The sequence below is a fragment of the Trachemys scripta genome, chromosome 7 (assembly GCF_013100865.1).
Source record: "Trachemys scripta elegans isolate TJP31775 chromosome 7, CAS_Tse_1.0, whole genome shotgun sequence".
Taxonomy (NCBI): Eukaryota; Metazoa; Chordata; order Testudines; family Emydidae; genus Trachemys; species Trachemys scripta.
The window spans coordinates 27,597,240-27,669,328 of NC_048304.1; the positions used below are offsets into that span (position 1 = coordinate 27,597,240).

At 40.9% G+C, this 72,089-nt stretch overlaps 2 protein-coding genes across 3 annotated transcripts in view; one reads left to right on the forward strand and one right to left on the reverse strand.

The window, feature by feature from the left end:
* Positions 1-588: 588 nt before the first annotated feature.
* CHDH (choline dehydrogenase) lies at positions 589-29,404 on the forward strand. Of its 2 annotated transcripts, XM_034776629.1 has the most exons (9): positions 589-703; positions 6,498-7,325; positions 7,663-7,814; positions 15,991-16,120; positions 22,039-22,173; positions 23,563-23,705; positions 24,413-24,515; positions 25,229-25,673; positions 27,455-29,404. In XM_034776629.1, exons 2-8 carry the CDS (start codon positions 6,566-6,568, stop codon positions 25,645-25,647), a joined length of 1,842 nt encoding a protein of 613 aa, XP_034632520.1. In that variant the 5' UTR covers positions 589-703; positions 6,498-6,565; the 3' UTR covers positions 25,648-25,673; positions 27,455-29,404. The 2 variants fall into 2 exon arrangements, with proteins under 2 accessions (XP_034632520.1, XP_034632519.1); XM_034776628.1 differs by lacking the exon at positions 27,455-29,404 and having other exon boundaries at positions 25,229-26,789.
* Positions 29,405-38,110: 8,706 nt separating this feature from the next.
* CACNA1D (calcium voltage-gated channel subunit alpha1 D) overlaps positions 38,111-72,089 on the reverse strand; it is a gene marked incomplete in the record, with an annotated part of 323,715 nt that continues 289,736 nt past the window's right edge. Inside the window, 8 exon segments of the mRNA XM_034775831.1 lie at positions 38,111-40,342; positions 41,824-42,144; positions 44,967-45,088; positions 52,113-52,276; positions 54,623-54,772; positions 55,749-55,775; positions 56,215-56,582; positions 57,717-57,833. Coding sequence (XP_034631722.1) covers positions 40,049-40,342; positions 41,824-42,144; positions 44,967-45,088; positions 52,113-52,276; positions 54,623-54,772; positions 55,749-55,775; positions 56,215-56,582; positions 57,717-57,833 — 1,563 coding nt within the window.

Sequence of the window (72,089 nt, forward strand, 5' to 3'; positions counted from 1 at the left end):
TTCAAGATTTGAGGAATTTAGACACTACAATGATCCTTGTGAGTACCATAGACGCGTGTATATAAAGTTTTGCCCACCTTAAACTTTATGATTCAGCATTTCTATGCCATTTTGCAGACAGAAAAGTGAAACAGCAGCAGGCTGGCAAGGGCAAAAGACAAATCTGGGGTTAAACTGCGGGACACACTTCAGTGTGTAAACAGGGAGATGTGAGGGGCAGTAATCAGAAAAGCTGTGGCTTTTACCTGCTGTAAATTTACAAAGAAGCAAAGCTGGGCACTGACAAGATTGTTTGGTTTCCCAGGAAAGTCAATAGCCCTGTTCCAGTGAAATGTTTGAACAGTTCCCCACGCCGCGTGCAGGTGCAGCCCGGCCCCGGCCTAGCAGACAGCCACAGGTCAGCATGTCACTGCTCAGGCTAGACAGGCACCGGGCTCAGCTGTAACTGGAAAGTTACAGCTGCTCTGCAGCTCGTGTAAGCACCTCCAGCCCCAGCACAGGCCCCCGGGAGCTGGGCCAGCCCGGCCCAAGCCTATAACTGGGACAGGGGGGAGGGAAAGAGGAGGGGGCAGGAGCCCGCCCCCCTTGTCTCTGGCTGCCCTTTGGATGGTCCAAGGGCCAGTCAGCAGAGTCCCGCTGTCCAAACCTCCGGAGTCGAGTGGGGCCGTGGCCGGTGGCGCTGAGGAGCCGGGCTCGCTGCCCCGTGAGTGCGGCTGGGGTCTGAGGAGGGAGAGTCATGTGCCGCGGGGGTGGAGATTGGGGCTGGGGAGGGGGAGCCCCGGAATGCGCTCGCCTCGCCCCCCATCTGTGCCGAGCCTCAGCCGGGAGCTAGGCTCGCGCAAGGTGCTGGAAAGGCTCCGGGGGGGGGGGAGGAAACTTCCCTTAACTTCGTTCCCTCCCCGCCCTGGTTGCAGAGAGCACGGAGCCCGCGGGCGGCCCCAGCAGCGGCGCTGCATTGGGTTCAACCTGCCTCGTGGCAGCGGCGTGGCCATGCTCTGCTTGTTCCTTCACTGGCCTACGTGAGGGGTTTCCCCTTCCCCGCTGCCTTAGGCCCCTCCTGCTGCAAAGGGGCAGCAATGTCTCTGCTGCAGCTTCATGAAACTTACATGCGTCTACGTGATAGCTACACGTTTTACCGGACCGTCCTGTCGTTGTGCTGACGGTAAAGGCTCCCCAGAAGCAAATGGAACTAGGCCGATTTTCACCAGCTTGTTGGGAGTCTAGCCCCCAGGTTTACTTTATATTAAAAGTATCCGGGGGGTAGCTGTGTTAGTCTGTATCTACAAAAACAACAAGGAGTCTGGTGGCACCTTAAAGACTGACAGATTTATTTGGGCATAAGCTTTCGTGGGTAAAAACCTCACTTCTTCAGATGCATAGAGTGAAAGTTACAGATGCAGGCATTATGTACTGACACATGGAGAGAAGGGAGTTACTTCGCAAGTGGAGAACCAGTGTTGATAGGACCAATTCAATCAGGGTGGATGTAGTCCACTCCCAATAATAGATGAGGAGGTATCAATTCCAAGAGAGGAAAAGCTGCTTCTGTAATGAGCCAGCCACTCCCAGTCCCTATTCAAGCCCAGATTAATGGTGTTAAATTTGCAAATGAATGTTAGTTCTGCTGTTTCTCTTTGAAGTCTGTTTCTGAACTTTTTTTGTTCAATAATAGTGACTTTTAAATCTGTAATAGAATGACCAGGGAGATTGAAGTGTTCACTTACTGGCTTTTGTATGTTACCATTCCTGATGTCCTATTTGTGTCCATTTATTCTTTTGCGGAGGGACTGTCTGGTTTGGCCAATGTACATGGCAGAGGGGCATTGCTGGCACATGATGGCATATATAACATTAGTAGATGTGCAGGTGAATGAGCCCTTGATGGTGTGGCTGATGTGGTTGGGTCCTCTGATGGTGTTGCCAGAGTAGATATGGGGACAGAGTAGGCAACGAGGTTTGCTACAGGGATTGGTTCCTGGGCTGGTGAACATCCTGCACATCTACTAATGTTATATATGGCATCATGTGCCAGCAATGCCCCTCTGCCATGTAGATTGGCCAAACCGGACAGTCCCTCCGCAAAAGAATAAATGGACACAAATCGGACATAAGGAATGGTAACATACAAAAGCCAGTAAGTGAACACTGGTCATTCTATTACAGATTTAAAAGTCACTATTATTGAACAAAAAAAAGTTCAGAAACAGACTTCAAAGAGAAACAGCAGAACTAAAATTCATTTGCAAATTTAACACCATTAATCTGGGCTTGAATAGGGACGGGGAGTGGCTGGCTCATTGCAGAAGCAGCTTTTCCTCTCCTGGAATTGATACCTCCTCATCTGTTATTGGGAGTGGACTACATCCACCCTGATTTGAATTGGCCCTGTCAACACTGGTTCTCCACTTGCAAAGTAACTCCGTTCTCTCCAAGTGTCAGTATATAATGCCTGCATCTGTAACTTTCACTCTATGCATCTGAAGAAGTGAGGTTTTTACTCACAAAAGCTTATGCCCAAATAAATCGGTTAGTCTTTAAGGTGCTACCAGACTCCTTGTTGTTTTTATATTAAAAGGTTTCTCTATTGCATGTGTCACTTGCTTATGGGCCCTCATCTGGGTAGGTTTGAACACAGGCTTTTAAATACTGCAGAAACACTTTAAATAAAAGGATTCTGCCATATATGTCCTTAAACAAATTAACTTCCTTTACTAGCAAAGTTGCAGAGAAAATTATCTAAAATGTTTCCATAGACGTTCACTTAGCTGTGTTTAATGTCTCACCCTTAGGTTGGAATGGAAAAAGAAAGGCAAGTCATAACCACTAGATATTACTATTAATGAAAGCATTGCAAGAGTGAAGATAAATATCTAGGAAGACTAAACCATGATACCTTAGAGATGAATCACAGTAAAACAGTATCTGTGTTCTAACAAATCCTCAGTGAAAGTGCGTGAACTTTACATAATTACCACTGAGAACCTTCTTCTGACCCTAGCAAAATATTAAAGGAATTTATTTTCAACAATAATAAAGATCTCAGTATGCCTCTCCTATATAGTCCAATACAGGTAAATGGAGATTTGGGTCATCCCCTCCAAACATGCACAAACAGAACTAGGAATTTGTATAGGATTCTATTTGAGGGATTAACAGGATGAAAGCAATGAGAACTGTATACACTGGATTTAGATTAAGAATCATGGGACTTTCCCCATGTTCACACTGGCCCTCAGATTCATTTGAATGCCTTGGCCTCAGTCTGTAAGCTGCTATCTCACTTCTAACTTTGTGTCATAGTTCATTTTCTCTCCTCAGGGATTTCCAACAGTGATTATCCCTTGTTTAAGAAACTTGCAGTTGCAGTATCTAAAAGAAAACCGGTCTAGTTTCAATACAGCAAGCAAAACAAACAAACAAAAACATGAAATGTAAGGTCAACTTAAACTCTGTTAAACTAACAGTGAAACCTGTACTAGAGATCATTCTTTGTATTCAGCCAGTTTGCCTAAGGGTCTCTGCCCAAAAGCATCCTCTGAGAAAAGGAGTACAACTCTGCTCCACCTCTTAGGGTATGTCTACACTACGGGATTAATCCGAATTTATATAATTCGAATTTTGGAAACAGATTGTATAAAGTCGAATGTATGCGGCCATACTAAGCGCATTAATTCGGTGGTGTGCATCCATGTACCGGGGCTAGCGTCGATTTCTGGAGCACTGCACTGTGGGTAGCTATCCCATAGTTCCTGCAGTCTCCTCCACCCATTGGAATTCTGGGTTGAGATCCCAATGCCTGATGGGGCCAAAAACATTGTCGCGGGTGGTTCTGGGTATATCCTCCCCCCTCTCCAGGGAAGCAACGGCAGACAACCGTTTCGCGCCTTTTTCCTGGTTGAATAGTGCAGATGCCATACCACGGCAAGCATGGAGCCCACTCAGCTCAAGACAGCAGTCATGAACATTGTAAACACCTCGCGCGTAATCGTGCAGTTTATGCTGAACCAGAACATTCAAAACCAGGCTGTGAGGAGTAGGCTACGGCAGCGCGGCAGTGAGAGTGATGAGGATATGGACATGGAATTCTATCAAACCGTGGGACCCGGTGCTTTGGAGATCATGCTGTTAATGGGGCAGGTTATAGCCGTGGAACGCTGATTCTGGGCCCGGGAAACACGCACAGACTGGTGGGACTGCATATTGTTGCAGGTGTGGGACGATTCCCAGTGGCTGCGAAACTTTTGCATGCGTAAGGGCACTTTCATGGAACTTTGTGTCTTGCTTTCCCCTGCCCTGAAGAATACCAAGATGAGAGCAGCCCTCACAGTTGAGAAGCGAGTGGCGATAGCCCGGTGGAAGCTTGCAACGCCCGACAGCTACCGGTCAGTCGGGAATCAATTTGGAGTGGGCAAATCTACTGTGGGGGCTGCTGTGATGCAAGTAGCCAAAGCAATCACTGAGGTGCTGTTACGAAAGGTAGTGACTCTGGGAAACGTGCAGGTCATAGTGGATGGCTTTGCTGCAAAGGGATTCCCTAACTGTGGTGTGGCGATAGATGGAACCCATATCCCTATCTTGGCACCGGAGCACCAGGTACCCAGTACATAAACCGCAAGGGGTACTTTTCAATGGTGCTGCAAGCACTTGTGGATCACAAGGGACGTTTCACCAACATCAACGTGGGCTGGCTGGGAAGGGTTCATGACGCTTGCGTCTTCAGGAACACTAATCTGTTTAAATGGCTGCAGCAAGGGACTTACTTCCCGGACCAGAAAATGACCGTTGGGGATGTTGAAATGCCAATAGTTATTCTTGGGGACCCAGCCTACCCCTTAATGCCATGGCTTATGAAGCTGTACCCAGGCAGCCTGGACAGGAGTCAGGAGCTGTTCAACTACAGGCTGAGCAAGTGCAGAATGGTGGTAGAATGTGCATTTGGCCGTTTAAAAGGTCGCTGGCGATCGTTATTGACTCGCTCAGACCTCAGCCAAACCAATATCCCCATTGTTATTTCTGCTTGCTGTGTGCTCCACAATCTCTGTGAAAGTAAGGGGGAGACCTTTATGGTGGGGTGGGAGGCTGAGGCAAATTGCCTGGCTGCTGATTACACGCAGCCAGACACCAGGGCGATTAGAAGAGCACACCAGGAAGCGCTGTGCATCAGAGAAGCTTTGAAAACCAGTTTCATGACTGGCCAGGTTACAGTGTGAAATTTCTGTTTGTTTCTCCTTCATGAAAACCCGCCCCCTTTATTGACTCATTCTCTGTAAGGAACCCACCCTCCCCCTTCCCCCAGCTTGCTTTCAAAGGAAATAAAGTCACTATCATTTAAAAATCATGTATTCTTTATTAATTGATTATAAACATAGGGAGAGAACCGACAAGGTAATCTGGGTGAGGTTTGGGAGGAGGATAGGAGGGAAGTAAAAGGCCAGTGAAAAAATTCAATATAATGACAGCCTTTTGGTTGGGCTGTCCACTGGGGTGGAGTGGGAGGGTGCACGGAGCCTCCCCCCCCACGTGTTCTTACACATCTGGGTGAGGAGGATATGGAACATGGTGAGGGGGGAGGGAGGTTATACAGCGGCTGCAGTGGCAGTCTGTTATCCTGCTGCCGTTCCTGAAGCTCCACCAGACGCCGGAACATGTCTGTTTGCTCACGCAGCAGCCCCAGCATTGCAGCCTGCCACCTCTCATCTCGAGCATCCCTCATGACCTCACTTTCACTGGCATCTTTCCTAAATTTAGATACCGTGTCCTTCCACTCATTCAAATGAGCTCTTTCATTGCGGGTGCATTCCATTATTTCCGTGAACATCTCGTCTTGCATCCTCTTCCTCCGCCGCCTTATCTGAGATAGCCTTCAGGACGGAGGAGGGAGGCCTGAAAAATTTGCAGCTGCTGGAGGGAGGGTTGAAAAAAAGGAGAGAAGTTTTTTAAATGATACATTTTACAGAACAATGCTTATACTCTTTCATAGTGAACAACACTATTCACATTACATAGCACATGTGATTTCAGTACAGGGTTGCATTTTCCATCTTAATATTGAGTGCCTGTGGCTTTGGTGTTAGAGATCACAGACGCAGGTCCGGGCAACAGAATTCAGCTTGCATGCGGCCATGGTAAGCCATTGTCTTTCGGCTGGGAGTAGTTATGCTTAGCTACCTCTTAAAAATGTTAATAAAAACAGATAAGTATTATGAATAAACTAACACATTTAGGTGGACTGCATATAATGCAAAAAACTATGCTAATAAACTGGCATTAAACTGCTTGCATATAAAGAATAACAAAGCAGCATGTTGCAATAAAATAAATGTTTATTGTCATGCTGGCACTGCAGCTGTCTTTTTGGATAGCCATATAATTAATGTGAATTGCCAGCTTTGCTTTAAAATTATGCATCAAAAGTTTAGGCCACATGTTGCAGTCCTTTATGATTGAACTAGATGCATCTTAATACATTTTTAATTAAGATCTTTTTTGTGTTCTAGGACAAGATATTTGATACTGCATTGTATGGGACAAGAAGTTCTTAAAAGGAGAAGACATATAGAAAAGGATGTCTCATTTAATCAAAGGAGTTAAAAAATGTTATGGTCTTTCTGTCAGTCAAATGCACAAAGTAACAGGATTTCCATTTAAAACACCCACACTCAAAAGCTTACTAGCCTATAGTGGGCAACAATTAAAAACTTCACGTACATTCTCTAAACTTAGTTCTGAAAATGCAGACTCTTATAGATACATCATAGTTGGAGCTGGATCAGCAGGGTGTGTATTAGGCAGCCGATTGACTGAAGACTCCCTTAGTACTGTTTTACTTTTGGAAGCAGGCCCTAAAGACACCCTTCTAGATAGTAAAAGATTAATGTGGAAGATTCATATGCCTGCTGCATTAACCTATAATCTTTGTGATGAAAAATATAATTGGAATTACCACACAACACCACAAAAGCACCTGGATAATCGAATTATGTACTGGCCCAGAGGTAGAGTGTGGGGTGGCTCCTCATCTCTCAATGCTATGGTGTACATTCGGGGGCACGCAGAAGACTACAATCGATGGCATAGAGAAGGTGCTGTGGGATGGGACTATGAATTTTGCTTGCCTTATTTTAAGAAGGCACAGACTCATGAGCTGGGTCCTAACCTGTACAGAGGTGGGAATGGACCATTGCATGTGTCAAGAGGAAAGACGAACCATCCTCTTCATCATGCATTCCTGGACGCAGCCCAGCAGGCTGGCTATTCTTTCACAGAGGATATGAATGGTTACCAACAAGAAGGATTTGGCTGGATGGATATGACTATACACAGAGGTAAACTTTAAAGAGTTACTTTGGGAGTGTATGTATCTAACCTATACATGGTATTTAAGGGTCAATCTATTTTCCATTGAATTCAATGGGAGTATTTTCATTGACTTCAGAACAGAAGTCTTCCTTTAGAAAGGAGAGAGGATTTCATAATGCTGCTATCAACTGTTTGCATTCATTCCTTTAGTCCTTAAATTTAAAGCTGCTTCTTCTGAACTGTAAATGTGGCACCCCACTATAATTTCTATATAGGAAGAAAGACAAGAAAATGCCTTGAAAATGAAGGAGCAAGAACTATTTTGATGCTTGCAGATGTTAAATAAAAACCTATATTTTGTAGGTCAAAGATGGAGCACAGCTAGTGCTTACCTTCACCCTGCCATAACACGCCCAAACTTGTCCACAGAAGCTAGAACACTTGTAACGAAAATTTTGTTTCAAGGGACAAAAGCCATAGGGGTTGAGTATGTCAAGAATGGGCAAAAGAAAAAGGTAAGAATTTTTTTTCCCTTCCTGAAATAATGGGATCAAAGAAAACTTAGCCTTATTTAACAACAAATAGAAACTAAGACTGACACATCCTTTCTGTACAAAAATTCCACTTTTCAGATGTAATACTGTAGCTCAAAAACACTAATCTGTTTCAAGAATATGATTCTTTGTTAAATAGTTATGTTAGAAAATACCGGTATATTTCCTTTGTATCATTTCAGACATCAGTATATTCTCTATGCTGAAAGAGGGGATGGATGATGAGAGTGTAGAAAGGAAAAGGCTATGCTTGAAATTGGAACCTACGCAGTAGTCATGCACAGTTACAGTGTGTTGGCTATTGTACTGAATTACTAATGTGCTGGAAAAACAATTTAGGAAAATCTGTTAAAACTGAGTATCTTCTATAGAGTCTGAATAGCTCAGGGGATAGATAATGGAACACAGAGTCATTTTTTGTTGCCATTTTTAATCCAGTTAAGGCTAATAATGACTAACTACTATAAGGCACATTCCCAGCTGCGGAATAGACATACCCTAACTGTTTTATTGCTATTTGATGGCCTATATGAAATGGGTTTGTAATTTCACTCCAACTTCCACTGAACAGGCATCCACATCACAGAAACTGTCACAATCAGGGGGACATGCGCTGGCAGTCTCAGCACATAAGCCAAGAATGGAATGGGAGTCAGGACTAAAATGGCCTTTGACATTAGGTCAGGATCGAGGAATATTAGCAAAACAATGAGTAACTGCCATTATTTCTTAGCTTTTCCATGGATAAACAGAAGTCTTCAGTTTCTGGGGCTTTCAGTTCAGTACCTTTCATAAGAAAAGAAGTGCTCTCGGTGAGGGCTTATCTACATAATGAGGTAATGTGCTCTAGGAGGTATGATTTCTAAAGCGGACTAATGTACTGTGCATTATTTAGTCTGCATAGACCCTGCTGGTGCATACTAAAGGTTCCTTAGTGCGCTTTAATGTAGTGCTGTTTCAGATAGCACTATGTTAAAGCACACCAGCAAGGTCTACACAGACCAATGAATACACAACACATTAGTGCACTTTAGAAATCACTCCCCCATAGATTGCATTACCCCACAATGTAGACAAGCCCTTACTCTTCCCTTTTGAATATTACTCCTGATTATTACATATGTAAGTAGGTAATTGCCTGAGATGGATTCAGATATTATTTTAAAATTGTAATAACAAAGGTGAAATGTTGTAATAATAATACACCAAAGGAAAGGAGTGCATAAATCTTGACAATTTGAGTTCACTGAACACAAGAACGGCCATACTGGGTCAGACCAAAGGTCCATCTAGCCCAGTATTCTGTCTTCCAACAGTGGCCAATGGCAGGTTCCCCACAGGGAATGAACAGAACAGGTAATCATCAAGAGATCCATTCCCTGTCGCCCATTCCCAGCTTCTGGCAAACAGAGGCTAGGGACATCATCCCTGCCCATCCTGGCTAATACCCATTGATGGATCTATCCTCCATGAATTTATCTAATTATTTTTTGAACCCTGTTATAGCCTTGGCCTGAGGGATAGCTCAGTGGTTTGAGCATTGGCCTGCTAAACTCAGCGTTGTGAGCTCAGTCCTTGAGAGGGCCATTTAGGGATCTGGGGCAAAAATCTGTCTGGGGATTAGTCCCGCTTTGAGCAGGGAGTTGGACTAGATGACCTCCTGTGGTCCCTTCCAACTCTGATATTCTATGAACATCCTCTGGCAAGGAGTTCCACAGGTTGACTGTGCATTGTGTGAAAAAATACTTCCTTTTGTTTGTTTTAAATCTATTGCCTATTAATTTCATTTGGTGACCCCTAGTTCTCGTGTTATGAGAAGGACACTTCCTTATTTACTTTCTCCACACCAGTCATGATTTTATAGACCTCTATCATATCCCCCCTTAGTCATCTCTCTTCCAAGCTGAAAAGTCCCAGTTTTATTAATCTCTCCTCATATGGCAGCCTGTTGTGGTCAAAGACACCCACACAATGATTTTAGTTCAAAGACTCAAGCCTGAGGCCAGTTTATTGACATACATACCAGTGCACTGGGGTGCAGTCCGAAGACTGACACCCCGAGGACCGCTCGCAGGCGGGCTTTTATTTCGTCAAACCGCAAGCAAAGTACAAACAATACGTCATGAGTTAAGAAATTAGGGTTGGGGTTAGTCCCTCCCCTAAACCTCGAGTTAAGAAACTAGGGTCAGGGTCATTCCCCACCCCACCCAGGTACCTTCCTCATTTTTCTGAGAATTGGATGTTTATTTGGGTAGAGGGGCGCTTGGTGGTTTTCCCCAGAGGTGGTACTTGGCACCAGTTTGGGTACATTTCTCAAGACACATGTTATTTTCCGGGGTCTTTTGGTTAAAGATTGGGGGGGGGGTTCATGGGACGCCTAAAGAGGATCTATGATTGGCTATTTTTGCAGATAGCTGGAATCACGGAGTGGGTCACAGATCACCCAAAGGAGAAGCTGCATGAGTCAAGAAATTGCATTTAGCTAAAGTTACCTATTGCTTCACACAAGTGGTTATTATATTTCATTAGTCATGAACATATTTCATTAGTGCTGCTGCTGGGGCTTTTTTATTCTTTGCCTCCTTGCCCCCTCCCTCCTCTGGTCATGACCCTTGACCGAGTTTGGCAGGGAATTGTGCAGTCTAGTCTAGTTCAGGCCCTGGCCTGTACTGCTTTGTGTATGGGTAGTTAGCATAACAGATCTCTGTTGGAGGGTTTATTTTGAGGCCTTTAGATTCACAGCTCTGGCTATTAAAAAGAAGGCCCCCTGCTCTATTTCCCCACAAGCCGTTCCATACTGCTAATAATTTTTGTTGTCCTTTTCTGAACCTTTTCCAATTCCAATATATCTTTTTTGAGATGGAGCGACCACATCTGCATGCAGTATTCAAGATGTGGGCGTACCATGGATTTATATAGAGGCAATATGATATTTTCTGTCTTATTATCTATCCCTTTCTTAATGATTCCCAACATTCTGTTTGCTTTTTTGACTGCCGCTGCGCATTGAGTGGATGTTTTCAGAAAACTATCCACAATGACTCCAAGATCTCTTTCTTGAGTGGTAACAGCCATCCCAGACCCCATCATTCTATATGTACAGCTGGGACCATGTTCTGTAATGTGCATCACCCCGCACCTATCAACACCAAACTTCATCTGCCACTTTGTTGCCCAGTTACCCAGTTTTGAGAGATCCTTCCATAACTCTTCGGAGTCTGCCTGGAACTCAACTATCTTGAGTAGTTCTGCATCATCTGCAAACTCCGACACTCTACCTTCCACCCCTCCTTCCAGATCATTTATGAATATGTTAAACAGGCCTGGGCCCAGTACAGACCCCTGGGGGACACCACTATTTACCTCTCTCCATCCCGAAAACCGACCATCCATTCCTACCCCTCGCTTCCCATTCTCCAACCACTCACCAATGCAAGAGAGAATCCTCCCTCCCCTCCTTTGACTGCCCACTTTGCCCAACGCACCTTGTCAAAGGCTCTCTGAAAATCCAAATACACTATATCCACTGGATCCCCTTGTTCCCCTGCCCGTTGACCCCCCTCAAAGAATTCTAGTAGATTGGTGAGGCATGATTTCCCCCCACAAAAACCATGTTGACTATTCCCCCAAAAACCATGCTCATTCATGTGTCTGACAATCACGCTCACCACCATAGCTTCAACCAGTTTGCCCGGCACTGAAGTCAGGCCCACCGGCCTGCAACTGCCGGGGTCACCTCTTTCAAAAATCGGCATCACACTAACTATCCTTCAGCCACCTGGCACAGATGCTGATCCAAATGATAGGCTACAGACAACAGTGAGTAGTCCTGCAATATCACACCCGAGTTCCCCCAGAACTCCCAGGCGAATACCATCTGGCCCCGCTGACCCACTGTTCAGTCTATCAACCTATTCCAAAACCCCCTCCAACTTCACCCTAATCTGGGACAGCTCCCCAGACCAGCACCCAAAAAGAATGGGCCCGGGAATCTCCCCCACATCCTCAACCGTGAAGACCAATGCAAATAATTCATCCAGCTTCCCCACAACCATCTTATCATTCCTGAGTGCTCCCCCAGCATCCCGAACGTCTGAAGTTCATTATACCCACAGGAATCAATATGCAGAGAGTGTTGGGTGACTGAACATCTGCTAAATGTTAAAAGATAATATGAATAAACTATTCTTTGATCTGCTAAAGCACAGAACATGTCTATTCTTTTAAGCCAATTAGAATGATGCTTTCCATTAATAATGCAGGGCAAAAGTTGCAGAATTCTCATTGACTTTGATGGGAGCCCCATATGTGTCAGAGAGGAGAAGTTGGCTAGAAACAGCACCTGTCACTTTACTGAGCAATTTACTTACATGAACATGAATAATCTTTCATTATTATAGAGAAGGTGTTGTGATGAGAACGATAACACAGGACAAGTGTACTTTTATTAGTTTTGGCCCTGAAAATAAAGTACTAGATACAGGAACATCATGTGTACCATATATAAATATTGATATGATTTGGTGTGCTAGTTGAGCAAATGATGGGTATCAGGAGACCCAGAATCTATTCCAATCTCTGCCACTGATTTCCTGTCTGACCTTGGAAACATCACTTAATCTCTCTGCTCAGTTATTAGTTATTATTATAAGTGCAAGAAATTGTTTTCTCTCTCTCTGCTCAGTTATTATATATTTTTTAATGTATTAGGGCCAAATGTGCTTTTAAAAACTTCAGCTACACAAGTCTTATTCAATATCTTTTCTTACATGCTCCTGGAAAGAGAGCGCTCTGATTCCTCTGTCATTCTACCACAGTGACTGGTTTTTATTTTCTGCCATTTCTAATTCAAGTGCAAGGGCTCTAGAAAAATGCACGCTTTTGGGAAAACTAAATTGGGATCTGTATGACAGTTTCAAAATTTAACTTTCAGCTTGATTTCATTAAAAGTAAAAGCTTGCAAGAGTAAAGGTGACCTGCTAAAGGCAAAGAAATATGATACTATCCTTTCTTGCTTTATGATACATAAAAAAGACACCACAGTTTCTCCCTCCACACCACTGCTTTTTTAACATTAGAAATTCAAGTCATCTCCCCTGTTTTTTTCTGGGAGATTCTAAGGATGACAGGAGAACTAATAGTTTTCTGACATCAGAGAAATTATGCAAAGAAGCCTGATTGAGAAGAGAAATGATTTTTATAGACTATTTAAAATTCTGTGTTATATTTGTTTTTAGTTAACAACTATTGAAATCAAACAGTTAGGAAAAACTATTTGATTGTTGATGTTTCCTCGGTCTTCCCTTTTAAGTGAAGATTTAGGGCCTGATCCAAAGCACATTAAAGTCCATAATATCCCCATTGATTTTAATGGACATTGGATATGGCCTTAAGAAAGCTCCCAGTCATTTAAGAAGTCCTGCCGCAAAAACAAAGAAGATGGCCTTGATAGTCCTGGTATTTTTTAGGTAAAAAAAATCAAGCAAACAAAGAATATTTAAGGGGGTTGGGAATGCTTTCAGGCTTTTTTTATATATCAAACTGTATATGTGTGTGTACATATATAAGGGACCAACTTGATTGTTTTTCCTCTGAGGTCATCTTTAAATGCACTACATGACTATATACAACGTGAATTACGAGCTATGAATGTTTATGCAGCAGGGTTGCACTGGGTATATACTCAAGTCCTGAGATGATTTGAACCCATGACCTAGAGCAGAGATAAGAGTACTCATTTGGAAACAGTGTGATTTGAAACAAGCCCCATTTTCATTAGGAAACAATAATGTGAACACATCCTTCATTACACAGTGACTCACGGATGGTTCTCTGGAACTATTTTTGTGTACATTGTGCAATGCACCTTAGAGATTTTGCATAGCTGCTGTTTTACGAACCAGTTCAATAAATCTGAATGTTTTGTGTATTAGTTCTACCGTACTAGACATTTGTCCAGGGCAGAAAATACAAGGGGGGAGCAAAATGTCATCACTGGGTGTGCCAGCAGTAACATCAGATGAGTAGTGTGAAAACAATTAATAAAAATCAAACTTTTTGTAAGTTTTGTTTTGTTCTATCAGTCAGAAAGGAAATAGGAATAGTAAAAGTAAATGGTACTTAGCATACTGGTATTCCCTGTATATATGAAGGAAAAATCAAGTTGGTCATTTTTAGAGGACTACAGAACCATGCTTAAAATGCCACAGCTAAAATTAAAGTGGAGACGCACTGTAGAGTCTTAAATTCTACAAAAGTAAACACTGGGCTTAAATTCTAGTGTCTGCAGATGAGCAATACAAGAGCTACCTTCTTGAACTCTTTCATGGCATTTGCTTTGCAAGTTATGAAAGTGATGAAAGGATGTCAAAGTTGCATCACTTGCCAATTGCTCAATGTATGCTCAGTGATGCTAGATGAGATGTATTCCAGTATATTGAGCACCAGTGCAGTGTTAATTTTACAACATTCTGTAGCTCAAACAAGGAGTAGTAGTAGCTTTAGGATTTGTATCAGATTTAAATGGTCTTTGTTTCTTCTTCCCTATGTGAATACACTCCTGTTCGTCCCTTTACATGTATTTCATGTAATCTAGTCACTTTTAAGTTTCTTGAATATTTCTTTCCTAATCTCCCCACTATGCAAAAGTTTGAATTTATTTAAGATGTTAACCATCTTCCCCAATGTTTATAGCACTTTCTCTGGCCCTAAGATCTCAAATATCTAATGGCAAAATTCTGCTCTTGCTATTCTGAACCTTATAATGGAGAGTGCTGGACATGTGGAGAGTTCCTGAGCCATTTTGTTAATATAAGCAGGGCCGGTGCAACCCATTAGGTGACCTAGGCGGTTGCCTAGGACACTACAATTTGGGGGTGGCGACCGCCACGGTATTTCGGCGACGGGACCTTCCGCCGCCTCTGTGGGGTTGGCATTTCGGGGCGGGACCTTCCACCGCCTAGGGCGGCAGAAAAGCTGGCGGCGCTCCTGAGTATAAGGCAGGATGATTTCAGGGGTCTTGGGGAGAAATGTGCTCTGTAGCAAACCTTAATGGTCTTCTAAACAGACTGAGCTCCCCCTAAGCACCTGCTGCCAAAGGCAGAATTTCCAACCTTGCCTGGAGAGCAGTCCCCTTGGAGACATGGTTTCCTGTTGGACACATTCACGGCTCCCCTGTCTAACAATGAAGAGAGTGATAAACCGGACTTGGAGTTCTGTCTAGCTGCTGACTGGATGTGATGGAGATGAGGAAAGGAAGAGCAACCTGCACCCTTTTCTCCAACTCTTCATAAGACAGGGCAGGATTTTGCCCTAAATCTGCAGTGCTAATTTGACAACTGAGAGCAAGAGAAAACAAATGAATATCATCCATGAAGTTTATGGGTGGAAAGAGTCACAGAGCAGATGCTGAAGATGTTAGATAATGAATGTCCACCCACTAGGTACTGATGAGATAAATAGGTTAACCTCTGAGGACCTCAGCTAATGGTTAGCAGCTTAAGAGGTAACCAGCTGAGAGATGCACATTCTTTAGGTTGTTTAATGAAAAAACAGAATGTACAAATACCTATAGGAGCTCCTTGCTATAGCACATAGCTATGTGGGGCAGGGGGAGTGGGGAATCCATAAGACCACAAGGGCTGTGAAACCAGCTGGACTGAGGATGTGACAATGCTTGAAGAGAGACTTTGTTGAGCTAACATATTACAGAATGCCTCAGAGTGTAAAGTCTTTTTCAGGATTTTAAATTTATTAATTTAATTAGTGAAAATGGAACAGGCTCTGGCTGTTTCCTTGCTTGAAGTTACTGTAGATCTCTGTTCTGGAAAGAACAGCGCAAGTGTACTGCCAATCATGTTATTTGATAAATTGAATGCTTGTGTACCCTACAGTCTTAATAGATTACAAAACTTTGTTCAGTTCACACTGTGTTCCAATGTGACAGCTTAGTTATTTCTGTCCAGAGAAACTTATATCAAGCAAGGTGAGCAAAACATCTGGAATAATAAAGATGGATGCTGGTATGATTCCAAAGAAACAGAGTATCTTTAAAAAAAAAAAAGCTCTTGGAAATATTGGTTGTGGTCTAAAATCAAACCTGTAATAATCTTCTTTAAAATTTATTTTTAATTTTCAGGCGCTTGCCAGTGAGGAAGTGATTTTAAGTGGAGGTGCCATAAATTCCCCACAGCTACTTATGTTGTCTGGGGTTGGAAATGCAGATGACCTCAAAAAATTAGGGATCCCTGTTGTTTGTCACCTTCCTGGTAATCTTTTTATTGGTTTTATCTTTCAACTCCCTCAGGGTCTGATCCAGAGCCCATTGAAGTCATTGGAATGACTCCCATTAACTTCAGTGGCCTTTAGATCAGGCTCTATGGACCCAAACCAACTAACATTATAGTCAATGGAAAGACTCCCATTGACTTTAATGGAAGTTAGAAAAACCTCTTTTATACATTGCACCTCTCCATGTAATGGTGTCCAATATCCATTCCTTTCTGAACCTATGCCCGTAGATAACTTATTTTAAAGCAAAGAAGCGGTGTGTATCACTGATAATTTTTAAATTAGAGCTATACATTCTCTTTGATCCACAGCAGATTGCCTACTGATAATAATGAGAGTTTTATATAAAGATGTAGGGTAGAACATGGACCTTATGTAGTAATTAAACTTTTCTAGCTAAAAGTTATCATTGCATTCAGAAATTATGCCTACCGCTTTTAGGACCAGAACTATTTCTGCCATTTGTTTATATGGCTACTTGCATGCTCCATTTTCCTGTGTGTGCTCAAGCAAATTAAACACTCAATTGCATACCTAAATTATTTGAAAATCATATTCAAATTATTATTGTTAAGTCTAAGAGTCAACACACCATGAGGAATAATGTAGGGAGTTTTTCCTTGCATTCTGCACAATCTGGCATATGGCCTGAATAAATACCTTAAATTAAGCATGTGGCAATTCTCAAAAAAGGGGCATATTTTTGGAATTTAATGTGCCCACCCTATACATACCCACATTGTATGTACTTTGAAAGCTTATTTTATGTACATTTAGATGAAGTGTGATGTAGAACTGCCAACTGGTGCCGTAAGCCTGTAGATGAGGTGAAACAATGATACCCACAATGAGAAAATATCATTTTTACACAGTTCCAAAAACACTGTAACATGCCTGACAACATTTTGTACAGTGTAAGTTAACTTCAATACCTTAATTGTGTTTATTGATCAAAGCTACCAAATAACAACCCCTGAATAGGGGCCTCCTAGTAGGGGGTCTAAACCACTGCCCTGGGCTACTTCCTACCACTATCCCTTCAGTTTGGAGCATGGGCCCCGTAGTCCAATTCACTGGGGTGGCTTGCCTCCAGTAGCACCCCTTTGTGGACCTCGCATGGTGCCCTGCCATAGTCCCAGGCTCTTTTGGGGAGGACAATCCCCACAGTGTCTCTGTACTTCAGTCAGCTCAGTTGCCAGAGGCTCCTAGGTCTCCTCCACAGTCTCCTTCATCCAGGGAGACAGTGTTTACTCCCTGGTGACTGCCTTGGCTGGCAGGCTAGTAACCTTTCCTCTCAGGTAGGGTGGCAGTTAACTCCTACCTCTTTGCAAGTCAGCACTGAACTGAGCCAGGCTCTCATCTTTTCTCCTTCCTCCAGGCCTGCATTGGCTGCAGGTATAATGGGGCAGGGCTAGCTGAGCCCAACAGCTCTCTAACTCCTGCCATGCTGGCGGGTAGTTTCTCCGCTTCATCACAGTCCCGAATTGATTTACCATGAAAAAGTACTTGAGAAAATAAACGCCTGTCACCTACAGTGAACGCTGTCTGAATTCTCTCCTGGTGTCTTTTAAAACTTTATCTTGTGATGTCCTACCAATACCAAGTGACGCTAATATTGTTCTCATTCAGGTGATTCCATTTTGGAGTGGTTTCAACCACAAGCTTGCAACAAAGAAGAGAACCTACCCAGCAGTTGCATATTCACCTATTATGGATGCCAAACCAGCTGACATGGCCACAGTCTATACTACTGTGCTGAAATGTCAGCAACTGTAGGACAGCAGCCTTCCGTTCATCATGGATCAGCAGCTGTATGCTGTAGCTCAGCAAGTGAAATGGACTCTCCAACTGAACTTGGTATCAATGTGATTCACCTGGATGGTTTTCACACCCAGTGCTGTTTTATTGCATGTATTACGAAATTTTGGGGAGACACAGGATTGCTAAACCTTCTTGTTGATACTGATGTGTGTGCTACTTGTAATGCAGATCAAATGCTTGCAGCTAGGCAATTCAGCTTTTCTCTACGGGTATGTCTACACTGCAGTGAAAAACCTGCTGCTGGCCTGCCTCAGCTGACTCAGGCTAAGGGTATTGTAGTGTAGACGTTCGGGCTCAAGCTGGAGCTGACACCCTCCCCCCTTGTCAGGTCCCAGAGGCCAGAATGTCTGCACCACAATTAAACAGCCCCTTAGCCTGAGCCCAGTCAGATGACGTGGGCCAGGAGTGGGTGTTTAATTGCATAGGGTATAGACATACCCCTATGGCTTGGCTCTAGCATTAGAGGCCCTGAGTGCTCCGAAACCTTATTCATTTGTTAAATTGTGTGAGCAGGAAGGAGGTACTCATGTAGTTCCAGCATTTGTCTGGTAAATGTTGGCTCACACTCAAAAGGTGTCTGAGTCTGAAGACTCAACAGTCCTTACAACATGTCATTAAAGAGCTTGTTGGTGCTGTAATTCAGCATGTGCTATCACTACTGAAGGACTTTCAGATATGGGGGTATGCCCAGTCTCCTACATTCAAGGTCTGGGATCATTTTCACCAGGTTATGTAGACACTACATCTAAATGTCCATGCAGAGTGAGTGTATAATTGGAAACTTCACATGACACAGCACATCCTGCTTCTTTATTGCAAACAGAGACAACTATGCCAGATGGATATCAAGCTACATTTTTGATATGTTAAAATTTCCCTGAAGTAGTATACACTGCTTTTGAATCTGGGGGGAATTTGCTGTATGTCAGACTTCTGTTTTTTTCAGTTGAATTTGGAGTGACATGGGAACAGGGAAAACTGTTCTCAAAGACTCAAAGGGCAGTAGTGGGATTGTAATACTGACAAGAAAGAAGCCAGCCCTTGTCAGATGGACACTCACATGACATGTCCTGAGTGAATATGCAAAAGCTATGAGAGAAAGAAGTGGCCTAACGAGAAGTAGTGAAGACTTATTTCACAAACAAGTCCTTGTTTTTGCACTGAAAAGGAATGAAAAGCATTTTACAGCTCTTACCAACCATGTCATCAGCAATATGACAAACCCATTTGACTCTGAGTCACATCCAGAGATGATTATCACCATATCTAATGGATTCCATGTACCATCAGATGTACATGAGTCTCTCCTGAAAATAGCAGATGTTGTTGAAGAACAAATGGAGAGATTTGTGAGAGGTGCACTTGATTCTGATTGGATTCGTAACTTCATCAGCCCAGTCAAGAAATCTGGCACCAAACATTTGTTGACATGAACAAGAAGACTAAATTTAAGCCTGCCCAGGGAGGGATTATCACAGCAGCTATGAGTCCAGAAATTATTTTCTGCAGAGCCCTGTCCTTAGCAAGATGCAAAGATGCTGTTTCAATGATAACTGTTCTTAGTCACCAAGGATCTGTGCCTATGTTCCTCTTGCATGCTGATGGAACAATGAGAAGAACAGACAAAGTTGAATTAGGGCAGTGGTTCCCAAACTTGTTCCGCCGCTTGTCCAGGGAAAGCCCCTGGCAGGTCGAATTGGTTTGTTTACCTGCTGCGTCCGCAGGTTCGGCCGATCGTGGCTCCCACTGGGCGCAGTTCACCACTCCAGGCCAATGGGAGCTGCTGGAAGCAGCGGCCAGTACATCCCTCGGCCCGCGCCGCTTCCAGCAGCTCCCATTGGCCTGGAGCAGCGAACCGTGGCCAGTGGGAGCCGCGATCGGCCGAACCTGCGGACGCGGCAGGTAAACAAACTGGCCCGGCCCACCAGGGGCTTTCCCTGCACAAGCAGCGGAACAAGTTTGGGAACCACTGAATTAGGGCATCAGCGGGAAGCTCAAGCTGAAAGGATCCATGAGCTAATAGCATGTGACAAAGAAACCACAGGGTATATCAGAGATGCCATGGCTGGTCATACAAAAGATGGCTGGAGACAAATTCCACACTTTTAGTGAATTGGCTGCTGAATACCTGAGGCAGGTCCTAAAAGGATTTGACAAAGCTAATTCTGTAATCAAAGTCTTTGACAGATAATGACAACAGTAACTCTGTGAAAACTGCAGAAAAACAGTGCCAGACAGGATCTAATGTTGGATGCAAGAAATACCAGGTGATTGGTGGATGTCTGTGCCTCCATGGAAGAAGTTTCTAAATGTGGCATCCAACAAGCATTCATTTGAAAATTCCTCTGTGAATATATGGTTCAAAGTGAACCTGAGGGTGTAGGAGCACACCCAACACAAATACTCCTTCTTGCTGAGGCTGAAGTAGGAAAGTCCATCATCAGCAGAAGAAGTGAAGGTGCTGAAGAAGCCCAAGACTTGTACAGTACTCAAGAGGAAGCTGTATGTGCCCATATAGCTTTTGGGTCTCTTGGTGTCAAAGGAACTATAGGAATAGGTCACTTAACATAGATGTTTTGGTACTTGCTGTTCACTACTTTCCGAAAGTGGAACCTATAGATAATGTGGATTGAAACAGGCAACATTACCAACACAACTGACAAGTGTTGCTTCATACCTGTGTATGCAATTTATGATGCACTCACTCCTGACTTCTGCAACATACTTCTTGCTGTATATGTATTAACAGGATGTGACTGCCTGTCATTCCTGTTTGATATTGAGGAAAAAAATCTGTGTTTAATGTCAAAACAAAGGTTCAGAGATCTTGCCAAATCAGGATAGAGTGATGGACAAGTTGTAATTTCTGCAGCAAGGAAGTTGGTAGCACTGCTATATGATGAGAGTGAGAAAGATCATGTCAAAAGAGTAACTTGGCAAACAAAGATTTGCATATCTTTGCAGATAGGTAAACCAGATACTGGATCACCATTGCAACATGGATGGAAAAATGTGGCTGATGAACTACTTCCTGGATTCTTCAACGGACCATGGCATCTGAGTTTCTAGAAGACCTTGTTTGAGCCTGTATCAGTAGGGATCACAGAAGAATCAACTGTGTCTGTAGTTAGAACAATCTTCCCTGTATAGAACTGTGTACCTGCCAAGGCAGTGAAGACTGTGGTCACCCACCACTCTCAACAGAGATCATAATGATGAACAAGATGATGATAATGTTGACTAGAAGTGTCACCAGCGTTACTACATTTCAATGATATCTCTACAAATTATTAGACTTTGTTTTACCCTGTAGATCAGAGGTAGGCACGCGTGCCGAAGGAAGCATGCAAGCTGATTTTCACTGGCACTCACACTGCCCGGGTCCTGGCCACCAGTCCGGGGAGGCTCTGCATTTTAATTTAATTTTAAATGAAGCTTCTTAAACATTTTAAAAACCTTATTTACTTTACATACAACAATAGTTTAGTTCTATAGTATAGACTTATAGAAAGAGACCTTCTAAAAATGTTAAAATGTATTACCTTAAATCAGAGTGAATAAACGAAGACTCGGCACACCACTTCTGAAAGGTTGCCGACCCCTGCTTTAGATTGTTCTTGTGATGCATGGAGGTCACAAAGAAATTCCGTTGTATGTCTTGAAATAATACATAGCCATTAAACTAACAGAAACAAATGCACATATTTCAAAGTGGTCATTTTAATGTGTTGATGCTGTCATTGTTTATCCCCCTTTCTGAGGTAATGGCACCACTTGACAGCTCCACATTATATCTCATCTTAAAGTAGACATCATAAAACGATATATGATGTGAGTGTGTGTAAACAGGGTACATTAACTTGACTAAATTGGTGGTGTCTGCTGCTTGCCTAAATGGGCTGGACTAGGTCCAGGGTCCAGGGTGTTTGACACCACTGCCTTTGTAAGAGGTTATTTCAGTTTCCATTCAGGGTAGTTTATAGAGGAAAATGTACCTGCTTGTATATAACATTTACAGTTTACCTGTATATAATTTCTTCTTGGTTTTGTTTGTTTGTTTGTTTGTTTGTATCAGGAGTAGGCCAGAATCTTCAAGATCATTTAGAAGTGTACATACAGCAGGAGTGCACCAAACCTATTACTCTCTACAAAGCACAAAAGCCTGTTAACATGGCAAAGATTGGTTTAGAATGGCTTTGGAAATGTACAGGTATGAAAAAAAATGTGAAACTGTCCCACTGTTCAGTTCTATAGGATTACCAAATTTGGCTTTTAGCTGAATTATATATGTCAGAATCCCAGAGTGTCTTTCCGATGAAGCTTTATTACCACTAATTCTGCAGAAACTGGAGATTTTAAAAAATGAATTCAAATGGGGGGCAGACTGTGCAGTTTCCTTAGCTTTATTCTGCTTTGTTTTTTCCAAATTAGAATTTATTTTAACAAATGTAATGTTTATTGTAACAAATGAGGTTGAGATGCACTTTTTTTGTAGCATTTATTTTCCTGCCCTTAAATTCAGGCAGGGAATGTTTGCATGTTGCTAAATGTTTGCATTTATGCCTAACTTTCATTTTGGGTTATGTTCCGTACTTAAATCTGTGGGCCACTGAGAAAAGCTACTGTAAAAAGTGAAGTCAGAAAATGATGTATTAAGACAGTGGTTCTCAAAGCCGGTCCGCCGCTTGTTCAGGGTAAGCATCCTGGTGGGCCAGGCTGGTTTGTTTACCTGCTGCATCCGCAGGTTTGGCCGATCGTGGCTCCCACTGGCTGCGGTTTGCTGCTCCAGGCCAATGGGGGCTGCAGGAAGGGTGGCCAGCACGTCCCTCGGCCCACACCGCTTCCCGCAGCCCCTATTGGCTTGGAGCGGCGAACCACGACCAGTGGGAACCGCAATCGGCCGAACCTGCAGATGCGGCAGGTAAACAAACCGGCCTGACCTGCTAGGGGCTTTCCCTGAACAAGTGGTGGACCGGTTTTCAGAACCACTGATCTAGTGGGGGGGCACAGAGGTTTAAAGAGGTGCTATACAGTAGCGTGGAGGGGAAGCAGGGTCTGCAAGTGGGTGTCAGGGGGCAGGGAGTGGGCAGAGCCTTTGCTCTACCCCCTCTAGGCACCTGGTGCATCTGGGAGCATGCACTGGACTGGGTATCTAGCTGCCACAGCTTATTCTCTCCCTCAACCAGCGGGCACTCCCAGTGACAATCTCCCACCTAAGCTGCTTCAGAAGCATTGCAACAGTGCACTGCCCTTCATATTAAGCAACTTGTAACATCCCATTCTACCCCAAAGAAAATGGAGAATATTTAGGAAGCTGGAGACACCTTGGGATTTTTTTGAAGTCAAACACATTTTACATTTATTTAGTGATCAACATGATGAAAATAATGTACATTGCACAAGTTATAAGTTAATTGTATATGGATTTGCACCCCTCACAGTTTCACTGTCTTTGATTGACATAATTATGTGCATTGCACAAGTGGAAAGGTGTATGGGGCATGGAGAAATGGTTCGGAAACAAGGATTTTAAAAATACACATTTTTCTTACCTTTCGAATATTTTAGAATTTTTCTTTCTTTCTTTCTCAATCTCTAGGAGATGGAGCTACTGCCCACTTAGAATCTGGTGGGTTTATTAGAAGTCGGCCAGATGTTCCTCATCCAGACATTCAGTTCCATTTTCTTCCTTCTCAGGTGATTGATCATGGACGTGTTGCTTCCCAGCTGGAAGCTTACCAGGTCAGTGGTTCAAGGACACAAATTAGCAATGTCCTGAATTAGCAAGGAGATTTACAGTTTATTGGAAACATTAATAGTAGTACAGTGATCAAGTTACAGATAGTTCAGTATTGTGTAAAAGATGTGACTTAATTGCCTACATTGCAAAAATATTTACATATTTTATTTGTTGCTGGTGCCAGAATAATTTTACTCTTTATCTTTGGAAAAATACGCAATAAGTTTTTTAGGGGTTATGAACCTGATTCTGTGTCATTGTCATCAGTAGTACATGATCGAATTCTATATTATAATATTTTGTTTTCCCTTTAACTACTTAGTAATTTCTCTTTCTGTTATATCAATATGTAATGTAGATTCAAAAGTCTGTAGTTCATACTGTGAAACTGTTACTATATACATCTGTTTTCTTTGGCTAGTTTTTATTTCATGATGATAGTAATTTGGTCATCTGAACTGTCAGCTACTGCTAAACTGAAATAATATTTGCTTGTTCTTGTATTATAAATAGTTTATTTCCTGTGCTGTGCGTATAGCCAAAAAAACAAGAAAAAATGTTCATATTGTGGCCTCCCTTTTCATTCTCCCTTTTTTATATTTTATGTTTGGGTAATCTGTAAGAAGACTCCATGTTTTTAAAAATTGCATTGGACTCGGAAGTCTGTCTAGATGGAATTTTGTCATGCAGTGTTTTGGGGTTATTGCAGGTTCATGTTGGACCCATGAGGAGCAAAAGTGTGGGCTGGCTAAAGTTGAAAAGTAAAGATCCAAGGGACCATCCTGTGATTGAACCAAACTACTTATCAATGGGTAAATGCCTGGTATCTATATTAAGTTGGTCTCATTCAGTTCCTTCCCCCTTGCTCCAAGAAGAAGTGATCTACTACCTGCCCATATCACTAGCAAATTACTCCCCTCTTGACACCATCTCAACTGTGCTGGTTGGCACATCGGTATTATTATTACTATTCATGTTGTGATAGCTCAGAGGAGCCTCAGTTAATGACCAAAATGCTATTTTGCTAGGTGCTGTACAAACACTGAACAAAAAGACCGTCCCTGCCACAAAAGGCTTCCAGTCTAAGTGGGGTGCAGTCAAGCGACTGCCCATTCCCTGCCCCTTCCAGTTCACCCCACACCCACCTGTGCAAGAGGGGGAGTAAAGGCCACCACACACCTTGCTGGCCTCCCCCACTCAGCTGGTGATCACATAGCCCATACCTCCTTATTCCTGTGTATCGTTTTTATTCATCCTACTCTCCTGTACAAGTGTGTAGGACAAGTGACAATTTTGCTCACAGTGGAAAAAAGTTCCTATTGTTTTTTCTTTCAGTAACAAGTTGAGAGCCTTTAAATTGTATATAAGCTTCCTTCCCCTTTAATTTTGCTGCCTTTTCTTTTTCATGGTATAGCACACTGTCCTGTACTAGCACTATTATGCTGCTGTTTGTTTGAATTATGCACAGGGAAGTATTTCTAACCAGTGTGTGTATTTACAGTCTCTTTGTTTCCTCTCTGTACAGAAACAGATGTGTGGGAATTTCGTCAGTGTGTCAAGTTATCCAGAGAAATTTTTGCTCAGAAAGCTTTTGAAAAATTCCGTGGTCCTGAAATTCAGCCAGGAAGTCATGTACAGTCTGACAAAGAAATAGATGCTTTCATAAGACAGAAGGCTGATAGTGCTTATCATCCTTCTTGTACCTGTAAAATGGGGCAGCCGTCTGATATCACTGCTGTGGTTGATCCTCAGACCAAAGTAATTGGGGTTGAAAACCTGAGAGTCGTAGATGCCTCAATAATGCCCAGTGTGGTCAGTGGGAATTTGAATGCCCCAACCATCATGATAGCAGAAAAAGCTGCTGATATGATCAAGGGGTTCCCATCACTCAGTGAGAAAAATGTTCCTGTATATAAACCTCAAACCTTGGAAACACAGCGATGAACAAAATGCCCACGCTTATTTTCCAGGTGAGTTTTTGCCCACATATGGAAATCTTACATTGGACTTTGCCAAGAGAATAAATGTATTGCTACAAAAAATTACAGGTAGGTATTAATTCACTACCTCTCTGATATTAAGAAGGTTGTAGCAGTCATTTAAAAAATATCAAGTTGTTTGCAGTAACTGTCCATATTAGTCAAGCATTTGGGTGATACCAGTTTTTGTAATGTAGTTTGAAGTTTATGCTGAAGAGGGTCAGTTCTGCCTTACAAAAAGAAAAGGCAATCATGTGAGCCGTCAAGGAGTTCAGGACCTGTATGGCTGAGCGTGGGATGGTAGAAGTGGATGTTTGCTGCTTTGCATAGAACAGTAAGACACTTAAAACTGCTTCTGTGCTTGGGCTTACAGATGTTGTCAGAGGCCTCAATGGAGCCACAATCCTAGCAAGTGATGTAAGGGTTGCCTTTTATGTTGAATCTCACTTAGTATTCTTCGTATGCATGATTGTCCTTGACAATAGTTAATAAGCAAGATCCCCATCCTGAAGAATACTTAACTTCCTGGACTGTGTGTAAAGTGAAACATCTATGAAAGTATTTGCAGGATCAGGGCCCAAAATAACTCTCATGAACACTCACATTAATGCAGAGAAAGGAATTCCTAACATTACATAATTTGTTTTCTATATAATCTTGCAGAGGCAATACACACAGTTTACAACATCATCAAGAGTTTTACTCATGTTGAGTAGTTCTTGATTTTAGTGGTCTGTTTATGGAGTAAGGTACTACTCAGCATAAGCAACAGTATATCTGTCAGGCCCCAGGTAATTTCAACATAGCTATCAATGTCAACTTCATTTATTGGTGCTTGCGTAATCATTTATAGTAACGTGGGTAATGTATTGTGGAGGTACTGATCACAGCTCCATTGTTAAGGTTGAGTTGAGTTTTAAACTTAAATGCATACGTATAGTATTCGGGTAATGGTATAATCAAATTAAAAAGATATCCATATTTGATATACAGTGTGCCTTAATAGCCTCTATAAAAACAGAAACAGCAATTATTTAAAATCTCTATAATGGTAACAAACTCTCCATGTTCTTTGTATTTAACTTAATAAAATTCAGTTAATAACTTCATTTGTTTTGGGTGCGTAATGCAAAATGGAAACTTGCCTTGTGTCACTATTGTATGTTTAAGGGGGCCATGAAAGGTGATTGTACAGCTGTAAACAGGGCCGGCTCCAGTGTTTTTGCCGCCCCAAGTAACGGAAAAAAAAAAAAGCCGCGATCGGCGGCACATCGGCGGCAGCTCTACCGCCGTCGCTTCATTCTCCGGCGGCAATTTGGTGGCAGGTGCTTCCCTCTGAGAGGGACGGAGGGACCCGCGGCCGAATTGCCGCCGAAGACCTGGACGTGCCGCCCTTTGCGTTGGCCACCCCAAGCACCTGCTTGCTGCGCTGGTGCCTGGAGCCGGTCCTGGCTGTAAAGGATGAAACAGACTTTAAGGCCTGGATGTTACTAAAGTGTAAATGTTGGTTTATTTTTAAAAACAAAATGACCTGCTGTCTAGAGAGATCTTTTACCATATCAGATAGATGCTTGTCTGCCCCTGTTCAGTTAACTTGAACATCTTGGCTCATTTACTTTAAGAAGAATAAATACATCTTGGCTCTTCTACTTTGATAATGCTTGCCTAATGGCCAGACTGTTCTGGATGTTTGCTGAGAAAAATCCTTTACAGATATCCATCAATGGCCCTTTCTTGAGTGTGTTCTAATAGCTTTCCTGATATCATTACAGTTCACGGGAAGTACAGGCCCTGCATCGTGATGAGTTGTTGCAAGGTAATATGGAAATCCCCATAGAATGGAATAGTGAATGGAGTAGAAACAGGATGGAAATCACAATCTTTCTTTTCCCCACCACTAATAGCAGAGGAGGGAGGGAAATAATCTTTATTCTAGCCTGCCTCTGCACTCCTTACTCTTACAAATTTGAATGGGAATTTTTGCCATTCAGCCTCAGCCCGTCATTCTTTTTGTTGTCCCACCTAAGTCATCTGTTGAATCTTGCTAGAGTTTGTACATTTTAAAAAAAAAGTCATTTAAATCCTGTCTTATACTTTGATTTTTTTAAAATCTGCATGATGTTTAATGTAAACAAGGAAATGTGCATAATCCTTGCACAAGCTGTCATTATGACAATTAAACTCCTGTGAAAATTTTTGCTATTATGCGGTTTTAACTTGCTTAACCATCTTAATCATAGTCCTGATTTAATAGACAAATTTCTGTAGCAGATTTCTCCATCGTCTATTTTCATAAAATAAGCTATTTAGAAATGGGAACATGTCAAAACTAAAACAACAGCATGTAGATTCAGGTTAGAATGTCTGCAGAGCACAACTAATATTAGTTCACAGAATAAGGCTAAAATGTTTAGCGTTCATAATTAAGTTCCCATATAGAAATTGTCTGTTGTCTGGGTATGCCGGAAGGAGGAGTGGAGACACTGGAGGTGGTTTAGTTAGGCTGCAAGTTCATTCCCAGACATCAAGGAGTACCCGGCAGATAAAAGTGTACAGTGCAGGTAATTCCATAATCGTTTACATAAACTGGGGGCAAAGGGGAGTTGCTGTCAGCTCTTCCCCTTTACTCCTCCTGGTCCACAGCCAATCTGCTCCTGGCACCTCATGACCCCTTCCATCTTGAATGAGGGGTGGGGGAGAGTTGGCTCCCTGCCGTCATAAGAATCCTGAAACCCCATCTTCCCCCCATTTCCACTCCTTTATACAATACCTCCTTTAAATCCTTTACCAAAGAGCATCATGGACCTTCCCGATGGAGTAACCACACTGGACATCTGCCCCATACTGAGCTGCGACATCATAGCCAACCCCCCATTTTCACTTGGTACAACTGAGCCCCCAACACACTGTGGGGAAGGCAACTCCCCCCCCCCCCCCCGCACCCTGACCAATCTGGAGATGAAGGGAAAAATTCCTTCCCAGCCCCCCGAGAAAGGAGCAAGTAGTTCCCACAGAGTATTATGACAAAACCTGGTGTTTAACTGCTATCATGTGAGGGTGGTAGTAGTGGTGGTGGGGAAGGGGGTGTTGCGCCACCTGGGCCAAGTAAAAGAGGGCTTTTGTAGCACCAGTATGTATCTAAATAGTCTCCCTTTTCTTCCAATCACCTATGGGAGAGGGGGAAATGAGTTAATATCCTCAAACTGATCTGGTCTGAAGCTGCTGCAGCTCTCTAGCTATCTAACCTTTAAAGGGACCACACATCTTTTCCTACAAGCCGGACAACGGCCCCTACTGCTTAATGTGCGGTGAGGTCATTTCTCGGATTCCTGTGCTGGTTTTAAAAAAGACCTAAAAAATTAATATCAGAAGAATGTGGATTTATTAAATAGTCTGTGAACTAAAAGAAATCCTACAAATATAATTACTGAGCACGTAGCTGTCAAATAATAAAGCTAGTGCTCCTACGGCTGAGCCATCGTGAAAGATAGTATTATCTTAAGCCAGGGACTGTTACCAACATGTAAAGGACAAACATGATTATTAAATGCAGAAGGAGAAAATGCTCACAATAGCTTAGCAGACAGCAGGCATTGGAAATTGATGAAAGTACAGTAAATACAGTGCTTACAGCTGTAAATAAGTAACGTGAAAGCTTGCTTGAGTCTTCCAATGAACAGCAGAATAATTTACTCCAGAAAAAATGGAATTTTACAGTTTAAGCAGGTTGTACAAAAAACTTGCTGACTCGAAAGTTGGCTAAAGGAACAACTGCAGATGTTCTAGGCAGCTATTCTTACCTGGTGCTGCTGCAAAGCACTGGTGGAGCCCTATAATTAACTGAGGGAAAGACCTGCTGTGTTAAAGCAATTGCATAAAACGTAAACAATGAAACTGAAGAGAGAAGACAGCACTGAACACTCTTCCATAATGAGCCAGGTAAACCATTTCCGTATGCTGCATACTGTTGGTAGGAGGAGAGCAATAGCAATGTATTAGGTGTTAGACTAGCTACTGTGTTTATAAGTCAGCCTATCTGATGCAATTCTGTGGGGCGAGCAGATGTAGGATGAGACTTATATACGCTGTGCCTTTTATTGTGTAATATTTTCACTTGGTACTATTGCATTCAAGAGTTTCAAGTCAAAAATGTACAGCTTTGAGTCTCTTTCTGGCATTGAGAGTAAGCAGTACCACACCAATAAAAATAATAATATGTATCAACCACACTTGCCACAGCAGTGTGCAATTGATGTGGGAAGCAGTTTTGAAGGGCTGCATAGTGGTGGAAGTCCTTATATGTGATGATTACTAGTATAGTATACCAGGGTCACATTTTTGGCATAGGAATTGTTTATATTATTGCAGCGCATTCCCTAGCTACAGTGTGCTATAACTTATAACCATACACGCATTCTATACTGCATTAAGTGAATGCTGTGGTATCATAGTAGAGCATTTAAAGGGTCAGGAAATGGCAAAGTAAATTTTGCACACACAGCTGCAGTTGTGCTTTATGCATACACATTACTAGAATGTTCAATCACATAATTAAAAACAAGTCCTCAAATACATTTTTTCCTGCACCTAAAAATAAATGTACATATTGCGATATTTGTTCAATCCTTTAACCTTACAGTATTTTCATGGTCATGCTACTCTAGTTGCTTTATTGATTTAGGCCTCAGTGCTCCAGAATGCAGGACTGCTTTGTGGCATTCCTTTGGTGCAAAGCAGCCTTAAAGGCAGTGAATCAGCCAATGAGCATTTTGCCTACCTATGGGAATCCTAAGGGTGGTGCGGAGTCACAATAAGCGGTTCCTGTGTCACCCCCCTGGCTGCTGCTGCTGTATTCCTGGTTAGATGGTCCTCAGCTCCAACAGATCCCAGGCTGTTGTAATGGCTGCTGGGGGCTAATGCTGTAATATGCGTTACCATATTCTGGGGACTGGGCTGGTGCCTAGCAGTGCCAGCACTGGGAAAGCATAAAGATGTATTAAAGCCACTTTACTCCTCCATGTCTTGTTTACTCTGAGCACAGCTTGGCTGATCCAGAGAATCTGGCTCTGACTTTTTATCTGATTAATGCTTTTTTGCTATGGTGTGTATTTGAGTAACGTTGTCAGCCCCGTCTACTTACACATTTTCCTTTAAAGGGGCTTTCCATAAATTATGTAGCAGATCAGGGGTTGCCTGGGTGGGGCCTTAATTTTGTATGACAGTATTTGTTTCAGTGTTACAAGGAGAGGTGGATGGCTCTTGAAAAATCACCCAAAAATGTGTTACATAATTGATGGACACTCCCAAATAAGCAGACAAATCCTGCTTTAAGAGCCTTCCATGTGCTAAGGCAGTTAGTTACAACAAAAACGACTTGAGCTGGGAATGTTGATGTCATTAAACATACCAGCATTTTCACTGTTACTCTGTGCTGTGTAGGCATTGTTCATTCTTTCTGTTGTCCCACCAAAGCCATCTGTTGAATCTTGCTAGAGCCATTACCATCATTCCCATGGCAATCAGTGTCTCAGACACAGGTTGAGGTCCCTGGCAGATCATATTATTCACGCACAAATATTCAGCATAACAAAAAGGGCTAAACAAATGAAAATAGGTCAAAATCAGCATTTTGTATAAATATTCTTATTTCATGTTTCCTTCAATGTGGAAATTGCTTTCAAAAACAGAAGAAAATTAGCAGTATTTGTGAAGCTGTATTTTGTTAGTCTCTCGAGCAGGGCCAGCGCTTCCATTTAGGGGATCTAGGCGGTCGCTGAGGGCACCAGGATTTGGGGGGACGGCAATTTGGCGGCGGTGGGGGGGCCTTCCACGCTCCGGGTCTTCGGTGGCAGTTCTGCGGCAGGTCCTTCACTCGCTCCGGGACCCGCCGCCAAAGTGCCCCGAAGACTGGGAGCACGGAAGGACCCCCCTGCCGCAGAATTGCCGACGATGACCGGGAGCGCAGAAGGACCCCCGCCTAGGGTGCCAAAAACCCTGGCTCCGCTCCTGTTCTTGAGGAAAAAAAAAAATCAGTCAGTTGTTTCTACAGCCTGAGTTTTCATGTAAAGGCTTTATAGTCTAAAGCCTGCTTGCAAAGGTGTGGTTTCAGCTGAACTGCTAACAAGAGATGTAACTATAATTGAAGCATGCAGCTGTCAAACACAGCAAACCTGATGGGTCGGATTATAATACACATTTATAATAGACCTAATTTAATTGTACCTATCTTCATTTCAGAAACAGAAATGTATTTACTCATCTTATTTCAAAAATAAACTTAAAATGAAAAGTTTTCTCAGATTATGAGGCTACATACCACTTTCTTGGGCCTGGTCTACACTAGGAGGTTTTGTCGAATTTAGCAGCGTTAACTTGAATTAACCCTGCACCCGTCCACACAACGAAGCTATTTATTTCGACATAGAGGTCTCTTTAAATCGATTTCTGTACTCCTCCCCGACGAGGGGAGTAGCGCTAAATTCGACATGGCCATGTTGAATTAGGATAGGAGTGGATGGAATTCGATGCTAATAGCGCCGGGAGGTATCCCACAGTGCACCACTCTGTTGACGCTCTGGACAGCAGTCCGAGCTCGGATGCTCTGACCAGCCACACAGGAAAAGCCTCGGGAAAATTTGAATTCCTTTTCCCGTCTGGCCAGTTTGAATCTCATTTCCTGTTTGGACATCGTGGCGAGATCAGCAGCACTGGCAATGATGCAGAGCTCTCCAGCAGAGGTGACCATGCAATCGCAGAATAGAAAGAGGGCCCCAGCATGGACTGATCGGGAAGTCTTGGATCTGATCGCTGTGTGGGGTGATGAGTCCGTGCTTTTGGAGCTGCGATCGAAAAAATGGAATGTGAAGATCTATGAGAAGATCTCAAAAGCCATGACGGAGAGAGGATACAGCCGGGATGCAACGCAGTGCCGCGTGAAAATCAAGGAGCTGAGACAAGGATACCAGATGACCAAAGAGTCAAATGGACGCTCCGGATCCCAGCCCCACATATGCCATTTCTACGAGGCACTGCATTCCATTCTAGGTGCGGCCGCCACCACTACCCCACCACTGTCCGTGGACTCTGCCAATGGGGTATTGTCGACGGCCGCTTCCTCGGAGATGTTCGCGGACGGGGAAGATGAGGAAGGAGATGAGGAGGACGAGGCAGTCGACAGCGCTTTCAACGCTGATTTCCCCGACAGCCAGGATCTCTTCATCACCCTCATGGAGATCCTCTACCAACCCTCCCAAAGCGGTAACCCGGACCGTGAATCAGGGGAAACATCAGTAGGTAAGTGTTTTTAAACATTTATTTTGAACAGAATAGGAATCGTATCTTAACAATGTTTTTTTCATGATTAAAGCGCCTAGGGCAAACTAGTTTCTAATCCTTGCCAGTGCAGCTACTGGAAAAGTTTGTCAACATATCCAGTTTTTCATGATTAGTTTGCCCTAGGCGCTTTACTTTTTAGTCCTTGCCAGTGCAGCTACAGGAAAATTCTGTCAATATGTCCGGAGATAGAGCAGAAATCCTCCTGGGACATCTCCACGAAGGTCTCCTGGAGGTATTGTGAAAGCCTTTTCATCAGGTTCCTGGGGAGAGCGGCCTTATTGCATCCTCCATGGTAGGAAACTTTTCCGCGCCAGGCTAGCAGCAAGTACTCCGGGATCATTGCCTGGCAAAGCATGGCGGCATATGGCCCTGGTGCTTGCTGGCATTTACGCAGCATGCGGTCTTTCTCTGTCTCCGAAATCCTCATCAGAGTGATATCACTCATGGTGACTTGCTTTGAATTAGGGGAATGTTAGTATTGGGACTGATTGCCTGTTCCTTTACATAACTGTAACCGTCTGTTTACAGCCACGCGGAGGAGGCGTGACAGGGGCAGCATGCAGGGATCTTTCCCGGGGACAGCCGTGAGGGGGGTGGGACAGGGCAGAGTTCATGCTGGCCAGATTGCCGGCAGCAGGAACTGGCCAACGCTAGGAGCATTGCTTGGAACGTGAAAGGAGAGCACTGCTATAAATTAAGCTTTAAGCAGCCAAAAGTCTACAGCTTACCATGTCTGCCTGCTAGCCGAATTCCGTTGTCCGGCCCCGCTTTTGTGATCTTTACAGCAAGACCCCAGGCACTCAATGGGAAGGCCAAAAATTCAACCTTGTACTGAGTGCGCATGTGATAGGTGCTGTGCATGGTCTTGTTCACAGAGAAAGACTATATTCATTGTTCGCAAAACTGTATCTTTCTGAGGAATTCACTCCCTTTTTCCCATCCCACAGCTGCGAGTGTCTCCCGAGCTACCCCGGCATCCCCCTCCCAGAGGCTGGCACAGATCAGGCGACGAAAGAGAAGGACATGGGACGAGATGTTCTCAGAACTTATGGGCTGCTCCCGAGCCGAGGCAGCACAGCAGACCCAGTGGAGGGAGAACATGTCGCAATACCAGTGATCACACAGCAATCAGGAGGACAGTTGGCGGCAGGAAGACCAGCAGGCGACTCAAATGCTGCTTGGACTAATGAGGGAGCAAACGGACACGCTTCGGCGCCTTGTAGATGTTCTGCAGGACCGGACGCAGGAGGACAGAGCCCCGCTGCATTCTATCTCTAACCACCCTCCCCCGCCACAAAGTCCCATCCCCCCCTTACCCAAAGTCCCAAGAAGGAGGGGACAAGGGGCCGTGAAAACAGTCACTCCACCCCTGCAAACTGCTCAAGTAACAGAAGGCTCTCATTCCCAAAGATTTGATAAGTCCTTTCCTTCACTCCAAAAGCACCTCACCCAAGCCCCTGTCCCAGTTTCATCCCCTAACTGTGTAGTTGTTAATAAAAAATACGTTTCTCTTAATTACTGTTTCCATCATGTTCTTTTAAAGGAGAGTGTGTTTGAAGGGGGGTAAGGGGGTTATTAATTGGAGAGGACAGTCACCTTTACCAGGGTACAGACACGGGGGCAGGTTCAGCAGAAGGTCACACACACATTGCAGTCACTAGGCACCCTGGTCAGTCTGGGAGGTGGTTTTCCTGTTCTGTGTGGGGGGGCTATGAGAGTTTGTGGCGTGGGAGGGTGGTTACAGATCTTATGCAGCTGTCCTGGATGACAGAGCCACGCAGCAGGGGATCTGTAACCGCCCTTCCCTGCCACAAAGTCATATAGCGCCGACACACAGAGTCCCGAAAAGAAGGGGTGGCAGGCTCCGTTGAAACAACCAGTCCACCACTGTGGACCGCTCTAGGAGCAGGAGCCTGTCATTCCTTGAGTTTAGAAGCGTCCTTTCCATCACTACACCCGCTCCCCACCACAGTCTGCGTCCCAGTTTCAACACTTTACCACGAAATCCTTAATAAAGAAAACGGTGTTAATGAACAAAGTTTCATTTATTTTATTGTTAAAGGTGTGTTGGAAGGAGGGGAAGGGGGTTGGTAACTGGAGGGGATAGTCAACATTAACTGGGTAAAGAAATGGGGGCAGGTTCAGCATCTGTTTAAACAAACTTAATAGTCACAGGTTACCCTGCTCACTCTGGAACCTAGCTTTCAAAGCTTCCCGGATGCACAGCGCGTCCCGCTGGGCTCTTCTAATTGCCCGGCTGTCTGGCTGGGCGTAATCAGCAGCCAGGCGATTTGCCTCAACCTCCCACCCCACCATAAACATCTCCCCCTTGCTCTCACAGAGATTGTGGAGCACACAGCAAGCAATAACAATGGGGATACTGGTTTTGCTGAGATCAGAGCGAGTCAGTAATCTTCTCCATCTCCCCTTGAGACGTCCAAAAGCACACTCCACCACCATTCTGCACTTGCTCAGCCGGTAGTTGAAGAGTTCTTTTTCACTGTCCAGGGCGCCTGTATAGGGCTTCATGAGCCAGGGCATTAGCGGGTAGGCTGGGTCCCTGAGGATGACTATAGGCATCTCCACATCCCCAACAATTATTTTATGGTTCGGGAAGTAAATACCTTCCTGCAGCCGTCTAAATAGACCAGAGTTCCTGAAAACGCGAGCATCATGAACCTTGCCCGTCCATCCAACGTTGATGTTGGTAAAACGTCTCCTATGGTCCACCAGTGCTTGCAGCACCATTGAAAAAGTAGCCCTTTCGGTTAATGTACTGGCTGGCCTGGTGGGCTGGTCCCAGGATAGGGATGTGAGTTCCATCTATAGCCCCACCGCAGTTTGGGAATCCCATCGCAGCGAAGCCATCTATGATCACCTGCACGTTTCCCAGAGGCACTACCTTTGAGAGCAGTAGCTCAACGATTGCGTTGGCTACTTGCATCACAGCAACCCCCACGGTAGATTTGCCCACTCCAAAGTGATTTGCGACTGACCGGTAGCTGTCTGGCATTGCAAGCTTCCAGAGGGCTATGGCCACTCGTTTCTGGACAGTCAGGGCTGCTTGCATCCGGGTATCCTTGCGCTTCAGGGCAGGGGACAGCAACTCACAAAGTTCCAGGAAAGTTCCCTTACGCATCCGAAAGTTTCGCAGCCACTGTGATTCATCCCAGAGCTGCAGCGCTATGCGGTCCCACCAGTCCGTGCTTGTTTCCCGGGCCCAGAATCGCCACCATGATGTTCCACAGCATCAACATGACCCATTGCCACCATGATGTTCACGGCGCGAGATCCCGTGCTTTGTGAGAGGTCTGTGCCCCTCTCAGACTTAATGTCCTCACCACGCTGCAGTAGCCTCCTCGCCCGATTTCTCAGCATCTGCCTCTGAAAAAGGTGGATGATAAGGTGCGAGGTGTTGACAACGGCCATAACTGCAGCAATGATTGCAGCGGGCTCCATGCTTGCAGTGCTGTGGCATCCGCGCTGTCAATCACCAGAAAAGTGCGCGAACTGATTGCCCGCCGGTGCTTTCACAGAGGGAGGGCGGGAGTGGGAGTTGGATGAGGACAATTACCCAAAACCACCCTCGACACATTTTTGGCCCCAGCAGGCATTGGGGGCTCGACCCAGAATTCCAATGGGCAGCGGGGACTGCGGGAACTGTGGGATAGCTGCCCACAGTGCACCGCTTCCAATGTCGACGCTTGCCCCATTAGTGTGGACTCACAAAGTCAAATTACTGTCCTTAGTGTGGATACACACGTTCGACTTTGTAATATCGGTTCCACAAATTCACTTTAAGTAAAATCGAACTACTCTCGTAATGTAGACATACCCTTGGATGATAGACCTCTGTGCTCCAGGCTCCCAGAAGATATTGTTGAAATACTAGATGACATTGTTCATATTTGCCTGTGTTTGGGCTGACTATGCATTGATGACTGGAAACTGTATAATGTTTTATTAATGTCTAGAGCCATTATATATATATACATACAGACACAGTGACCTCCACCTGCCAATTTTGCTTAAATGAATAGTTAAGGTTACCTGAGTATTTGTAGTATTTCCTATATTTATTAGAGGAATTAGTGAGTTATCTAATCTAATTAGCAAGATTTTAATATATAGAGACTTATAGAGGGGAAACTATTTCACTCTTACAGTGCCATAATTGAGCAGAAAGGATGTTTTATGTATCCTTATAATATATTCTCATACTTTTTTTTAAAAGATTGAATATCTGGTATATTGTAGCCAGATTTTCTTACAGTTTTTTAAAAACCTCTATTTTCATGCAAAATAGTAACTCTGCCCTAAGAAGAGGCTGTCTAATCAGAATATTCAGGGGTAGACACTAATCATATAAAAAATGTGTGTGTGTAGCATCCCAGTGAAGACAGCGTAACTTTGTGCAAGCATGAGGTTCCACCTGGGGAGAATATGTCGGAGGGCTGGGACCTTATAGTTATAAAAATGACATGTACAGTATCTACAGAATTTGGAATATGTTAGCAGGAATCACTGTAGTGAAGAAATTTAGGTTGAGTTTCTAAGGTGACTAGTGATTTTCAGCATCCAACTTCAGACACCTTAAAGGGGCTGATTTTTCAGAGGGTGGCTGCAATGAAATCTGTGGAGCGTCACCATCATACACCCCCCTGAGAATCTGACCCACAGTAATTTTACAGTGATCTCACTGGATACGGAAACTTTATTCTCTCGACTTCCAAAGTGTTCTGTGACTAATGCTAAACAACCTAACCGAGCACATTCTGGAAGGAGGAGTCAGTCTGACACAGCCTGTAGGGGCTTTTAGGAAAATTTTCCTATTTGTTATGGGTTACGTTTAAAAAAATTCTTTGCTTGGGGCCTGATACTGCTGGCCTTTTACACACAAAATGCCTTCCCAGTTTTAAATGCATGTTTTATATACTTCAGATCAATGATTCATAAAAAGTTTAGGCTAGAATAGCATAATCCTTAGGAGTGCATTTTCCAAAGGAAAGACCACCGATACGTCGAATGCTGCAGTAAGAGTTTAACTTTTGGAGATTACACTGGTTGAAAGTGTTAGACAAAGGAGCCCCAAGTATAATAAAATTATTACACGGTTTTATTCTGAAGAACATTTTGCATTTGCTTTAATACAAAATGATGTAGGTCAAGAAATAATTTACAAACCCTTAAGTTATTATCCTGGCATTTGAAATAAGAATGATTCAAGAAGAGGTCTGTAAGGTATCCATAGCAAACTTTCATTATGTACAAAATGTTTATTGACATGTTTTATATGTCACATTTTAAAAATGTGACCTGAATTGCTACCTATCTTGTTAAGTACAGATAAACCCTGATAAGGTAACTTGGCAGCGCAAGTCAGTTTTATTCAGTGTTAATAAAATAGAAGATTTTGACATTTCCCCCCCAAATTGTATTTATATCAGGAATTCCTATCTGGGTTTTACTGCATCATGAACAAAACCTAAGCCCTCTTTCAATTGCATAAAAATAAATCCTTTAAAGTATATAATCTGCCCATAGAACAGCAAAAGAGGAGAGGCAATAAAGTAGTATTTTTACATATCGGGAATCTGATTGGTTCTGTGGAGGGTCCTTTTATCTTGTTTTTTTTATTATGAGCAGAATAATTAGTATACAGGATTGGAATTAAGACATTTTCATCCAACTGCAAAAATTTTTCTGCCCCATATTCCGAATATAGAATTAGGCTACTCGGTCAATTTAGTTGTGATAAAATTATAAATGTCTCAAGACCAATGAAGACTTGGTCAATTTTTTCAATTAATTTAGTATTTATCTATAATTTGAGGATATTTATAATAAAAAGATCACAGCTTATTGTCAGTCAAAAAAGTTAGCAGATAATTTCCATTCTTTTAACTTTCTGAATATAAGACTGAAAATAGACATCTGTGCATCCCTTATGTAAAGAGAGATTCTTATTGACTCAAAATATTTTATAAAATCTGAATATTGTCAAGTTTCTCTAAACCTGACACTTTACCCAAAAAGAGATTTACATTGAGTGGTGGCTCTAGTTAAATATTTATCCTATAGCTCTATATATTCCAAGTAAAAATACTTATATCTAGAATTCTGCGGAGAATTACAATAATTAGGTTTCATAAATATTGCTGCAGTTCAATTACGGTACAATAATTACAAAATATAGAACATCTCTTTACAAATACAAATTATTGTATATTACAATTCATTTACAGTCATTTCTACTATATAATTTTTAACAAACTATCTTAACTAATTCTACTTTAACCTGGTTGCAAGTGCATTAGTAAGAATGCAATTATTCCAGTATATTTTGCCCTTAACATGATAGTCATAAAACAGACTATCTGAATGATATTTTCCTATGTAAACTAATGTTACATATGACAGAAATGTTTTTAGGTTCTTTTTTCCAATGATTTCTGGTAGGTAGAGTTTGACATATTTTAGAAGAGCGTTAAGAAAAATAAATCAGGAGGCAAGTTTGAAAACAATATTAGAATGGATATGCTGAATGCAGTGAACATTTGATATGCTATTGAATGCTGAGGTAATGACACTTTTGATTGCCATCACCTGTCTCACATAGTGGTCTTCACCACATATTTTTGTGCTGGACCTACACACATTTTTCATTTAGAAACCCCTGCTTCACTATGAATGACAGCAGCACAAGTTTGAAAGACAGGCAAGATATTACACCTCAGAACTCTTCTCTAGTCCTCTGGAAATGGGATCTTCAGAATCGGCTTGGTTTTACATAACTCTATTCCTACTGAGGAAATGAAGATTCTGTGATAAAGGACTTGACGTACTACAGCTTTGATCACATTTCAACAACCTGGAGACACTTACTGATAAATAAATTATGGCTTCCTTAAGGTGTGACATCACTTGTACAAAGCTTGATTAGTTATTAATTCCAACTAGTGCCTATCATCTTTGAACTATGAGGCACTTTTTCTGTTATTAAAAATTATTTATTTGTTTCTTGCTAAATACTATAAGGTTGTAATGCATATCATTTCATCAGCTAAGTCTTCTTCATATCTACCAGTGTCTGGTTCTTCATCACTATAACCAGGACCAAAGTCTTGAAGTTCATAATCTTGCCTGCTTAAAATGGGGAACATATCCCCATTGGTCCCATTGCTAATATTTCCATTGAGAAGGTTACTTGCTGCGCTTTCCATCTCATCAATAGTCATGTCACAAGCATCAGCAATCTCATGTTTAGTAGCTGAAACAAATTTAGGGTCCTTTGCATACCGCCCTAGGCCTTCAGATATAAGTACCTGCAAAAGAAATAGGATAAATGTAGATTCAATGTTTAGAATGAAGAGCAGGTTATAAATAAATACACAGAAAGCTTCACTTTTCTCCTGGATAGCTTAGGTGCAAAGCCCAAGAGATTCTATGAGCTGAAGTCACTAGGGCAACCAGAACAAAATCTTACATGTAATTAACTTGTGTTTGCAATCAGGGCCGGCTCCAGGCAGCAGGTTGCCAAGCAGGTGCTTGGGGCGGCCATTCCAGAGAGGGGTGGCACGTCCAGCTATTCGGCGGCAATTCGACGAGAGACTGTCCGCCGAATTGCCGCTGCAGATCGTGATCACGGCTTCTTTTTTTTTTTTTGCGCCGCTTGGGGCGGCAAAAACGCTGGAGCCGGCCCTGTTTGCAATAGTCAAATGGCCCCAAAGAGGGTTTTATCAACATAGTAAGGATGTCACTGACAATGCATGACATTCAGTTCTTTTATAGGAGGTTTAAAATGAATCAAGCCCTTGATAAACATCATACACTAGAAACTGGTTTACTGTAATAAAATTTAAGGAAGAATTGTGCTTGAAGCCACACTAGGCAACAAAACTTCAAGCAAGTGTATAATAAAACTTCAACTAAGATGTTTTCTGTAGATGACAATTAAGTTGCATCTGGTTCACAGCTGTGGAAGGGAACTGATGTTGGAGATGAGGAGACTGAAAATTATATACCTGAGCATGACACATGCTACTTAGCTAGACTGATAAGGATATTCAATACAATTTTACAGTTGGGAGAGTAATAATAATGATAATTCTCAGCACCCTCCATAGTATTGTTTGTTTTTAAAGCTTTGTAAATAAACAAAAAAACGTTTACTAATTCATAATATTCCTGAGAGTACATGCAAAGAAACTACTGTGCCATTTCTTGGAAGTGCAATGGGCATTCCCCATCAACTCACCCCTTCCATATCTTTGCACAATCCTTGAGTTCAGGTTAACAAGTTAATGCAAGGACTCTGATGACTTTGGACCTTGCATGAAAGCACCAGGAAGACAGGTGTCTTGTGCCATTCCTTTTCGCTAAGCCATTATGGAAGGGCAGCGCAGTGTCTAGTTCTTAGTATTTAGCCCACAGTGAAATCTTGTTTTAAATCATATTCTTGAAGTGCTCCCAATTTTCAATCCCCTCTTTGTTTTATACTTTAATACATTAGTTCCTGGGACCAAGTTGTCAACATGTTCTCTCTCTGACACTCATGCTATGACCAAGGCCTCAGGTGGGATTCAGTGGAGCTTTGATTTACAGTAGCTGAGGATCTGGTCCATACCTTCTTTTCCCCTGCCTTACCTAAAGGCTTTTTGGGACTTTGAATTTGAAATACAGTATTTCTAGTGAAATATGCGGATTAAGTACAAGCCAATGTGTGGTCTTGTGCCGGGTGTATAGTGAAATTAACACAAAACTGAACAGACACACTTGGCTACTTCAGGGATTATTCAGTACTTACCGCTTCTACCAAACTGTCTGCACTTCTCTGTTTGTCACTATGTTTATGCCTAAAGTCATTAGGTACAGTTAGATTGGCTGGTGTGAATGTTCGGTAGGAAATATCAGGGTCATCTGTATACCAGGAGCTCCTGTTCAAAGAAGGTAGGCTGCCATTCATCTGCTCTGTAGATTCAGCCCTGTCAACTTGGATTAGAGGTGTATAATATGGAGTACGGTCCCGGTTGGGTGGGGTGGCTGGTGGGGTGGCCCAGGAACGTGTTGAACGACTTGGTGAATGTTTGTGAGCTTTACTGGAATCAAGACCTGCAACTGCCATGACCTGGTAAAGGGAAGTAAAGATAGTACAAGAGTTAGCGTACCTCAAACAATCCTGTAGTCAGGCTTATTCCGCATTTCAAATCCAATCTAATTATTTAGACAGCTATGAGAAGTGACATTTTATATGTTTGATACTTGACAATATAAAAGACGGGGAGGAACTAAAATAAATTAATTAGCAACATAGGCAAGTATCTATTTAGTGGATCTTTTATTGACCAAACCCTGTTTGATACACTGTGACTGAATATTTGCTTAATAAAATATATTCAGTAGGGCTGTCAAGCGATTAAAAATATTAATTGCGATTAATTGCACTGTTAAACATGAAGAGAATACCATTTATTTAAATAGTTTTGGATGTTTTCTACATTTTCAAATAGATTGATTTCAATTACAACACAGAATACAAAGTGTACAGTGCTCACTTTATATTTATTTTTTATTACAAGTATTTGCATTGTAAAAAAACAAAAGAAAAAGTATTTTTCAATTCACCTAATACAAGTACTATAGTGCAATCGCATTATCATGAAAGTTGAACTTACAAATGAAGAAGTATGTAAAAAAAAAAAGACATTCAAAACTAAAACAATGTAAAATTTTAGAGGCTGCAAGTCCACTTAGTCCTACTTCTTGTTCAGCCAATTGCTCAGACAAACAAGTTTGTTTACGTTTGCAGGAGATAATGCTGCCCGCTTCTTGTTTACAACGTCCCCTGAAAGTGAGAACAGGTGTTTGCATGGCACTGTTGTAGCCGGCATTGCAAGATATTTATGTGCCAGATGCACTAAAGATTCATATGTCCCTTCATGCTTCAACTACCATTCCAGAGGACAAGCGTCCATGCTGATGACGGGTTCTGCTTGATAACAATCAAGCAGAGTGGACTAACGCATGTTCATTTTCATCATCTGAGTCAGATACCACCAGCAGAAGGTTGTTTTTCCTTTTTGGTGGTTCATGTTCTGTAGTTTCTGCATTAGAGTGTTGCTTTTTTAAGACTTCTGTTTAGCATATCTGGCACATAAATACCTTATAATGCCAGCTACAAAAGTGCCAGGCAAATGCCTGATCTCACTTTCTGGTGACATTGTAAAGAAGAAGAGGGCAGCATTATCTCCTGTAAATATAAACAAACTTGTTTGTCTGTTAGTGATTGGCTGAAAAAGAAGTTGGACTGAATGGACTTGTAGGAACTGAAGTTTTAAATTGTTTTGTTTTTGAGTGCAGTTATATAACAAACAAAAAAAATCTACATTTGTAAGTTGCATTTTCACAACAGATTGCACTACAGTACTTGTATGAGGTGAATTAAAAAATACTATTTCTTTTGTTTATCATTTTTACAGTGCAAATATTTATAATAAAAAATATACACTTTGATTTCAGTTACAACGTATAATACAATATATATGAAAATGTAGAAAAACATCCAAAATATTTTATACATTTCAATTACTATTCTATTTTTTAACAGTGCGATTAAAACGGTGATTAATCATGATTAATTTTTTTATAATCTCAATTTTTTTGCATTAATCGTGTGAGTTAACTGCGATTAATTGACAGCCCTAATATTCAGCAAGTAAGGCAAACAGACTATAGTCCCTGATCTTTGCCGCTCCCTTCCTGCAGGAACAGGTGAGGAAGAAGCTGGTTTTAAGCTTTAAATTAGCTTTAAGCTCCTTGTATTTTCTGGCTGCCTGGGGTCTGCCCAGATGGCATGATATAGTTCAGTCTAAGAGCTGCTCTGGCTCCAGCAAACCCTTTGGGCCATCCACCATACAATCAGAGCAGTGTAAAGGGGACTAACACTGCTGAAAATCTGTCCCACGATACAACAGCAAACTATTTCATTCTATTTGAACGTTGATCTAGAAATCATAGAACATAGTGAAGTTCAACACGTCACAGCATACAGTATGTAGTTTAAACTAAATGGCATATGAGAAAGTAAACACCAATGAAAGCTGGAAGTGATAGCTGATTCATGCATGGAATTCGGTATAAGGAGGGAGCTGTGGTGAGGGTTATTAGTATATATCGTATATATTGCCAGTGTTTTAAAATGTTTTCATTATTCCAAACACAGATTCCACCATTGTCATACATTACAGTGACCACCTATTACTCTATATTCAAGGGTATAGACATCAGTACAGTTTAGTCATTTTTAACTACTCTTGATCCCTTATTTGATAGGCCTGAAGGGACTAAGCTTATATATTTAAAAAAATGAAACAGCTGTCAAGATCTCAGACTGCATGAAAAAAAGACCAGTCAAAGTTCTCGGAAAGAAAAGATGAAAAGTAAACCTGTGCATGGCAAAGTGCAGTGCTTGTAAAATAGATGGTAGTGTTGCTGCAGAGGAAGGCTTTGAAAGGGCATCAGCTGTAGGATAACCATATACCTGTAGCAGTTCCAATATACTCTTGTGTTAAAAAGCCTGAGGAACAGCAGTGCTATTAATAGAGTGGCTAAAAGACCAAGTACCTGATGATATTCCTTAATCTGTGGGCATTTACAATGGTTGGGAACATCATATTTTTACGGCATCCCCAATAATATTTCTGTTGGTTGGTGTCAGATCATCTACAATATCTGAAGTTGTCATTTCTGAAGCTACTGCTTTAGGAGGCCTTGTTTCTGGCAATTACAGCAAAGACAGTGAGGTACACAACTGGTTGGAAGTAAGTCAAGGTACACAGGCAAAGCACAGAGCTGGCCAATGGGCTTTCAAACAATCATAAAGCCAGGAGGTACAAGATCTACGCTAAATTGGTGTAATTCAACATCAGTTAATAAAGATTTTTTAATTACCTGTTGTTGCATTAAATGCAGTGGTAAAGCAGTGCGGTGGTGGAAAGTAGGAGAGAGAGGTATCTCATCTTGACTGCTTTGTCTGCGGAGGCATTCAAAGTTGAAGGAAGAGCGGCGATTTGCTACAATGTAACAATGTTTCATTAGTAAAATGATGCTGATCATTCTCAATGTCAAGTATTTCCAAATTCCAGTATGGGTCAAGTGTGACCCTGCAGATTATTGGCAGGTATTGCTCCTGATGGGGCAGATTTAAATGGGCTCTGTTGACTTACTGAAGCAGGCAGCTCAATACCCAAACTGGATATACAGGAGGTGGAAGTTGCGTTTGTTAATAGAGCTAAATTCAGGAAGGGTTCAAAGTGTGCACTTTAGAACAGACTGGGAAAGGCGCTTGACTTTAGCTGTATATTGTAAGCTTCTTGTGTATAGTTAAAATAATTATTTCTTTCTTCACTGAAGCTTTAAGTTCCTCATTGTAGCCCCGTGGGCTAGCTTGCCTTTATTATATTCAGTGCTTTGCATTACATTCAGCAGTAATGCAAGGAAACTACAGGCTGTATCCTGTAACACATTAGCTTCATCAAGTTAGCATAAGACTTAAGGCCTATGACCTTTGAACAGATAGGATTTCCATTGGCTGCTTATCTGTTCAAAATTTAAGTATTAGGAAGCTGAAAATAGAGTGTTTAAAGGGAAGTTCTGGCCACAGATACATGATCCAACCACATGAGTGTCATGGCAATGAATTGATGTATATAACAGGTACATGAGTTACATCCACAGATACCTAACCACAGAAGGGCCATGGTAATGAATTAATGCATATAACAATAAGTGCAGATCACTGCTATATTAACCTCTAGAAAAAAGATACATTAGTAAGGTGAGGAAATACAAATACGGAAATCCCCTACTGAATATGCATCACACATAGTGGCATCAGCACAACATATTATAAAAGTGACATCCCAGCCTAGGGGTGATGGGAAGAAGGAGATGTAGTCCCTGGGAGGTGCCAGAATGATAGCCACTGGTGATGAGGAAGATGATGACTAACATTTCAGGTTGTTCTACAAGTGATGGTGTGAGAATATGAGTGTGCAGATGTATATTCTGTACTATCTCTATCTACCTTACTGATCTAGGGTGTTTGAGACTGTGCTAAATGCATTAATAAACTATTTGTAAATATAGAGGAGTTTCTATAGTGTGAGTGTTGCACCTGTGCACATTGGGGTTCCAAACTGTATGATAATTTGAATAATACTGGGCCTGATCTTGGGACAAGAACCTGTCGACCCTCCAAGTGGCAACTGGGGATTCTTAAGTAATCTCTCTCTCTCTCTCTCTCAATATATAATCTATAGATCAGGCTACATCATGCTGAAGAACCATGTTTCCAAAGGGAAACTACCAAATCCTTGGCTCTTTGCAGGTCAATGTAATGTGTAATTTTGTAAATGTTACACAAATCAAAGTAGTAGTTTTTTGGGCTAAACATATTTTTAATATTGAGACAGGTAAGAAGTAGGGCTGTCAATTAATCGCAGTTAACTCACGCAATTAACTCAAAAAATTAATTGAGATTAAAAAGATTAATCAATATAATACCAATTGAAATTTATTAAATATTTTTGGATGTTTTCTACATTTTAAAATGTATTGATTTCAAGTTCAACACAGATACAAAGTGTACGGTGCTCACTTTATATTTTTATTACAAATATTTACACTGTAAAAAACAAAAGAAATAGTATTTTTCAATTCACCTCATACAAAGTATTGTAGTGCAATCTCTTTACAAATCTAGAATTATGTACAAAAAAACAACTACATTCAAAAATAAAACAATGTAAAACTTTAGAGCCTACAAGTCCACTCAACTCTACTTCAGGCAATGGCTCAGACAAACAAGCATGGTTAAAATTTACAGGAGATAATGCCTTCTGCTTCTTGTTTACAATGTCACCTGAAAGTGAGAACAGGCATTCGCATGGCAGTTTTGTAGCCGGCATTGCAAGGTATTTACCTGTCAGATATGCTAAACATTCGTATGTCCCTTCATTCTTTGGCCACCATTCTAGAGGACATGCTTCCATGCTGATGATGCTCGTTAAAAAAATAATGCATTCATTACATTTGTGACTGAACTCCTTGGGGGAGAATTGTATGACTCTGTTCTGTTTTACCTGCATTCTGCCATAAATTTCATGTTATAGCAGTCTCGGATGATGACCCAGAACATGTTCATTTTAAGAACACTTTCACTGCAGATATGAGAAAATGCAAAGAAGGTACCAATGTGAGATTTCTAAAAATAGCTACAGCACTCAACCCAAGGTTTAAGAATCTGAAGTGCCATCCAAAATCTGAGAGGAACGAGGTGTGGAGTATGCTTTCAGAAGACTTAAAAGAGCAACACTCAGATACGGAAACTACAAAATCTGAACCACCAAAACAGAAAATCAACCTTCTGCTGGTGGCATCTGATTCTGATGATGAAAATGAACATGCGTCGGTCAGCTCTGCTTTGGATCGTTATCGAGCAGAACCAGTCATCAGCATGTACTTGTATTAGGTGAATTGAAAAATACTATTTCTTTTGGTTTTTTTTACAGTGTAAATACTTGTAATCAAAAATAAATATAAAGTGAGCACTGTACACTTTGTAGTCTGTGTTGTAATTGAAATCAATATATTTGAAACTGTAGAAAACATCCAAAAATATTTAAATAAATGGTATTCTATTACTGTTTAACTGTGTGATTAATTGCGCAATTAATTTTTTTAATCGCACAATTAATCACGATTAATTTTTTTAATCGCTTGACAGCCCTAGTAAGAAGCCATTCCATGCTATTAGAAAAAACATATTTGAAGGCCAAAAAAGACAATTGTAATCATCTAGTCTGACCTCCTGTATAAAACAGGCCACAGAACTTCCCAAATATTATTCCTAGAGCAGATCTTTTAGAAACATCCACTCTTGATTTTAAAATTTCCAGTGATGGAGAATCAGCTGTGACCCTTGATAAACTATTCCAATAGTTAATTACCCTAATTTGTTTATGATATACACTCTTATTTCCAGTCTGAATTTGTCCAACTTCAACTCCCATAATCCTGGTAAATTCCATCATATGTGGATTTCATGGTGAAAAACCTGGGAGGTAGCAATCTGTCCATGGAAAGCCATGGCAAGGAACTTTAGACCAATACTTTAAAACCATTCTTTGCATCTCTTTGAAAAGTACAAAAATTTGAAGAAATAAGCACTTAAATCCAGATCCTCAAATATATTGACTTCAAAGACAGTTAGGTGGTTAAATACCTTAGAGGATTTGTGCCTTATGGCCTGATCTTTGCTGTACCGCCCCAAATCTCAGTGCTCCCAGAACTCAATCTACTAACAAATTGCAATACTCAACCAGGCACAGTGTGTTACATTAACTTGGATCATATTTGGATGCTAATAGAAATTCTCCAATGTAACATATAAGTTTTTGAATGTACACATGAATGTATCCTTCACATTAATTAAAATGAATTAGTTTGATCTTCCTTCTTTTAAACCCTGCTGGGGTATTAAAGTGCTAAAATGCACTGGTTTAAGTCAGTTGACTTCACTGGGTTACCCCTGCATTACTTTGATGCAACTTAGAACAAAATAAGGCCCTAACTGTCTTTTCTGGTAAGAATATCAGATGGAACAGTCTTTTACTGGTAAATCTTCTTTAAAGACTTAATCAGATTAATAGCGTCTGACTGGGAGGACTTTAGCCCACCAACATTTTAATCAGAAAAAGCTAAATGGGGCTGACAAGCTGTTACCACAGAGAAATCTCCCACTCCACCTCTCCTGAAGAGAAGAAACCATAGAGAACTTTTTAGCTCAAGGTTTCTTTCTCACTTATATGTACAGCCGGGTATATATATTCTACTCTCATCTGAACCATGTAGAGGCAACCTCCTTAACTGGGCCGAGGGGAAGAGCCTGAGATTTTCCAGTATCTTTGTTATCGGAGGGACTGGTGAAAAGCTATATAAGAGCCTGCTTCCCCGAAGGACAGAGGAGGAGTCCCTTTCTAAGTTGGTGTTTTCTTGATGCCTTTAGCAGAAGGCTCGTAACTTTCTGGGAGCTTCACTTCTCACTCATTTGAAGGAAATCATGGGAATATTTGGAGAGCAACATTTATACTCTCCAGTGTGATGACCTATAGGGATTTTGTGCTTTATCTCACTACCACCACAGGTCCAAAAGGCAAAAGCTAATGAAGCTCAGAAGTGAGAGTCCTGCATAGATAGCATTATTAGAGAACTTATTGCAAAAACTGCTTATGTATTTGTTGCTTTTCATTATGGTTTTCTGCTTTATCTTTAAAGAGCCGGTGACCCTACCCTGGGGAGGGTGGCAGTGACCCCATTACACTTCCCTCCCAAACGAAAACTGATTCTTGACACACTTCTGAATCTTATCAAATTTGGGGTGTTTATGCATTTTCACATTTTACGAATCAAAACTGCTCTTATTTTCAGGGCCGGCTCCAGGCACCAGCCCAGCAAGCAGGGGCTTGGGGCAGCCAACAGAGAGGGGCGGTATGTCCGGCTCTTTGGTGGCGGTTCCCTCACTCCCTCTCGGAGCGAAGGACCAGCCGCTGAATTGCCGAAGACTGAAGCGGCGGCGGTAGAGTTGCTGCCAAAGTGCCGCAGATCACGATCGCGGCTTTTTTTTTTTTTTTTTTTGGCTGCTTGGGGCGACAAAAACCCTGGAGCCAGCCCCGCTTATTTGGCATTTCTTACATAATGAGTCCCAGGGCATTTTAGTGACCCTTCCCCACTGAAGCAAATAAGCAATAGAAATCAAATATGTTTTATGTCTAGCATTAAAAACAGAGTTACTATTTGCTTCTCAAACCAAACAAGGAAAAAATGGTTCATACCCATGAAGTATCACAGTTCAAAGATCAAGATCCAAGTACTTTGCATATCTCTAAGATGCACCAGAAGATTGGCATTGCTAATCTATCTATGCTGGACTTGTACATAAATCAGGACTACACTGGGATTTGGAGGATGAGAGGAGCAATGTTTGATGTAATGCAAAAATTAGTTGGAAGCCAAAGTAAAGATTTGAGCAGTGGACAAAGTCACTGAAAAATAGGAGTACACGTCAGAAACGTGCTGGCAGCATTCTGTGAAACTTGAAGTCTACAGAGTGTTTTATTGTCTGGTCTATGTAGCAATACACCACACTACTTCAACATAGAAACTAAAGTAGAAATGACCATTCTGCACACATGAGAAAAAACAGACTAAATTCTAGTAATGTTTTTGAGATAATAAATGGAGCATCTGGCCTGAATTTCAAATAAGAGATCTTGATGACGAATAATACCCAGATATTTTAATAGGATTTGAAAAAATCCCATTGAAAGGGCAATACTACCCCCCAAAAGTACTGGGGGAAAAAACTCCATTAATCCACTTTAGCTGTATTCAATTTGAAATTATATAGGAATATAAGAACGGCCATAGTGGGTCACACCAAAGATCCATCTAGCCTAGTATCCTGTCTTCCGACAGTGGCCAATTCCATGTGCCCCAGAGGGAATGAACAGAACAGGTAATCATCAAGTGATCCATTCCCTGTCACCCATTCCCAGCTTCTAACAAACAGAGGCTAGGAACACCATCCCTGTCCATCCTGGCTAATAGCCATTGATGGACCTATCCTCCGTGAATTTATCTATTTCTTTTGGAACCCTGTTATAGTCTTGGCCTTCACAACATCCTCTGGCAAAGAGTTCCAGAGGTTGACTGTGCGTTGTGTGAAGAAATACTTCCTTTTGTTTGTTTTAAACCTGCTGCCTATTCATTTCATTTGGTGATCCCGAGTTTGTGTGTTATAAGGAGTAAATAATACTTCCTTATTTACTTTCTCCACACCAGTCATGATTTTATAAACCTCAATCATATCCCCCCTTAGTCGTCTCTTTTCCAAGTTGAAAAGTCCCAGTCTTATTAATCTCTCCTCATATGGCAGTGGTTCCATACCCCTAACCCCTAGGTTGGGATGATGCCTGGTAAAATTATTAGAATACAATCAAGTTCTTTTATTGTTTTTAATATGCTTTCTCTGTAGACTTGCAGAGGAAGTACTGCATGGTAACATATCTCTAGCAATCACTCTGTTATCCATCTCTGAAGAGAAAGCAAGCAAGTCTGTTTAGGCAGACTGCCTTTGCTGAGAAATACATAGTGAAGGCAGGGAACTGTTCAGCATGGAGATATCCCACTGAGAAGGGAGGGAGATGTGTCTCCACCCAAGAAAGGCAATGACTAGGGAGGTGGAGGCCTGAGCGTGGGTGCCCTTCCCCACTGAGCGGAGATACAGGTGCAGATGCCCGTAACTGAGAAAACACCTTTTCCAAATTAAAAACAAATGGAAAAGCTGGTGTTGCTTTCAGCTGAAAAACAAAACAAACCCCCAAAACAAATAAGAGCTATAATACTATTAGCAGGTGGTGTTTCTGGTTTGAAAGAGTCATGGAAAGTGCCAGCGGGTGAGTCACTGGAGTGACAATAGTTCTGTTTGATTTATACCAACATCATAAACCTGTGAACATGAATAAACCTTTGTTTCCCTTAGGGGCGCAAAGAAAAAAAACTTCCTGATCCAAGCTCAATGTAGGGCAAACCTGTGCTGCATCCTATCTGACCATTTTCCACTAACCTCATAAAGTAAACGGATACCAGGGTCTTTGTTCATTTGCAATGTTTTCTATATTAGCTATAGTTTTATAAGCAGAGAAAATGCAGGACCATCACATCATGTTTAAGAAACAACAAAAGGATGAGGGAAGCAAGGGAGAATGAGAGAGACACATGCAGTTATATGCTGGGATCTTTAGATTCTGTGGGCTGCACCTCAAGATAGACATTTGCATCTGTTGTCTGCAAAGTTGGTAAATATATGTACTAATCGGGGGTTTACTCTCAAAAATCACAAGGAGTGATGGTGAGGGTGATGTCAAGGTCCACAGGAATATTCTCTTTTTTCATCCAAGCTTCTATGTAAAACTGAACACTGTATTCACTGATAAAAATTTGAGGCACTTAAACAGACTTTCTTACTGTACTCACATGTAGGTGTTGGAGGTAGCAACCGTCTCCTAGGAGATCTTTTTGAATCATAACAGATCTGTGAATCATCTTCCTCAAAAAACCCATGTGGGTGATGGTAACCTTTTGGCCGCTCAAAATCTAAGTCATTGCAGTGATATCTGTTGTGATAGTCATACGTATGCCTGAATTAAAGAAACATATTGTTAATAAGGGAAGTTTCAATGAACTGATCATTAATCTTTTCATTTACCAGCCCAAAGGACTCCAGGCATTGTTCTTACACGGATTCTTGCCGCAGCATGAGAACTAAACAAAACATTCGGAAAAACATGACTCATTATTTACATATTTGTTTCTGATTGTGCACTGCTTATGAGAAAATGGGCATACTCTGGTCTGTTTAGAATAAGTCACACATTAACTTTCATAGTTTATTGGTTTTATTAAGTAATATTATGCTTGGTAAAAAAACACGTAGATGTAATCCTTGATATCAATGTTACTATTATCACAGAAGATTACAACTCAAGCCCTCAATACTATCGTGTGGTTAAAAATAACAAAACTCTATCCTCACCCCCCCCCCCCCACCCCCCCGCCCACACCTTTCCTTATGATTTCAGGGTAATCTGCAGAGCTCAGCGCAAAGAGTTCAGACTGTTGCTGCTTGAGTATTACAAAGGCCTCCTCTCTGAAGGAAAAATCTCAAAAGAGGTTTATTTGACTCTGATTAATATTATATCCAAAATGAGTGGATGGGTAAATGAAATGAAAGTGGAGGAGGTGCTTGTTTGCTAATTTGGATGGAGCAATTCAATTTGGCGCCAGCTGCCAGTCTGAGTTGTCTGGAGTGCAGATAGGGCATGGAGAAAAAAGAAGGTGGAGACTCCACCTGAACTAGGAGTAGAGAAGATTGTTATGTTTGGCACATGTGAATATGCACATGTGCATCTAGGACAAGCAGGCAATGGATTCATCTAGTGATGTTGTACTGGGCCTGCCCTTGCAAATTAAAACCAACACATGGAGGCTGAGGAGACTTCTGTGAGGCTGTGGAATTGGTTGAGCCACTGGAATCTTTCTAGATAGCAACTTAGGAGAGATGATAGTAGCCTTTTGTAAGGAAGGTGGAAACAATCTACCTTTAGTCCTGCAAGTACAAATCTGTGTATAATTCATGATGAGACAGGGGTTTCTAACGGGATGTATGAAACATTTGACATGTTTGAAAAAAGGTTACAAGCAGTTTGTAAAACAGAGAACATTGACTGTTGCCAAAAAAGTTGGAGACCTATTCCATGAAATGTTAGCACAGTAAAATGACAGACCATGAAAAGACAGATTGTTCTAAATGTAAGGAAAGTCAGGAGAGGGCATACTAGTTACCTAATGACTGCCCCTCGCCCAGTTCAGGGAACTGTATGAATCCAAGCTGAAGGGGGAAAGCTTGGATCTACATGGAATACATACACAGTTGTTGATTAAATCTGGGCAAGTAACAGCAATAAAAGAAGTTAAACCGTTGAATGTGAAAGTCACAGGAATGGTCGACACTGGGTCAAAAAGAAAGTTGTTAGAACAGGCCTTCTAAGGATGCTGCAGCACAGAAATATTAAAACAGTAAGAAATGAGTTTCAAATGGAAATTTTGTCTGGGGAAAATCCAAACAAGTCCAAAAATGGGGAGAAATTGGGGAGGAAACTGGACCTCAGGAATTAGAGTAAGGGGCAGGGAGAAAAAGGAAAGGGTGTGGACTCAGATGAATGTAAATTGGAATTTCACTCAGGGTTATGAATGTGTAATAAATACAAATTCAGCAATTCTGCAAATTCAGTCCATGAAATTCTTCTGAAAGATGTGACTTGGGTGAAACAAATGTGTAATTCTAAATATTTATAATGCAGTGGTGCCCAAAGGCCAGGGCAGGTATCACAGTATCAACTGGTTGTTCCAGGTACATGGAAAAAGGTGATGCGATTAGAATTGTTAAAGGGAGGTTGTGCTTGTACTTTATTTGATCATGTTATACTATATAGGGTCCATCATATAGTTTATTCTGTCTCATTATCATCCTTTCTTCTGCTGAGATTATGGAATCAAATGAACCATCATTAAAAGCTTCCCCAACTGAGACTGATCCGGCTGCCATTGAAGTTAACAGGAGTTATGTCATATACTTCGTTGGGAGCAGGTGCAGGCCTTAAATCTTCATTTATCTCAAGCAGTATTCAAATTTTCCCCAGTAAATGTAGGGGCTTCTTTGATTTTGGACTGTAGAGTTTCTCACAGTCCAAATGAACTAAATTCCTTCGTCACTGCTCTGGAATTATGTATTAGGGATTTGCTGGGGTCTCATTTCATACCCCAACATGAGATGTGCTTGAGTATATTTTGCATTCTCATTCACTGTTCTATTTCCCTAAGAAAGGAATAGTGATATTTTTAAGGTACAAAGTGTGTTTAATGTAACACTAGGTGTATGTACATAATTTATTGACATTTTCTGTAGTTAAGACTAATAATCTCACCTGCTCCCTGATAACATATAGTCTTCTTCATAATACTCTTCTCCGCTAAAATATTCCTGCTCTCCCATATAATGATCATCATTGCAGTAATCCCGAACTTCATGATCTTCACGGCAAATAGTTGGTAGATGCCCATCACCAGAGTCTGACCTACAATTGGTACACAGTGGTTTGGGATTCACTATACTTTATCCATAACGGTATTATTTAAACCTGCACTTTTAACATAGCTTTAAAAAATAAATAAATAAATAAAGGCAGGCATACAAGTTCTCTCGTAGCTGGATTGATGCTTTACAGTAACTTCCATTAGACTACAGATGGGTACATGGGTATTCTGTCTTTGCTTTTCTGTTTTAAAGTGTTAATAGAAGTACAGTAGATTTACTATGCTTCTGTAGTTACACTGAGTAATTAGAAATGTCAAGCACATTTAAAATCAGTCTTTCAAGCTGGAAGTCTCCAGTATATGTTTGAAAAAGTTTCTCAAATACCTAAAATTTGACACTGAGCAAAAATATAAGAGCACTTGGTGAAGTCTTCCAAAGCAAAGTGTGAAAACAGCTATGCAAATTCTAAACATAAAACTACTAGATTAGGAAATACTTTTCAGGAGCTGCCCTCTATCTGACCTCTAACATTCATGATGCAAGCAACTCTGACAAACACTAAATAGGTTCTTTTTCTTGCCCATAAATATCATTAGCCATCATTAAATAATTCTTGCAATAATCCCTTTAACATTGCAAAGTTTTTATCTCCTCCAGTCTAAGTGAAGTAGGATTAAACTTGACATTTTTTAAACAGGAACTACCCTTTGGGCATGCGCCTGTGCCCACTAAAGTCATTGCCATTGATTTTAATAATGCAGGATCAAGTTCTCTACTAGTCTTGAACTTTATCAGTCCGTGCTGGTCACTTACCATATAGACATGGGGCGAAATTAGTCCAATAAAATGATCACAAATTTGTAGTCATTTTATATCTTTTCATTCCATACTTTAGTTATTCTGTTTATATCCAGCTAACGCTGGCTACTTTATTATTGTTTTTCCATTGTAAGAGCATTGGGAGCGTTTATGTTGTCTCATGATGTAAACATACGTCTTCAACAATATGCACTTACCTAATGTACGTTTCATAATAGCGTGTTCTATCCAGGAAAGCCATAAAAATGTGGAGACAAATTTTTTTAATCAATTAAAATAATTTTCAGAAATTCACTAACTATTAATGGTGACTATACTCGTTCTATACTGTGACTGTCCAATGGATTTGTTTAAAAAAAACCCAGTATTTTAACACTTTGAGACAATACACTCCTAGATTACATGGGCTATTGTGTTAAATATATTTTTCTATATGGGTAAGAAATTAGTTATATGTTAAATCATGTTTCATTTGTCAATACAATAGAAAAGAAAAATGAAAGCAACTACTACCTCTAACACCATCCTTATCACCTAATATATCAAGAGCTATTTGTTTTAAGTAGTACAGTATGAGTTTTGGAGTAGCACTACACCATTCTAAACAATTGCACATGCTGTAGGATGTTTATTTACTGAACACAAACATATCATAAAGTTTACCTCTTACTGTTTGATCTTCTATGCCTGTCACGATCAGCTCTGGAGTATGAATGGTATCCATTTTCGGACCTATGTTCATGATTTCCAATGTTTGGGTGCCTTCCATTAGCAACTTTGGACATATTGGCATTATTGAGATTGGCATTTGTTGAGTTTGGAACATGCTTTCCTATTGAGTTGTGATTATGATGGTTATGGAATACAGAATTTGAGGCCTGGTGGTACATATTTTTCTCAGTATCACTTGCAGATGGAATTGAAGGCCGTTGGACATGCAGGGGACGGTGTGTGGTATTGATTTGTTGAAACGAATCTCTCCTATCACTGCTAACATGATTTATATGGTTTCCAAACAGGGCACCATTCCTCTGTTTAAAAAAAAAAAAAAAAAGGATGTTTGAAAATTTTTAAATGGGTTAATCATTAATAAATGCACTTCTTGAATGCACTTTTGCATGAATAAACACTTGTGCTAAAATTTGTGAACATTTTTGAATTTGCATATATTTAAACAAATACATGACAGCCTTCCAAATATTAATGAGAAATTAATAACGTGACCCCACAAATAATAAACAGAACCTGGCATTCCTTTCTGAAGAAACTTTCACAAACCTGCTTTTTAACTATTTGACTAGCTCTACCTTTGACCTTGTTTCTTGGATATGGAACTCACCACTTTTATTACTTTTAGTACCTCCTAGAGTAGACAGCTGTAGCATGCTCTCCATGGGTGTCCTGAAGACAACGCAGAAGGAGCATCTAATGTAGAAAGTAGATTCCCCCTTAATTACAAGTGTCTGCCACAGTAGTCAGTATTTTATACTTATTATCCCAAGTCTTCCAATTGGCTTTTATGTGCAATTCAAGGTGCTGATTTTAAACTATGCTGTCTTAGTCTGGAATCTGGCTACATAAGAATCCACCTCTTCCCAGGACCACCCAGAGGATTCAGGGGCCTGGGGCAAAGCAATTTTGGGGGCCCCTTCCATAAAAAAAGTTGCAATATTATAGAATACTATATTCTTGTGGGGGCCCCTGTGGGCCCGGGGAAAATTGCCCCATTTGCCCCCCCCCGGGCAGCCCTGCCTCTTTCCCTATCTACCATTGTAACAGCTGAGATCAGTTGAAGTACTTTCACTTCCAGTGCTTGATTTGAACTTCTGGGGTAAGGTGTATAAGTGCATGGCCTTTCATGCTGGAATTTGCTCCCCCATTGGACTAAGAGAACATTATATTGTTGACTTTTTGGGCATAGCTTAAGACTCATTTATTTTCTCATGACTTTTCCTGAGTGGGGTGACTATAGGAAAAATATTTCAGCTAAATTCTGAAGGAGATGGAATGTGTCCTTTTGTTAATATTGTTTTTTGTTAATATATTTGCATCATCTTTTAAAATATTCTGGTAGATGCAGTCCAAGTGCTCTGATGAGTTCCTTGTAGAAATATAAAAACACATAATGAAATGTTCTGCCATGTGGGTACTTTCTGAGTAATTACTTTATATATATCTTCCTCTTCCTCATGATTATTTTCTTCAGGTTCATCATCTTGCAAGTCACAGGATATAGCTCGACGAATTTCAGGGCCAATGTCATGAAGAGTTCTTAGTCCTGCCTAAATCAATGAAAATATCATAATACATTAGGAATATAGTTTATCATAATTAAATCACAAACAGGTAACTTGTTTTAAAAGGATAGTCCATTTGTCAGGGTAAAGTCTATAAATCTTGCTATAAATGTAATTACTAGGTGCTACTTTACAGAACTAAACCTATATAGCCTTTGTCTGCTGTCATTAGCGCCATGCTTACACCAACCTAACCCCAACGAGTCCAGTATATTTCCTCTTTACCCTGGTATGGGTCCCAACCCAAAGCCCATTGAAGTAACTGGAGAGACTCCCATGGACTACAGTGAGCATTCAATCAGTCCCTCAGTGCATTATTCATGGGCATAATATCCACTCTGCTGCAGAGCACCAATACATATGAAAAAATCAACAAGCTCTTAATAAAAGGTATTTCAATAAGAAAAGCATTTCATTCCAAAGGACGACATGCCCCAAAAGTTGTTTGCAGCCTTGCCTTCCCTTCAGGAAGCACAAGGAGATAACAGTAACAGGATTAGAGAAGATCTGAAAGAGACTGAGGAAGAGAGAGGAAGGTCAGATTCAAATGCCGATGAAGTTAAACCAGTATGGTGTCCGGGTCTTGCAGTGGCAAACTCCTTTCATAAAAAATGTTAAAAACCAAAGAAGAAGTGGACCTACATGCCACACAATAAGCAGATATTGTACTCCATGCCAAGAAAGCAATGCCTTTGTACAGACAGGCCTTTTAACAAGATTTTTAGGAGTGCTTTTTTCTATTTAATAAACTACAGTAAAATTGTGCTAATCAAGACTTTGCTGGTATGTGCAAGGAAAATATCATCGTCTGGCCAACTAAAATAACCAAAATGCAGTCTGTGCAGGTAAAATGCGATTATTTATTGTCCAGAGGGCAATACCAAGAACCTGATTTAAGAATTCTGATTGCTGGGATCTGAAGTTGAAAAGGAAACAGTGGCTTCCTCATCTCAATTTCTTTCTAGATGCCACCAAACTGCAGAAAAAATGAATGATTTTCCTGCTTAGTCCATTACTTTACTAAATTCCATTTCAGGTTCCTCTCAATTTTCTCTTTTGGAAGAATGCATGTGGCTAATTATGTTGGCTAAAAAAATTGAAGCAACTATATTTTCTTCCTGGACAACCATATTTGAGATCCATGTCATCCCTGGACAAGTTTTTCTTAAAAATTATTTCACAGTCTGGGTTAATGCACAATATAATACACACAAAACCATCACGCTGTCTCACAACTTCTTGGAGTAGTTGAATAGCCAAGGGCTCTAATGAGGTCTTGTATCACTAAGACATAACACCTTTTTGAAAATACATCATATATCGAACAATACAGTGAAGTACCATAAATAATTAATGAACAATTTTCAAAATAGAAGAGTCAGCAATTCACTAATCTCTCCAGGCCATTAGTAGATATCATTGATGTTCTACTGTGTACAGTTTAATACAGCTGGAAAGAATAAGGATAAATGTACATGTCTTTCAAAAGTTGGAACAGCTGGGAGAAGACGTGTTTGACCTACAAGTGTCAAGGCAATGTAGACCAATATTGGTACATGAATCTGTTAGAATTTTATTATGTATCTCAGAGCTGCATTTTGATCACTGCTATTTATATCTCACTCTTCTTTTTGTTCTATGAAACATTCTCTTTTTGGTGTTGAATCATTTTATTTAGTGGAACAATATTTTCCATAAAAATCAACCTGGCAAGAACAGGATAGGTCAAAATTCACTCCACCATTTCACTTTCCTCTTGCTTCTATTCCCCACTCTACCTTGTATACCTTCTCAGTATATCTCACTACACTGCAGAAATGAGTTTAAAATGAATTTGAGCTAGGGAACAGAACAGAACCCTACACTCAGGTAATAATAATCAATGCAGTCATATATTTAATGCTGTACAAATAGCAATACTGAAGGATGTAGCTTCTTTGTATTTTCCAGAGGCTCAATAGATAGAAGATAAACCATAATGTGGAGAGGTGGCCTCTGATACTATGGAAGAACAGATGGTGAAAGGGACATAGAATGATTGGACTAAGATGCCAACTTAAAAATAAATTATAATAATAATAACTTCTACTTAAAAACCTATTTCACCTCAAAAAATCTTACAAACTATTAGCTAACTCCTGGTACCATGAGGATATGATAAGTAAAAGAGAAAAACTATGGGTAAACATGTGGAGGTAAAATAATGTCTAAACTAAGAGAAGGACTAATCAGGTATTACAAAGGATAGAATCTTTCTTCCTCAAACCACAAGCTTTGACGGAGGCACCCACATGGCCAGACCATAACTTGTACTGTTGGTTTTAATATTTAGTATGAGTGAGAACAACAGATGCGTCCCCCTTTGGGGCCAATGGATCTCTGCTGTGTATGACTTCACTGTTCCCTTTCACATCCCTAACTTGACCATATTTCTGCCTCCTCCATAGTAAACTGTGTAAAGACACCATGGAACTATGTATCACAGTGCCCAGTGAGGTGCAGAGTTTTCCCTACACCCACCAGCAATGGAAATGCAGTATTTCAGGCCTGGCAATTAAGGAACAGGATTTAAGACCTCTGGGCCAAATTTTGGAAGGACCCTGCACATATATGGCTATCAAAAAGTACAGCAGTCAAGCAAAAATAATATCCATGCAAATAATAATGGTATCCTATAATCCCAGATACACTGCTACCTCAATATAACGTGACCCGATATAACACGAATTCGGATATAACGTGGTAAAGCAGTGCTCTGGGGGGGCAGGACTGCGCACTCCGGTGGATCAAAGCAAGTTCGATATAATGCGGTTTCACCTATAATGTGGTAAGATTTTTTGGCTCCAGAGGACAGCGTTATATCGAGGTAGAGGTGTACTTTCAATTACATTTTCCACTTCCTTCCTTAATTCCTTAATCCTTGGTCAAGACCCAATAACCGGTATTTATCATTTGACCTTCTCTTTCTCCAGCAATAATCATTTCCATATAAACACATCTAATATGATGCCCCAAATCACTCATTGGCAATGGGGGATCAACCCCGGGACAACTGGTGAGCTTCTTCTGCCTGAGTTAAAAGAACCAGGTCTATTAGTTCAAATGCAGCAGCAGACATAAACATCTATGTAGACCAGCCACTTGAGAGGGACAGAAAGCCACAGTGTGTAAGCATGGGTTACACCTGTGGGCTGGAGTCCAGTTACTCCCTGCAGTTTGCAAATTCCTCCATTTTGTTTTGTTTTCTCCGAAAGCCACCTCTACCACAACTTAGTTAATTCTGCCCAATTGCTCATCATCAAATTGACTATTCACATTTATTGTCCCACTTTATCCCGAGGGATCAAAAGGAATATTTTGGATAAAATAATCTCAGTAGTAATGGGAAAGTACTGGATGCCACAGGCCAAATTATGCCATCAGATACCCATACTTGGCTCTCACTGAAAGTAATATGCAACATTCTGCCCTTAGTTAAACCAGTATAACCACATTGAAGTTGCATTGCTGTAACAGAGCAGAAATTGCCACAATTGTCCACTGTAGTATAACCACTGCCTTCTGCCACAATAATGCAATTCATGCAGAACCAGAGCATGAGCTAAACAATTTGATTCGTACCTTAAATAAATCAGAACAATCAACCTCAAAGCTCTCTGAACCAAATGTATTTTGCTATTAACTTATAGGCAAGAAGTGATCTTCTGATACACATTTCCAAGTTGGGTTGTCCATTCCAACTCATTCTTGCCATAGAAGTGAGCTACCATCAATTTTATGTTTGGCATTCCAAAATATTCTCATTTTTCTGTGTTTCCTGTGTTTTTCTTACAAATATAATTTTAAAACAGCATAAAGGACAGTGAGTGAAATGTGAAACGGATATCAGGGAGGAAGTAGGACACCTTAGGAGCATCCCCTTGTAGCCTCATGGAGATGTCACTGTCTGTGACAGGAAGTGTAGAGGGTCATAGTGGGGCATGCTGAAAGAGCCCAGAAGTGAGGACCATTTGCTATCCGCCATCCATTATCTAACCCAGCAACGCCTGCTACATTTAGCCTCAAGATCATTCCCTCTGATAAAAGAAATAGGAGGCTGGGCATGGGGCTCTTCACAAACAGAATCTGGGCACATATTTGATGGCACCTTTGGAGTATGTGTGTTCCCTGTCTGGGGGATGCTCACACAATTACTCCTGAGGGCATTCTGCGCCAAAAAATTAAAAATTCTGCACACAATATTTTAAAAATTTCTGCAAGTTTTATTTGTCAATAAATAAATGCAGAGGCTCCAGCATGGCAGTGGGGAGCACAGACCACTGGCTGCACAAAGGTGGGAGATCACCCTGCAGCCCCCTCACCCCTGGGACATGGACTTAGCAGTGAGGCTGCACCCAAACCTGACAAAGCACAAGGTCGGGGCCTGCCCCATAACCACCGTGGGGCCCTGCCTCTCTGTGCCAGGCACACCAGGTGTGAAACAGGCAGGCTCAACCAGGCAGGATCCAAGTGTGTAGTAGCTCAGTGTGGCGGATCCAGGTGTGGGGTGAGGGGATTCTGTGTGGGACAATCTGGTTGCAGGCAGCTCAGTGGGGGGTCTAGGTGTGGGGGGATCTGGATGCACTGGATGCACGAAGCTCATGGGGGGGGGGAGAGTTCCAGGTGCAGGAGCAATGGGCCTCTGCAGGGGCTTCCAGGTGAAGGTGATTGGGGCTCAGCAGAGGGGTCTGGATGCCGGGAGGGGTCCCACACCTTCCAACCCTTGCTATGTCTCCACCCCCCATGCCAGGTTACACCCCTTGAGGGTTCTCCGATGTCAGGGGAAATCCCCTTTAGGGAAGCTTTAGGTTAACTTTGTGGCCCACCAATAGCAAAACTGGCCTTAATGTAAGGCAGGATCTGGTCCTCAGGTTTTCCAATTGACTATAAATGTTAATGGAAGTACTGTAGTATTTTACAAAACACACATTTTAAACCATAGTACCGTACTAGTTATTTCAAAAGAGCTGGGGCTAAGTCTGCTCTCATTTATATCAGTTTGACATCCAAGTAATCTCATTCAATCTGTAAATCTTCCTGACTTAAACAACTCTAAGTGACATCAGCTACATGATTTTTCTAGGTTAAAAATGTTAGGGTATTTAAGAATACAAAGTTCTTTGGCTGTATTGGTCAACTTATCTTTAAAATACAGTGTAAATATTAACATTGACTATATACAAAACTGTTATACCAGAGATCGCTGTAGCTTGAAAAAAAAAAAACCATTCTATGGAATGTTCTAATATTTATACTACAGTTACTGATGTCTTTTAGTAAGCTATACGCTTCCAACACATATGTTTAATATTTTGGTTGTTGCATATACCGCAGGACAAAACAATTGTTAAAAAGTGATTATAAAACACGTGCAACAGAGTTTTAGACACTTGCCACCATGTCTCTACAGGGATAACATGTTATAATTAAGTAATCAAATTGCATCACTGAATTATTCATGCTGTTCTGTGACACAGGACAGCATGTGTTGTTCTGAATTTTTGGGGAAGGTAGATATCCATGTTATTGTATTTCAAATGGCAATAATTGTCTCACCTTTATTTAGCAGTTATGCTGTAAAGTTACAAAAAATAAAGGAATTTATTCAGATGATTTCTGCCCTAAATTTAATCCTGCAACATTTTCTCACATGAGTAGTCCCAGTGGGCATGAGTAAAACTTGCTAGATTGATCTGCTTGACTGTTAGCAAATCAATGACATACATACTGTGTGATGAATGACATAATCACATAATAAAATCAAGGATGCCTCTTCAATAGGTTTTTCAGGAGTGCACAAAATTATGACTTCAAATTGACATGATAATTCAGTGCAGCTGTGCTTTATGAGGCATAATAGCACCTACAATTTTTTCAAGACAGCATAAGTCATTAATACACCAGTGCTGTGTGATAAACAACATCTCAAAAGACAACTAATGATACCCTCTCTTTGAAAAGATACTAAGATGAAACAGCATGTGTTCTTTCGAATGCTGAAAGATCTAACCTCAGGAAACCCCTCAATGGAAAAAATTGTCATATAACCAACAAATATATTAATGTGGGCTGGTCATTAATAGGAAAACAAAGGCAGGCTTAAAAAGATACTAAAAAAACCCAAAACCCGTAAGCACCATGCATCATAAAACTGAAATCAATGAGTCGCTTAAATTAAAAAGAATTCTTTTAACAAATCCTACTCATAGTTCTTTCACCCAAGTTCAGAGATAAATAAGTGAAGGTTCAACATCACGTACTTGTTAATGCATTTAAAACGAATGCTTTACATATTCTATCTAAATATGTTGCATATAAAGACGACAATATAGCTATAAAAATCCAGAGCCAATGAAATTTCTTGAAAACTACCCATATTTAAACAACTTTCACTGTTCTACAACGCATACACTGCTTTCAATAATTTGTGTAAATTGTACAATCTTTATACTTATTCCCTAAGAACGTATATTCTTTCAACTAAAAACAAATACAAATCTTCACTCTATAAAGTTAGTAAACTTTATATTTGAGCTATAATGCAATCTAGTTATCTTTTTAAAAAGACATAATTTAAGCCTATTTTCAAATTGCATTCATAACCCTTTAATTCAAAACACTTGTCGTCGTAAAATTTTTATTCATTTAAAATATAAAACATACACACTCCCCACTCCCTTTGAAGATATATTTTATAGAGGCATTATAAAGTATTAAAATGCCTTTAAGTTTTGCAGCTCAGATTTTAATAGAATACTAGAGGTTTGGATACATCTCTACCTAAGTAAAAATATATCTGAAATATATTACAAATATTAATTGTAAATTACTAGATCTTAAGACCCTCAAAACACTGTAAGAACAAAGATAATTATGCAACTGTTCACATGAACTATGAATAATCTATTTTTAGCTCAGACATGAATTTTCACAAACCTGCATGTTTTACAGGAAAGCAAATGAGAAAAAAAAAACACAACTTGGAAAAAAACAAACTTGGAAACCTACACTGATCCTTAAGCTAAGTCAGTACTAAACAAAATTCAATACCAGAACAATTCAAACAAGAATATAAATCATGCACGAAAAAACAAAAACAACAAAACTGAATGGACCTACGCTATAGCAGTTAACATAAGAGACATAGTAGTCAAGTCTTGATTCCCCAGATCTATTTGTCTTCACAGGGCCCATCTTATTTGAAACCCTCCAGCTCAGTGTACTGCACTGTAACTATACAAAGGCTCGGTGCTCTCTGTCAAATCCAGGCTCTCTCCAGCTAAGCCTTACTGTGAACACAATATGAACATGGCAGCCCAATTAAACTGAAGCTGAGCAGCGTATTAACCCTTCAGCTGTTGCCCACTAGGGCTTTTTCTTAATTTACCATAATATTTGATAGTGTCTAGACAATTTTTATACAAAGTAGCATAGTTAGTTAAATCTGAAAGATGTCCCTGAGATTAAATCCTTGTCAGATCAATGTTATATGTTGTATAATACACATAGATTATATTTTCTTACATACCAACATATACATATATGCATACACACACTTAAATGTGTATATCTATAATAATTACCTTCTCTGACAAAAGTGTAATGAATGAATGAATCCAACTCCCAGTATCAGATATAAATAATTACAATTATTTACGCTCTACTAAACATTATTTTACGAGTACCGTTACTCGTGTTAGGCTCAATACAAATTTCCATTATTACAGAAAGATAGTTAAGACTAACTGTCCTGCAGCTCCCAAACTGTCACAAACATGTTTTGTGCAACTTCAATATAAACCATTTGTTGTTTATCTGGGTAAATTTGAGCGTGAAGGATACTGTCAGAAAATGGTAAGGGAGTCGTTTAATCAGTACAAAATTTCATTGTAAGCAAATCAATTAAGAGATTTTTTTGGTCTCATTTATTTCTTAGTTTTTATAACATCAGAGAATAAACGCATACACACAGTGTAAACTGGAAAAGGAGCTGAGCCACGCTACAATTTGTTACATTCTTTTTTGACTGCAAGCTGAATATCTTGGGTCTGCAGAGTTCATTCAGATTGTGACAGTGCTAATGGCTGGCTCAATCCTGAAGCAACTTTTAGGGACTATGAACAAGACATGACAAGCTGATGGCAGGTTTGAGCTCGTCAAATTGTCCTGCTTCTATTATAAATAAATTCAAAGTCTAGGACACTGCATGTTGCAAAAAAGGCTGTTTTTATGACAGATAAAGAAAAATATTCTAATAGACCAATAGAAGTCTGCCGATAAAATGTAAAAACCAGAAGTCTTCACTGACACAGCAGGGTATGCAGGAGAGGAGACCTTTGCTCCAGAATCTGACCAGAGAGCAAGCTGACCTCCCTCCCCACTAAATGTTCCATCCAACAACTGCCAGGCTCATTAGTGTTCAAAAGTGCACGCAGACATAGCCCTTTTCCTGGAGACAGAGTTCCCAGAAGTTTTTCACATGTGGAGAAAAAGGGAGCAGGAGCTCCTGCCTACCCATTTCTTGGAGTTAAGGAGCCAGCAAACCATGCCTCAAACTGAGCTCCCTGAGAACTTGTCTCTTCCTCCCTCAGCATTTCTTAAATCCAACTCTGCAGAAGGCTTTTCTCCCTCAATTCCTGATATGGTAAGATTCATACCCCATGAAGCCCAGAGAGTGCAAAACAACTAAAAGCACCTTTCCCATCATTTTCCATTCACTAACATCATTTTCCATTCACTAGGTCCAGACTCATTACACCCAGAAGAGGAGTTCAGTCAAAGGGTCAGATTCTCACACCTCTTCCTATGCAAATCTCCCCATGACTTCATGATGAAAAATGTTTCCACTGCTTTACTTTATGTCAGGGGCTGTTGTGATCTTTGATACCCTGGTCACTGCCCTATCCCTCTGAGTGTAGCAGTAGCCTTCCCTCCCATAGCGGTGAATGCAAAGGCACTTTCCTAAATCATTCCTAAGACTAGGAACTTTTTAAAACAACAGACTGATTCAGACAGTGGCACAGACTCCTCAACTCATGTGAGATCACACCTGCAAGCAAGCGGATGAATGTGAAAGAAGTAGGCCGTACCCAGTGAAGGCACAGCTGAGACACACTCGCTGTCAAGGAACATGGCTGGGCGTGGCAGGCCTACAGAGAAAAGCATTCCTTGCTGGCTAAAGGACAGAGCAGGAATGTGAGACAGACACACTTTAAAAAAAAAAATAGAAACAGGTTTTTTAATTTTCATTAAGTTCTGTTAGTACTTTCAGTTACATGTTTAAATTAATGGAAAAATTCTTTCAAACCATTTATCATATTTATTGTTCTGTTAAAAAATGAACTATTATTGATTAGGATCAAGGTGTGACAATTTTCTTTCTGCAATACTTGGCTTCAGGGGGCCACAGAATTATATGGACACCCTGCCTTTCTTTTTAAACAACATTCTATTTGATTCTCAGTAACACTGAAGATATCTTTTGACGAGTCCAAACTGCCAGCCTCGGCAGCCTAAGACCAGTGCACAGGAAGTGCTACTGATTAAATACACATTCGCCAAAGTGATAGGAGAATTAATAGATATACAACTGCTTATAAAACAGTATTTTCATTTTGGTGATGAGGTGATGGCGGGTTACTCTTCCTACTTGATAATACCCCTTTAGATCCTTGTAATAAGAAGCGTACCTACTCCCTTTATCTGTATTTGGCAAACATACAGTTCTGCTGTGAATTTAGGGCAGTAGAACCCAATCTTTTGTAGTCCACTGCCCTGTTTATGCACTAGCATCATTGATGTCAGCAGTGTGAACACTACATCCCCAGGACTGGTGTTTGTTATTTACATGTTGCATAGCAGCTGGGGCACCCACATTTTGCATTTTTAAGGGGTGGCGAGTTTTTTGTTTTTAAGTTCTTGGCAATATAATTCAAGAATAAAAAAGAAAAGGAAAAGACTTGGAGAAAAGAGGATATTCTCCACCAGTTATAAAAACTTTTCAGATAGCAGGTTAGTACTTGTTCTCAGCCTTGAGAACTTAGTATTGTTCCTCTAACTACAAAGGACACAATGATGTAACAGTTGTGTCGTATTTAGGGAAGCAAGGTTAATACATCTTAACTTGTTCATTCATTCAGAAGATATTAGAACTATCATATAAACTAGGTTCAAGGTTCTTCAAACTATGGAATCAGCCTTAGATGTGAAGCTGATATTCACATATTGTGATTATTTTGTATTAAAACCCAAAACAACATTCTTTAAGGATAAGAAAAAGCCTAGGTGGTTGTTGTTCCCCACCCCGTACCCCCAATAACTTGGAGTAGATGATAGATACTCTGTTTCTTGAGATCAATGAATGACTGGGCTAAATGCCAGTCAGATTCTTAATACTTCCTTGTCCTAGTGAAAGGCATACAGTTAATTTTTTACCAATAATGTACTGGTCTTTGTAATCTTCTTTGCTTAAAATTATGACAACAGCAAATGCAGTTTCATAGATAAGAAATATATCTTCTATGGGCTGAAATGGAGATTTAGATTCCAAATTCAGATTCCAGCTTAGAGATTTCCTAATCTGTCTAGTCTTAAAATCAGATTCACAGCTCTTTATACATGAGGATTAGATGACAGAGTTCTCTATAATCTTATTCCACAGCATCAAGTTGTCACTTGAAGTTCAGGAGCTACCACCACACAGCCCTACAGGTGTAGGTTCTCATGTAGCAATCTCAAGCGTTTTCTGTGGTTTGTGTGTTTTCTCTTATTCCAGTTATTAAACATGAAAAGATGTATGCCATGATCTGGTTTAACAGAATATTTCTCTCTGTAACTATACTGTCAAGTGTATAGACTGGACTGGACCGGACCAAGTGGGGTATTAGGCCTGCTTCAGTAAATCTTGCTTAAAAATCTGATCAGCTGGCACACTGACAGCCCCACCCACCATTCAAAATACCAAAGTCTGAGAGACAATTTTGATGCTCATGAACCAACCTCTTCTATTTTCATTTGCTGAGCCATATATAGTCAGAGGCAGTGGGGAACATGCTAAAATAAATAAAAGTTCCATTAGTCTTTGGATAACACATCTACCACCAGAGAAGTCTGATGTCTTTCTCAGAGAGAGAACAACAAAAAAAAGTCTTTGCTTTATTCCCTGAGTTTATCTGAGTTTTTCTACAGTGCTTCATGTCCATTCAAAAATGGCATTATTCTTTAGAGATCTTCATCTGACCAAACAACAATTTGACTTCTTGATGAACACTTCTCTGCACAGGGTTAAATGACTAACATATGCACGGATAGAAAATCTAACAGGAGGGCCCTGAGCTCAGTGAATTGCATCCTTTTTCCCTTGAACTGAATAGCAGTCACCTGGGGTCATATGAAGGCAAACAGCTGATGCTGCAGAAAGAAGCCTTACCTGGAAAAATTTTACCTTTTCCATTTTTTTTCCAGGAGTGTACCAAGCTTAACTGCCTCTTACTTTTAAAAAGGGGAACAGAGATCCAGAAAGAGTATGGAAAGCAAGGAAGAGGGGCAGTCATGGAAAAATCTTTTAACTTTCCTGCAAATCAAGTGGGATACTGAGACTCTTAAGTTCCTAGCTGCTACGTTGTCCTATTAAATGCTGGAAGACAGCCTGTCACTTAGAACAGATAACCACCATGAAATGGCAAGCTTACCAGCTAAGATAAAGAAGCTGCAGTAGACATGACTGGCCTTATGATTTGTCAGAATGCTAGACTGAAGGAAAAGGGAAAATCAGGGCATGATTTACCTCGCCTTCTAATCACATTGTTGGTTTTAGGGCCTGCTGGTGTGTTGTTTCCTCCCCCTTCTGCTACCGAGGGCAGATATAGCCAGACTGGAAGGTATGGTGTTTGTACGGAGTTATGGGACTCCTAAAAAAGCAGGTCCTCAACCATTAACTTACTTTGTACACACCCACGATTGCCTCAATAGACAATTACAGATGTCAGGGGTAGGATAAGAGTATTTATTGCACATATTTCTTCTGCACGGATGGGAGGTGATGGTGCTCCCATCTGGATGTTACCTGAGGATTTTGCAATTAGACCATTAGTCCTCAATAGAGTGACATATTTGAAAATGATTCTTCTCAATGATTGTCTTTGGCATGATTGACAGGTGGGAGGGAGGATTGTCTAGTGATTACATGGGTCAGAATTAGGAATCATGAGGCCTGATTTCTATTTCCAAGCTCTGACATTGACTTGCTGAATGACTCTGGGCAAGTTACTTAAGCTCTGCTGCACTATTTACCTGCCTTATGGATACTTCATTAATTATAAAGCACTGTGAAAATCCTCAGCTGAAAGGTGCTATGCGAGCATAAAAGTTAAATAAAATGGCTAATAAGGGCTTAGTATTTAATAAATGTTTGCCTCCTAGGTGAAACACAACTGCTGGGCCTTTATGCAGTGCCATACTACTTCAATCACTACTCTATTCTTAAATGGCTGTAGATCAACAGTATGCTGGAATGATAGCCCAGAGCTGCTTCTTGGAGATACTTCTACGCTCCTACTTATCTGCCTCTTTAAAAAAAAAAATAAATTAGTATGTAGCAGTGTAACTCACTGGAGAACCCAGATAAGAAACAAAGAACCCTGTGTTTTCTATTCTGTTTTATATACTGACTGCCTGTCTAGCCTTCTGCCTCTCACAGGTGCTTCCACTCTTCTTTAATCACATACTCAAATGTTTAACACTGAGCAGTAAGAGCCTCCCTCCTTAAAACCACAGAACAAACTTCCCTGAGAACTTTTTAACCCACTATGGATCAGGGTCTTTATTGCTCTTTTAACCTTAATTGTCTTTAAATAGGCTCAGAACTCATCCCTCCTGCTAGACTGAATATAGTACTTTTCAGTTGGTTCTAAAGAACTAAAAAATGAGTTCTCTTTCCTTGAAATGGATTTACTTTCTGCCCCATGGCTAGGTTTGTTCATTTTTCACTTCGCTCTACTAATAAAATACCATATCTTTTCCTAACCACTGTGGACCATCCCATATGTGTTTTAACTGCTGGCTAAAAATTAGGAGGTACAGTGGGGAAGAGAAAGAAACTATCAATTTACTGAGTTTGTCTGTTTCATTTGACTGATTTAAATGCAGTTACTTCTGAATTATACTCCTGAAGTCAGATTTAGGCCATAGAAATTGTTTCCTTATCTAGAGACATAGAAACTCACATAAAAACTAATGAGGCAATAGCCACGAAGAAAAAATTCTACCTAAATATTTCTCCCTGCAGAAGTACAAGAAAGACATTCACATATAGCATTATTGTAGTTCCCAACAGAAATGATCTTAATTACACTTCTCTCTCTCATGGCTCATTATGCAACATTCCTTATGTTCAGAAGTTGGTTTTTTTTTGGTTTGGTCCCCACCATTTTTTGTTTAATTGTTTTATGCCTTAACCAGTATATAAAAAAGAAAATAGTTGGGTCCAGTATAACCATGATAGCACAGACACTATCATCTTTCCTAGTTGGGATGTAGGGCTTGTTGACACAAACAGGACCCCTTTGTAGAGAATTTCGGATAGAGGTTATGCCTCCACTGCCTATAAAATTAGTTTAAAATAATTGTGTTTAATCAAATATCATGTGGGAATGTAAGAGGATCTGATAGCAGACACATACACAGTGCACCCCATAGTACTTCTGGATCAAGTGTGCTCATGTTGTATGCTAAACATTTGGAAGATGCTCCCTCATCCACATAGAGTTTTCAGTTTCACAAAATTGTATGCAGAGGCCCCACTCTAGATCTAACAGAGCGGGAGCTAACTTCCTCCTCAACTCTGGAGTAGCCCATACAGATAGAAAAGATAAGACTAAGATTAGGCTCCTCATTGAAAGCAATCAGTGCTCACTGAAGACAGAATATACCTTGGAAAAGGCAGACAGTCACACTAGGTTAACAAAAGACTGTTTGGCTAACAAAGCCAGTTTGGGTTTTGTTTGTTCTAGGTTCTAGTTAATGTGCTGACAGAAGTTGTTTATATTAAGACTCTTGATGACAGATACCTAGCAATGTAACATTCTGTAGAAAATTGTTTTGCTCTTGGTTCAAGTTCCCTGTGTGTCTACCTGCTTACAGCTGTTTCTAATTTTACCTATTTAAGAGAAGTTGTTTAGAATTGTAGGGTAGGGCTCTCATTTA

Coding starts and splice junctions, on each gene's coding strand:
- CHDH (XM_034776629.1), top strand. CDS start 6,566: ATGTCTCATTTAATCAAAGGAGTTAAAAAATGTTATGGTCTTTCTGTC. Junction 7,326..7,662: donor GGATATGACTATACACAGAG/GTAAACTTTAAA, acceptor TATATTTTGTAG/GTCAAAGATGGAGCACAGCT. Junction 24,516..25,228: donor ACCAAACTACTTATCAATGG/GTAAATGCCTGG, acceptor CTCTCTGTACAG/AAACAGATGTGTGGGAATTT.